Source organism: Nicotiana tomentosiformis, chromosome 2 (assembly GCF_000390325.3).
Source record: "Nicotiana tomentosiformis chromosome 2, ASM39032v3, whole genome shotgun sequence".
Lineage (NCBI taxonomy): Eukaryota > Viridiplantae > Streptophyta > Magnoliopsida > Solanales > Solanaceae > Nicotiana > Nicotiana tomentosiformis.
This window is the reverse complement of record NC_090813.1, coordinates 21,437,385-21,508,750: the sequence shown is the minus strand read 5'-3', so window position 1 is coordinate 21,508,750 and position 71,366 is coordinate 21,437,385. Positions and strand designations below refer to the sequence as shown.

Genomic DNA, 71,366 nt, shown 5'->3' with positions numbered 1-71,366 from the left:
AATATCTTGATGATCATTCTCAAGAGCTCATATCCCAAAAATGTGAGAAAAAGGAACCAATTCAGAAGGGAATATCTCAAGAAAAATCAATCAATTTGGAGCAAAATGCCACACAAATGACTATTTCTAGCAAAGATGATCACAGTCATTCTAAGGGTGAACAACATCTTGGAAAATCAAGTGAGCTTCAAATCTCAAATTCAGATGTCAATAGGTATGTAAACTCAACATTGAAAATCTTACACAAAAGAAAGTACAATTTAAATATGTTCAGTTGTTGGAAGGGGAGCTTTGGAGCAACGGTAAAATTATCTCAGTGTCACCTATAGGTCACAGGTTCGAACCGTGGAAGAAGCCACTAATGCTTGCATTAGGGTAGGCATTCTATATCACACCCCTTTGAGGTGCGACGTTTCTCCATATCTTGGATGAACGTGGGATGCTTTGTGCATCGGGCTGCCCCCTTTAAATATGTTATGTTCTTGGAAGGAGAGCTTTGGAGCAACGGTAAAATTGTCTCAGTGTCACCTATAGACCAAAGGTTCGAGCCGTGAAAGCAGCACTAATGCTTGCATTAGGGTAGGCTATCTACATCACACCCCTTAAGGTGTGACTTTTCCGGGTCCTTCGTAAACATGAAATGGCTTGTGCATCGGACTGCCACCTTTAAATATGTTCAGTTCTTTATTACTCTAGTATGTAATATCACCAAAGCTGGTCTAACTTTTAATCTATTATTGTTCTAGCTCAAAATCTTCACTCAAAGAGCAAGAGAAAAATGGAGAAGATGAAACACATCAGCAAGAGGAGAATGTCAGTAACTCTTTGGCATTAGTTCCTATAGATTTGCCAAAGCCAAAGGAAACCATTGATCCAGTTGTTCTTGACACTACTGTGAGAGAAGTTCTTGATGCATTAAGGCATGCCAAAGAGAAATTGCAGACTCAATTGGAGAGAAGAAGTATGATTAGAGTTGGCTAATTTATATGACAATTTGTTCATGGATTAATCAGTAGATGCCTATGAGACATTAGAAATCTGATTCTGCCTGATTTTTTTTTCTTATAATCATGGTATCCGGGTCAACTTGCGCGTACCTCGACTAATTTCACGGGTTATCAGCCACCTCCCACCATCAACAGGTATTATGTAACTCTATCCACCAAGGCCTGAACAGATGGGAAAAAATACCCCTGATTTTACCACATTACAGTAACATTTTAGTTGTTAAGCATATATTAATCAAGATTTGAGGTGGTTGAGATTTATTGTAGAGATGGATGTACAAAACTATATATATTGAAGCATCAAGCTTGATGATATTATATTATGTTCGAGCCAACTGAGGTTGACTGCTGCCATGTAATATTCTTGCAATAAAGGACATAATTTGGTGATGAACTTTCTATCCCAATTGAAAGGTCAAGGCTCTGTCCTACGGGTGAAAATATTAAAGTAATAATTTGCCATATTTGATTGGTAAGTAAAAAATATTTTTTGTAAAAGAAAATGTATTGTGTGTACTAAAGATAAATAATAATAATATTAACAAATTGGATAGTATTTTTATGAAATATTTTTTAGTATTAAAGATTGATAATGCACCTAAATGTTGGTTGGAGCAAGTGATACCAAATTAAAAGTTAAAGATAATTATAAGTAATATAACTTCTTCATGAAAAAAGTTTTCTTGAAAAAACTTCTATCGTACCAAACACACCAAACATTTTGATTTTCAAGTATGAAGAAAAAGGAAACAAAAACAAGTGCGACGCAATAAAATTGGTCACCTAAAGCTAAACTTTAATAAAAGACCTTTAATTTTTTTTCAATAAACTTTCATATAGATTTTCATTTGAAGTTTATTCTTCTAAATTTTTGAGATGCAAGTTATTTTATAGTCGAACTTTTCTAATTACTTTTTCAATTGAAAATCATTCTTGAAACATTATTAATCTTAGCTAAGAATCTAATAATTTTAAACTTAAAAAGTTTCTTTTAGCTAAGGCAATTATTACACGAACTAACAAAATTTTATAAGCCGATAAGAATCTGAATTAGTATACTAATTAGAACTTTATCTTCAAATTCTAATTTCAAAAGTAAGTCTAAATCATCAACATCAGAGTAACTTTATGTATTAAGGTAAAAAAGTTAAGAAAATGAAACTTTAGCCCTGTGATAGAAGGCTCTAGAGAGCCCATGACCACAACTACAATAACTCAAATGTCAAAATTATAACAACCAAGAAACATAGAGGAACTGAAATAGAGAGAAATGTGGAGGTTCGCTATGTATTACATAGACACAAAAAAGATTGTCTTCAAACAATCTGAGATCTCATCTGACATCAAATTACCAAAAAAGACCATTTGGAAAGAAATTCCAAAACTCAGTTTTGTTTTTGTTGCCCATAACCTCTTTTGATCATCCTTCTGATTCAGCAACAAACTCTGTCACCATCACATCTTTTATGGGTTTTTACAGCTAAGGCTGTAGTTGAAAGTTGACACATTCATAAAAGGACCACAGAGTTTGTACATAGGTTCATAGTATTCAAGAATCAAGACCAGAACACCTCCATATTCTCTGAACTCACATAAAAACTATTACTTTCTTGTCTTGGGACACAACTATTGCTTCAATTCTGCCCATACAAATTTGGTTTTTTCTTACCTTTCTTTGGAGTTTTGCTACGTATTCAATGGTCTCTAAGCCTTTTAGTACTTGCGAGTATGGAACGTTAAGAATTGAGTTGGAGTCAGTTATATGAATCCTCGCGACAAATACAGAAATTGAGGATTGTTAGACCATTTGGATAAGCCCCATATTCATGTATAGTAATTGCATGAGAAAAAGATGGTTACATTGTGCTGGAGACCTTCTGTAAAGGGGGATGGTAGTAGGCGAGGAGGAGATACGAATGGGAGGTTTGATGGATTAATGTGGTATAAGGATCTTGGAGTTCATACAAATGGAGAATTTTCCATGGCAGTGATACAAGCCAATAATTTGATGGAGGATCGGAGTCAGCTCGAATCAGGGCCATTGAGTTCTCTTAAATCAGGACCTCATGGAACATTTATAGGAGTTTATGATGGACATGGAGGACCAGAGACATCGCGGTTTATAAACAAAACTCTGTTCTCCAATCTCAAGAGTATGTAATGTTATTATTATTTGAATGCATGATGCTTTATTCTGTGAATTGGTTTATGAATGAATTGTGTGAATTGGTTGATTTGATTCACAAAAAAGTGCTAATTAGTTTATGTCTCCAATATGTAACTTCTTTAGCTCGAAAACAGAAAAGTACTATATACACTTCTTATAGAAAAGATCAGGCTCAGAATTATTAGAAGAATTCTTAATATCGGAAGAACAAGTTCTTTCTTTGACCTTCCCACGAGCTTCTTCTAGTTTGTGGGGAGTATAAAGAAATTCGATTTGGTATTTGGATATTTTTGTTTTGTATCAATGATCTGGCGATTTTCTAAGATTTTCATCTAGGGGACTCTAATAGACTAGAAGTCCTTTCGTGCCTCTTGTGACTGTGAATTGAATGAATAAACATATGAAATTATAAGAAATAGTTCAACTAATAATTAGAACCAAGAAATGGAAGAATGAATGTTCTGTATGCCCTAGAGTCTAGACCTTTGCTAATCGTAACATATTATCCTCTAGAGGTATTTGAGTTTCAGACCTAAAATTCAATTTCTTGTGGAAGTCTAGGCTCATCTATATAATATACAATAAACACTATTAGTTCTTCAATTTAACTGCATCTCATTCTTATTATCAGAATTTACATCAGAGCATCAAGAAATTTTTGCTGATGCAATAAGGAAAGCTTTCTTGACAACCGAAGAGGAGTTTCTGTCACTTGTAAAGCAACAGTGGAATGAGAAGCCACAGATTGCATCAGTAGGATCATGCTGTTTGGCGGGCATAATATGCAATGGACTACTATATATCGCGAATGTAGGAGATTCGCGTGCAGTACTAGGTAGAGTAGATAAAGCTACAAAGAGTATAACAGCTATTCAATTGTCAACAGAGCATAATGCTAGTATTGAGTCTGTAAGAGATGAACTTCGCTCGTTGCATCCTCAGGATTCGCGAATTGTTGTTCTCAAACACAAAGTTTGGCGTGTGAAAGGTCTCATACAGGTAATTGTTGTATGTTATGCTTTCTTATGTTATGTGACCTGTTAAGAAAATATGTAGTTTGAGCTTCAACGACATTTAATTGATGGTGATGTTCCTAATATATATTCTTTACAGGTTTCAAGGTCAATTGGTGATGCCTATCTTAAGAAGTCGGAGTTCAACCAAGCACCATTATTGGCAAGATTTAGGTTGCCTGAACCCTTCTCGAAACCAATCCTCAGCGCGGAGCCATCAATATCCGTTCACAGACTCAGTTCCAAAGATCAATTCGTCATATTTGCTTCAGATGGTCTATGGGATCATCTTAGCAACGAGGAGGCTGTTGATATTGTCCACACTCATCCTAGAAATGTAAGCTTTTCAATCTCTAATTACAGTCAAACTTCTTTATAGCAGACTCGTTCGTTCCGATATTTTTTGGCTGATATAGTGATAACATAATATAAAAATCGATTCCGAGAAAAGCTTGACTTTTATAATGAATGTTGTTATACAGGGATGCTGTTATAGAGAGATCTGACTTTATGACCTTTATGTTCATTTGCACTTCTGATTTATCTGGTGATTAGCCAAGAAGTCACAATTCAAACCACAGTGCACGAGTTCAATCTCAATATTCCTATATATATTGAATGCACAACTTTTTGATCAAATTTTACCACATACTGAACATATACTTCTCTTTACGCTAAGCAGGGAATTGCTAGAAGACTTATTGAAGCTGCTCTACATGTAGCTGCCAAGAAAAGAGAAATGCGATATTCAGACCTAATGAAGATTGATCGAGGCGTAAGAAGGCATTTCCATGATGATATTACAGTTGTAATTGTGTTTGTTGATCCATATTCCATGAATAGAAGTTCTTCTCGTGGTTCAATTATTTCCCTTAGAGGAGGTACTCCCTCCTCCCCAGAGTCCTAAAAGGGCAGGACAGCTCGGTGCACAAGGCATTCTGCGTTCATGCAGAGTTCGGACAAGGGCCGCAAGCGTTGATAACTGTTTCCACTGTTCAAACCTGTAACTTATAGGTCACACAGAGACAAATTTACCCTCCCAAAGTCCTAGTTCTAACATTTTCCAAAGTTCACACTCCAGAAAATTCACCTGGAGAAATGCAAATGTCTATTTGTCTTCTTTCATTTCTTTGTAGTTTTAGGGTTGTAGCGTGTTGCCCCCTTCATTGTTTTCAATTGAAGGTTACTTTCTGAGTAGCCAAAAACCTAGGGACCCATTTGAAGAGGAATCTTGTTGCACTGTGCAAAGTAGCAGAAGAGTATGTGATATTTTGGAGTCTAATATTAGGTGTAGTGCAATCGCTTACAGCAAAGAATGAAAGCTTTGAGGGAGTTAACTTATTTCTCTTTCTCATTATGTTTTCACTTATTATTTGAACCTATCTACCTTAGTTTGTTTCATCATATTATAAGTTCTATACGGTTGCTGCTCTTGGGTTGAATAGAAATTTCTAGTACTTCTCTTCCTTCTTATGCAATCATTACCACGACTTGGTCATAACTTTTTTGTTACTTTGTGAAATCATTTCTCGTCACCAATGGCAGCTAAGTATTTTCATTAAGGGGTTCAGAGGTAAATCCATGAATAAATTAAGGGAAGTAAATATATAGTTATTTACCCATAAAACGGTACTGTTGAATTTATACGTAGGTTCTAGACAAGTGAACTAATTTCATCCTGAAATAATATAATAATTGAAGAAATACGCAATACTTAGCCTTATAATGTAGATGAAACAGCAAAGATGATGATTCCGTGAACACGGTTCCCGAACACAGTAATGATGAGATCTAAAAGCAAGAAAGTGAAATTGTATATAGCTTTGTATAAAATATAGTATATGTTCTTGCTAGGAAATTCGTGTCCTTTACAATGGTAACTGAGCTCACTATTTATAGCTATGCCTAGGAAAAAGGTCTTAGGATCATGCCCTCCTTTAATGCCAATTATGAGGGTCATTGATGAAGATGTAACGTTGAATATAAATGCCAAATTCCCTGTAACACTTTTATGAATGTTATCCGTTCCGGTGACAAGCGCAGTGGCTGTGTTCGGTCCTTATCTTGGATTCCACGTGTCCTCTTTTTAGTCAGCCACGTGTCATATCATATTTTACCCTATACAGATAGTCCCCCTACTTTCCGGTGACATAACTTTGTGTTACTGGAAAGTTGGTAGAAACACTTTTTTGGCGAAAATTACTATAACTCCCTCTGAAGGTCTCTGATAGTTGATTAGACGCACGTCTCTCCGCATTTAATGCCCCGAATACGTATCATCCCATAATTTAACACAGCTTTTGCCGATTATCGAGGTAATCATGGGCATGAATTTAGCCACCAGAATTATTTATACGCAACTTTCTTTTCCTTTACATTTTTCAATTGCTTGAGTTTCTGATTTGCATCCTTGTTTTCCATCCTTTTCCTAATTTTCTTCAAACACAAACTCTTTACCTTCTTCTTTTCCAATGGCTTCTTCTTCCAAACGTGCTGGTTCTTCAAAGAATAAGAACAAAATCGAGGACTCCATTCCTCCAACAGTGGATTCCATCATCCCAAGGAGGCTTAGTACTACTAAGGATTTTGAAGAGAAATTCCTTACTCCTAATCCTCGTACATGGGTTGTTAGTAGGTACCCTTCTTCCATTCGTCCTTCCAGTATCCCTGCTGTGAAGGAGGACTATCGCTGCAATGAGTTGGAAATCATTGCTCCCGATCTATCGGAGCAAGTGACCCTTCCCGAGGAAGGTTTTACATACTTTTTCACGTATCCCTTTATTTTGGGTGTATTTTCTTTGAGCGGAGAGCTTGATTCCATGATTGCGGAGTTTTGCCTTCGCTACCAGGTAAGTTTGGCACAGATAAGTCCTTCAGTGTGGAGGACGATCGCCTGCCTCGGACGCTTATGCCAAGAAACTGGAGAGGAGCTAACCTTAGCTCATGTGATGAATCTCTATTCCCCTAAAATCTTCCGCGGGGGAATGATAAACCTTTGCAAGCGTGGCCACCATGCTTTATTGTCTAGCATGGATGATGACAACGATCGTGGATGGATGGAACGGTTCGTTGTAGTTTCCACCAATGACATTATTCCGACAACGGCTTCGTCCTTTCCGATTGCTTGGAACCTCATTTGTAAGTTCTTTGTATAATATTCCTCTTACTAGATATTCTTTTATGGCCGTATCATCTCTTCACCCTTCGCATATTTCATCAAGTCGATGGCTCCCACCGGTGCTGGAAGGTTTGAATCGGTGGGTTCAGAAGATTTTGGACAACACAACGCCCGAAACTCGTTCGTGGAAAGAACTGGCCCTAAAGTACGGGTGGAAGGCCAAATATCATGGTAACTTCTAATTTACCTTACTTCCATTTTTGTATATGAAGAACATGGTGGAACCCTTTTGACTTTGTTCATGGAATTAAGTCTACTTGCGGGCTCTGTTACTGTCCCTAAGGAGGACGTTCTGGCTTATCCTGCTGATGCAGTGAGGCTATTTTAGGAAGCACTTACTCGAACAGGTATCTCCGGGCCTGTTTCGGGTGCAAATATTTCTTTACAGAGTCCCCGGTGGGAGGATAAACAAACAAAGAGAAGACGCTCCTTCGTGGCCGAAAAAAAAAATAAAAGGGCAAAGACGGATGCCCCCGAATCGTCTCCGGTGGCGATGATGACTGGTCCTCCTTCTGGGCCGGTCGTAGACACCGTGATGATTAATGATGATGATGATGAAGTTGTTGATGAAGGAGCTTCTTTACATAGAAGGCAACGATCCTCATCATCTCAATAGGATGCTCAACTTGTTGAGATAGTTGCACCAACTGATATAGTAGAATATGCCAACTAACACTTTTGGGCCCCAATTGCTGTAACCGGTGTTGCGAGGCTGAGTACCGGGTCCTTGCTATCTTTGGTTGGCGAGCATAAAACAACCAGCACTACACTGGATGCAACTGCTTCTCACTCTTCAACTCCATCAGCTTCATCTCCGCCTTCACCAACACCAACAAATGCTACATCATTTCCATCTTCGTCTACTCTTCCACCAACGGTTGCTACACCATCTCCATCGGCCGCACCTGACCATGAAGAAGGTGTTCCTCTTCCACAGTCCCCAGTTCATGGGTTTTTGGGACAAAATTATGCTTCTACTTCTGAAGATGCCCAAAGAAGAAGGAACATCACTCTTTCAGTCTCTAACGGTGCAACCTGCTATCACGGCCGGTGGATCTTGCTAATTACCTGAAGCCTTTGGCTTCAGAAGAGACTGGGAAAAGATTCAGACACTCCCGGGAGAGTGTTGTTGAATAATGCTATGCATAATGCCGCAGCGGTACGTTCCTTCCTTCCTCTGTTATTTCTTTTACTTTGAACGAATGTATTCTAAATTTTACCTCTTCTTATTTTATAGGTCAACTTTCTTGCTTCTGAGGGCCTTTAGAGGTTGATTCGTGAGAAGGAAGAACTTACTTCTGAACGGGATCAGCTTTTGGCGGAACGGGATCAGACTGTTCTTCGCCTCTCGGAACTGGAAACTAGAGTTATTGAGGTCATTGCTTTGGAGGCTCGTTTGCAGCAAAGCGACCAAGAAGTGGTAACCCTTAGCCAAACAATTGGGCCGTTGAAGGTTAGATTTGATGAGGCCAAGGCCAAATGGGCAGAAGTCCAGAACACTGTTCTTGCTGCAACCGACCGCGAGGTTGCCTCCGCTGAAAGAGTGATTAACTTGGAAGCTGCCTTGAACTCCAAGAGTGAAAAGTTTGCTGCCGTGGAGGCGAAATATGCCCAGCTAGAAGAGAAGTACAGGAAACTATCGAGCATAATAGGCTCTTTAGTTCAATTATCCGTGAGCTCGATATCAACCTCCAATCTGCTAGATCTGCCCGGGAAAACCTTTCCGCCGAGGTCACTCAACTCAAAGAAGAAATTAAGCGTCGAGCGTCTTCCCTCATTGTTGAAAAAACCTATTCCATATATAGCATGAGGAGAAAAAACTTGGAAGAGTCCAAAGTTGGTATCATCGATGTTGATGCCGAAAGTGCTAAGGCCCGAGAGCTTGAGTTGGGTGCAAAAAATGGACACCCGACGCAGTCTGATGCTCCAGGTTCTTCCAATTTCGGTTCCGAGTTTTCGGAAACTAAAGAAGGATCGGAAGGCGATGAGGCTGAAGGTCAAACTGGGGAAAATGCTGAGCCATCTGCGGAACCAACTACTCTTTCTGGCAATGTGGATACTTCTCTTCCTTCTGGTCCCGGAGGCACTGCAGTTTAGCTTTTCCTTTCTTTTCTCATTTTGTACTTGTAACTTTTTGGCCCGTTCTTGTGAATAAAGACATACTTTTTGTTCAAATATCGTTTGAGTCTTACTTTCGTTTGAATATCCAGCAAGCTTTTAACTTTTGCCTTTGCTCAAGTATTCCGCGCATGTTGTTCTATTCGCGTTTCACTATGTAGTCTCGGATGCCTTTTCTTCGAAGCATTTCGGTTCCGAGTATTATCCCTTTTACGTGAGGGTTTTTATTAATCTTTGCGCAAGTTTCCCTTTTACGTGAGGGTTTCTATGAATATTTGCGCAAGTTTCCCTTTTACGTGAGAGTTTCTATGAATATTTGCGCAAATTTGCTTTTTGCGTCCTTTTCATATGCGACTTCGGGTGTATTTTTCTTCAATGGAATTTTGTATTTAGGGCATTGATTCTTCCGGAACCAACCCTTTAACGTGAGGTTTTTATAATAGAGGGCCCTCTTATGTTTACGGTGCTCTTGAAGAGGACGTCTCATGTTCATTACGGTACTAACATTTGAAGTACTTGTTTAACTTTCAAATGACAAAATCAGCTCATTGCTCAGACAAGAAACAAGATAAAAGCAAAAGGATTTAATTTTATTCCTTCTATTTTCAGAAATTACATAAGCATTTTGCTCTGCAAAAAAGAAATTGCCATTGCTTGTAGCTATCTTGTACAACTTGTTTCTATGGGGCTGGCTGCGCAGTCCCCGATCCCGATGATGCATTTGTTTTCTAGATTTTCGTTCCCGGTTGACGTGGCAGTCACTGTTGTTGTATCCTCATATCATCCCCCCCTCCAGTGTTTGAATGCGAAGAATATGAATTGGAACACTGGAAGTCTTTTATCTTCGAAGGTCCCACAATGAATTGCTAGGTAATCCTTCACTCGGCAACATATCTTGTTTCCCCTTAGGAATCTATGCTATCGAGCGAAATAATACCTAACAGTCCCCCGGTGGTTTGTGCTCGCGAATGGTCGGGTAACCTCTGTTCGGTAGCAAAATTAAATTCCCGGTGGGAATTTGTTATCAAACCAAAGATTACCTAATCATCCCTGAGTGGAAGCTTCTTCGTTTGCCTTACTATCAAAGGTCTTATTGCTGCTATCTTCGTAGTAAGCTTTCTGTCGCTGCCTCATTAAAAACCTTGCCAGAAAAACCCAATTGAGACAAAAACTGAACGAAGGGAAAAAGAGTACAGCACATACTTTCAATTTGAGTGTTGTTCATCAGCAATAACATCTTTTGAGGTATGCCACGTTCCAGTTGTTAGGCAGCTTGTCCTTATTCTGGTTCTCCAACTCGTATGAACCTTTCCTAGTGGAAGCTGAAATCTGGTAGGGACCTCTCCACATTAGACCTAGCTTTCCCGCGTTGAGCTCTCGGGTATTTTGTGTTATTTTCCTTAGAACTAAGTCTCCTGCTTTGAAAAAACGGAAATTGGCTCTTCGATTGTAATATGCTCCATCCTCTGCTTTTTAGATGTCATTCTTACATGCGCCAAGTCCCTGCATCCCTCGAACAATTCCAAGTTGACTAGCATTGCTTCGTTATTCGATTCTTTATTTGTCTGAGAATATCTCAAAGTGGGTTCGCCCACTTCAACCGGGATTAAGGCTTCAGCACTGTATACGAGGGAAAAAGGAGTTTCTCCTGTACTTGATTTGGCCATTGTTCGGTAGGCCCATAGAACTTCGGGTAACTCTTAGGGCCATTTGCCTTTTGCTGCTTCTAACCTTTTCTTGAAGTTTTGAATGATCACTTTTTTTGTTGACTTCTCTTGACTATTTGCGCTCGGATGATAAGGCAAAGATGTGATTCTATTTATTTTCAAGTCTTCGAGGAACTTTGTAACTTTTGCACCGATAAACTGTGGCCCGTTGTCGCATGCTATCTCTTTTGGTATTCCGAACTTGTAAATTATTTTTTCCCACAGGAAATAGACCATTTCGTGTTCTCCAATCTTCTGATAAGAACCTGTTTCCACCCATTTAGAAAAATAATCAGTCAAAATTAAAAGAAACCTTACCTTTCCGGGAGTCGGTGGCAGCGATCCGACGATGTCCATCCCCTATTTCATGAACGACCATGGGGACAGAACCGAATGTAAGGGTTCTGTCGGTCGATGTATAAATGATGCTTAGTGTTAGCACTTGTCACATTTTAGTATGAAATCTTTGGCGTCTTGTTCCATGCGAGGCCAGTCATATCCTGCTTGTATCAATTTCAGCACCAAAGACTCTGTGCCTGAGTGATTGCCGCATATCCCTTTCTGAATTTTTCTCATGACATAGTCAGCTTTTGATGCTCCTAAACACCGGGCCAGCGGGACTTGGAAATATATTCTATACAATTGGCCTTTCCTGAAGCTATAACATACATCTTTGGTGTGTAACGCTCTAGACGCTTTGGGATCGTCGGACAACTTTCCATGCTCGAGGTAGTTGATTATTTCGTTTCTCCAATCCTAGACCAGACTAGCCGAATTCACTTCATAGTAACCATCTGTATCAAGGACTGAACTCATCAGATGTACCACTATTCCAGACTCTGATCCCTTTATTTCTCTCGATGAACCTAAGTTTGCTAATGCATCCGCTTCTGCGTTATCCTCTCTTAGGATATGAGTGATTGACCACTCACAGAATCGTGCCAAAAGAACCTGGACCTTTATCACGTAATGCTGCATACGTTCTTCTTTGGTATCAAAGATCCCGTAAACCTGATTTACCACCAGCTGTGAGTCACATTTGATTTCGATAACCTCAGAATCAAGTTCCGGGCCAATTCGAGCCCTGCAATCAAAGCTTCATACTCTGCTTCATTTTTAGTTAAAGGAATTGTTCTGATAGCTTACTTTAAGGTTTCCACATGATTAAAATTATTCTGAACCGGACCCTTTTACGTTCGAGGCTTCATCTGTAAATAAGGTCCAAACCCTGATGTCAATTCCGACACCATGACAGCCTCCTTGGTTGCCAAAGGTAGTAGCCCCGAACTAAAATTGGCCACGAAGTCAGCCAATATTTTTGACTTAATTGCAATCCTTGATTTATATTCTTTGTCGAATTCACTCATTTTGACGGGCCATTTGGCCAATCTGCCTAAGAGTTCGGGTTTATGAAGGATGTTCCGCAAAGGGAAAGTAGTCACCATAGCTATTGGGTGGCATTGAAAATAGGGCCTCAGCTTTTGAGTGACGACTACGAGAGCTAAGGCCAGTTTTTCCAAATGTGGGTAGTGAGTTTCTGCTCTCATTAAAATTTTGCTAACATAATAAATAGGAAACTGCGTACCTTTATAATAGTAGCAAACTTGTTGTTGTATGTGAAAGAAAGAAAAGTAGACAAAACAAAAGAAAAAAAATCAAAAAGGGGTGAACTTATGATGTAAACGCTTACATCGACATTCTTATGATGTATGTGCTTACATCGGCATTCGTATGATGTAAGCGCTTGCATCGGCATTCCTATGATGTAAGTGCGTACCTCGGTATTCTTATGATGTTTGCGCTTACATCGACATTCCTATGATGTAAGCGTTTACCTCGACAGGGCATTCAAATGCCTATAAAAGGGGTATGCATTTTTATTTGTAAATCATCCCTCAACCTCTTCGTTCTCTCTTCAATTAATAAAGAGCTATTCTTTGTGTAACCGTGGAGTAGGCGAAATTGCCGAACCACGTAAATCTTGTCTTGTCTTATCTTGTGCAATTTATTACTTTTCTCTTTCAAATATGTTTCCCTTCTATTAGCCCGACACGTTTTCCAACAACTGGCATCAGATCACAGACAGTGTAATTCTGGTAGAAAAGTATTGTACTGGTGCAGGTACTATTCACAAGAATAGTGCGACAATATTGATCATCGTTACTATTCATAGGCACTATTCACATAAATGTTTTTTGTGAAAAAGGGCATCGGAAGAAGGGAAGGTTAAGATTGACAAGTTCAATGGCAAAGATTTTAGATTCTGAAAATGCAAATAGAGGATTATTTGTACCAGAAAAAATTACACTTACCTCTGACCGAGGTAAAACCAGAGACTATGGCCAAAGCAGAATGGGATCTATTAGATCGCCAAGCTCTTGGTGTGATTCGTTTGACGCTAACACGAAATGTGGCGTTTAACATCATTAACGAGAAGACCACTGCAGGCCTGATGAAGGCGTTATCAAATATGAGTTTAATGTAATATTAACTCAGTTGAGTTCTGTTAATAGAACATTCGATGGCGAAGTCAGGGCATTGATTCTACTATCATCTCTACCGGAGAGTTGGTCTGAAAAGTAACTGCAGTTAGCAGTTCATCGGGAAGTACCAAACTCAAATTGGATGATATTAGAGACTTGGTTCTAAGCAAATATATTCGCCGGAGAGAATCAAGTGATTCCCCGGGATCTTCTTTGAATACCGAAAGTAGGGGAGAGGCAGCCAAAAAGGACAAAGTCATGGTCGTGGCAGATCAAAGTCAAGGAGAAGAGGGCAATCCAAAAATCGCAAAGACATTACGTGTTGAAATTGCAATAAAAAGGGTCACTACTGTAGTCAGTGTAGAGAGCCAAAGAAGAAGAAGAATAATCAATACAAGGATGATAATTCAGAAAATGCAATTGCTGAACAAGTCGGTGATGCATTAATTTGTTGTGCAGACAGTCCAGTCGAATCTTGGATCCTGGACTCAGGTGCATCCTTTCACTCTACATCATGCAAAGAATTATTGCATAATTATATTGCTAGAAAATTTGGGAATGTTTATCTAACAGACGGCGAACCTCTGGACATTGTCGGAAAAGGTGAAGCACATATAAAGACTTCACAAGGCACGCTATGGAAATTGCAATAGTGAAGGATATACAATAATATACGGTAACGGATCGTGGAAGATAACCAAAGGAAATTTGGTTGTGGCACGAGGCTTCAAGAAGGGAACACTGTATGCAACTACAATATAGAGAGATACTATAACAACAGTTGATCATGGTCATGATACAACATTGTGGCACCGGAGGCTCGGGCATATGAGTGAGAAGGGAATGAAGTTGTTGGCATCCAAAGAAAAGTTGCCAAACCTAAATTATGTTGAATTAGGTTTGTGCGAAAATAGCATTTACGGAAAACAAAAGAGAGTTAGTTTCTCAAAGGTTGGAAGGACGCCAAAGAAAGGGAAGCTGGAACTAGTGCATACAGATGTGTAGAGACCAGCACCTGTAACTTCTCTGTGAGACTCACGCTATTACGTCACCTTAATTGATGATTCCACAAGAAAGGTATGGGTTTATTTTCTGAAAAATAAATCTAATGTGTTTGTTACCTTTGAAAGATGGAAAGCTAAAGTTGAAAATCAGAAAAGTCTAAAGTTAAAATGTCTGAAGTCTGACAATGGAGTAGAGTATGATAGTCAAGAGTTTAAACCATTCTGCTTTGAGAATGGGATCAGAATGATCAAGACAGTTCCTGGAATATCGGAACAAAATGGCATTGCTGAGAGGATGAACAGAACCCTGAATGAACGAGCCAGAAGTATGAGAATACATTCTGGATTGCCAAAGTATTTTTGGGTTGAGGCTGTTAACACGGCAGCTTACCTCATAAACAGGGGACCCTCTGTACCACTGGATTTTGAAATTCCCGGGGAGGTATGGATAGGAAATGAGGTATACATCTTAAAATTTTTGGGTGTGTTGCTTATGTGCATGTAAACTCTAATGATAGAGATAAGCTTGATCCAAAGGCCAAGAAATATTTCTTTATTGGCTATGGTGATGATAATTTTGGTTATTGATTTTGGGATGATCAGAATAGAAAGATCCTAAGACACAAGAATGTCACATTTAATGAAAATATGATGTACAAAGACAAGCTTGAAGTAGAACCATCCAGCACCAGTAGACAGACATCTGAAATAGTTGAGTTAGAAGAAATCTCACAAAATGAAATGGCTAGAGAGACTACAAATGGATCTGAAATTGAAGATGCCGAACGAGAAGCTGAATCTGGATCAGAATCAGAACCAGAACCAGAGATAGAATTAGATGGAGAACCAGATCTGGAGTCAAGACTTGAATCAAATTCGGGATCAGTTAATCCTGAACCTACATTAAGGAGATCTAAAAGAGTCATGAATGCTCCAGATAGGTTAACTCTCTCTCTTCACTATTTACTTCTGAGTGATGCTGGAGAACTAGAGCATTTTGTTGAAGCAATGTAGGTGATAAGCTTCTGATAAGTAGAAGCTAGCCATGAAAGAAGAGATGAATTCTCTTCAAAATAATAAAACATGGATACTTACAGAGTTACCAAAAGGAAAGAAGGCATTGCAAAACAAGTGGGTGTACAGGGTCAAGAAAGTGCATGATGGTAAGAAGATATACAAAGCACGATTAGTAGTAAAATGCTTTCAGCAGAAGGAAGGAATTGACTACACCAAGATCTTCTCTCTTGTAGTCAAATTAACTACTATCAGGTTGGTGCTAAGTATCGTAGCTGCAGAAAATTTGCATTTGGAGTAGCTAGATGTTAAAACTACTTTCTTGCATGGTGACCTTGAAGAAGACATCTACATGAAGCAACCTAAAGGTTTTCACGTTTCTTGTAAAGAAAACCTTGTGTGTAAGTTGCAGAAGAGTTTGTATGGTTTGAAACAAGCACCCCGATAATGGTATAGGACATTTAATGGATTCATGCATAATAATGGTTTCACACGATGTGAGATGGACCATTGCTGTTATATCAAAAATCTTGATAAATCCTATATCATTTTACTGTTGTACGTTGATGATATGCTAATTGCAGGATCTAGCATAAATGAGATCAATAGGGTTAAGCAACAACTGGCGGAGAAGTTTAAAATGAAAGACTTAGGACCAGCTAAGCAAATTCTTGGGATGAGGATTAGCAGAAACAGGTCTGAAAGAACCTTAAAATTGTCTCAAGAAAAGTACATAAAGAAGGTATTAAGTAGGTTCAGTATTCATGATGCAAAGACCAGAAGCACTCCACTCGGAAGCCATCTTAATCTGTCGAAGGACCAATCACCTAAGACAGATGAAGAAAGGAAGTACATGTCCAAAGTTCCATATGCTTCAGCAGTAGGAAGTTTGATGTATGTTATGGTTCGCACTAGACCTAACATAGCCCATGCAGTTAGAGTTGTCAGTAGATACATGTCAAATCCAGGAAAGGAGCATTGGGAAGGTGTAAAATAGATATTGCGATATCTCAAAGGTGCCTCGGGTATAGCACTCTATTTTAAAAGGAGCAATATTATCTTACAAGGTTTTGCTGATGCAAATTTAGACGGCGATCTGGATAGTCGAAAAAGTACCACAGGCTACGTGTTCACCTTGGGTGGTACTGCTGTTAGCTGGATGTCCAGACTTCAGAAAAGTGTTGCTCTATCTATCACTGAAGCAGAGTAGATGGCAATCTCAAAAGCTGGAAAAGAGATGATTTGGCTCAAGAATTTTCTTAAAGAGCTAGGTAAAGAGCAGGATAATTGTGAGCTTTTCAGCGATAGCCAGAGTGCAATTCATCTTGCCAAGAATCCGGCGTTTCATGCAAGATCGAAGCATATCCATTTGAGGTATCATCATATCCGAAAGTTGATAAGTGAAGAAACTCTTTCCCTGCAGAAGATACCAAGATCAAAAAATCCGTCAGACATGTTGACCAAAGTTGTCGGTGTTGACAAACTGAGGATGTGCACTGCCTCAGTTAGCCATCAAGACTGATAGCGTGAAGGCGCCACCAGAGAATAGCAAATATTTTTTTTAATTTCTTTCTTGATGTAACATAGGTTTGAGGGGGAGATTGATAGTAGCAAACTTGTTGTTATATGTGAAAGAAAGAAAAGTAGACAAAACAAAAGAAAGAAAAATCAAAAAGAGATGAACTTATGATGTAAGCGCATACATCGGCATTCTTATGATGTATGCGCTTACATCGGCATTCGTATGATGTAAACGCTTACATCGACATTCCTATGATGTAAGCGCTTACCTCGGCAGGGCATTCAAATGCTTATAAAAGGGGTATGCATTTTCATTTGTAAATCATCCCTCAACTTCTTCTTTCTCTCTTTAATTAATAAAGAGTTATTCTCTGTATGGCCGTGGAGTAGGCAAAATTATCGAACCACGTAAATATTGTCTTGTCTTGTCTTGTGCAATTTATTTCTTTTCTCTTTCAAATATTTTTCCCTTCTATTAGCCTGACATGTTTCCCAATAACTTCGTCCTCTCGGACTAAAATCGCACTTACCGCAACTTCTAAAACCGTGAGGTAGACTAGTAATGTTTCGCCTTCTTTTGGTTTCGAGATCAATAGAGGGCTTGATAAGTACTTCTTCAGGTCCCTCAAAGCCTGCTGGCACTCCGACGTCTATTCGAAATTGCTCTTCTTTTTTAGCAATGTAAAGAACCGATGACACTTTTCCAACGACCGGGAAATGAACCTGCTCAAAGCTGCTAACCTTCATGTGAGTCTTTGGACTTCCTTCATGTTTGATAATTGATTTGGGATATCGTCTATGGCCTTGATTTTGTCGGGGTTTATCTCAATTCCCCTTTGTGAGACCAGAAACCCCAAGAACTTACCGGAGCTGACCCTGAACGCGCATTTTTCAAGGTTAAGTTTCATGTTATGCTTCCTTAGGATATCGAATATTTCTTGCAAATGCTTAAGGTGGTCACCTGCATTCAAAGACTTAACGAGAATATCGTCTATATAAACTTCCATGGTTTTTCCTATTTGCTTTTCAAACATATTATTTACGAGCCGTTGATAAGTGGCTCTAGCGTTTTTCAACCCGAAAGGCATTACATTGTAACAATATGTACCGAAATTTGTTATAAATGAGTTTTTTCCTGATCTCTCGGGTTCATCTTTATTTGGTTGTACCCGAAATAAGCATCGAGGAAACTCATTAACTCGTGCCCGGCCGTAGAATCAATCGTTTGATCGATATTTGGCAGCGAAAAAGAATCTTTCGGGCACGCCTTATTAAGATTTTTGTAGTCTACACACATACAAAATTTATTGTTCTTCTTAGAACTACTACTACATTGGCTAGCCAGTCTAGATGTCTTACCTCTCTGACCGAACCAATTTTAAGCAAACAGGTTATCTCTTCTTTGATGAATTTATTCCTGGCCTCGACAATAGGGCGCTTCTTCTGTCGTACCGGTGGTACGTTGGGATCCAAACTCAGCTTGTGCACGGCTATTTTCGTCGGGATACCTGTCATATCCTCGTGCGACCATGCAAAACAATTAGCGTTAATTTTAAAAAATTCAATAAAATCAAACCTGAGCTAGGGATCCAGTCATGTTCCCAGGTGAAATTTTCTTTCTAAAACTTCTTCGAACAATGACACTTGCTCTAGCTCCTCTACCGTGGATTTTGTTGCGTCCGTTTCTTCCGGAACTTGGAAATATTTAGGTACCTGATATTGTTCTGATGATTCTGCCCCTGGAATAACCTCTTCTAACTCGGGATTAGGCACTGGTTCCTGTAATTGCTATGTCGTGCGCTCCTTCCCTTTGCTGCTGAAAACTGAGATTGCATTCATCTCCCTTTCTGCCAGTTGGTCACCTCTTATCTGCTTGATTTCTTCGGGCATTGAAAACTTCAGTAATTGGTGATACGTCGAAGGTACGACTTTTATCTCGTGTAGCCATGGCCTTCCCAAGATGATATTGTATCCCATATCACCATCCACTACTTCGAAGAGAGTTGCTTTCATTACTCTTTTAGCGTTCGTGAGCAGCGAGATCTCTCCCGGGGTCGTCACGCTCGCAAGGTTGAATCCATCGAGGAGTTTTGTTGCCGGGATAATGCTTCCAGTGAGTTTAGCTTGTTCCAATTCCCTCAATTGTATAATATTAGCCGAACTTCCTGGATCCACTAGAACACGCTTAATTTTAAAATCTAATACATTTAAAGAGATTACCAGTGCGTCATTGTGTGGTAACAGTAATCCGTCTACGTCCTCCTACGTGCAAGTGATATCGTCCTCTTGGAGTCTTTTGCTGTGAGTTATCAATATTTATTCTTTGCCGCCGAAAAGGTGACCCCATTAATTTTGTTCCTCCCCTCCCCCCCCCCAAAGATCATGTTGATCGTCTGGCGTGGGGCTTCTTATCCTGCTTTCGAAGATTCCGCGTTGTTGCGACCGTAATTGTTCTTAGCTCGATCACTCAAGAATTCTCATAGATGACCATTCTTTAATAGCATTGCCACCTCCTCCCGAAGATGTCGGCAGTCCCTTGTCCGGTGACCGTTCGTCCTGTGATATTCGCACCATAAATTCGGATCTCATAAGTCTCGGGAATCGTGCTTCTTTAATGTCTCTCATGGCTGGCACCAGTTCTACTACACTAATGTTGAAGTTATATTCTGATAACCTGGGGTAAGAAAGATCTCGAGACCCCGACGTTTGTTTATCTTGAAGTGATATATTGTTTCGACCACGATTAGTCCCTCTGTCAATTGTGATCTTGTTTGCTGCTTGGAAATTTCTGCCACGGCCTTCGGTATGCTCGTCAGGCAAAAGCCGACCCCTCATAGTCCGCCTATCTGCGTCATAGTCATCCGTTGATTTTTCTCTATTCTTCTCCCATCCTTTGGCCGATAATGTAAAACCGACCTGGTCATCTTTGATCCTTATCTTCGACTCATACTGGTTGTGAACATTTGCCCAGGTTGTTGCTTGAAACTCTAGCAGTCTCTCCTTCAGCTTCCGAGAAGCGTCTGAATTTCTTGGATTCAATCCTTTGGTGAATGCTTCAGTTGCTCATTCATCCGGAATGGCCGGGAGCAACATTCTTTCTTTCTGGAATCAGGTGACAAACTCTCGTAACAATTCCGATTCTCCTTGTGCGATTTTGAATATGTCGGCCTTCCAGGCTTGCACCTTTTTGGCCCCGACGTGAGCTTTAATGAAAGAATCTGCGAGCATCTCAAAGGAATCTATGGAATGCTCGGGCAGTAATGAATACCACGTTAGGGCTCCCCTCGTTAGGGTTTCGCCGAATTTATTTAGCAACACAGATTCAATTTCGTGAGGAGCTAGATTATTTCCTTTCACCGCAGTTGTGTAGGTGGTAATATGTTCCTGTGGGTCTGAAGTTCCATCATACTTTGGAACTTCAAGCATTTTGAAACGCTTCGGGATCAGTACTGGTGCTGCACTTGTCTTGTAAGGTAATTGAACATACTTCTTCGAATTCGGGACTTTTAATACTAGTGGTGCACTCGGGATTTGATCCATGCGGGCGTTCACTTCCCTCATGAACCATAAAAGCTCATATTTAAATGAATCGTTCTCGTTATTAAGACATAAACTGCTCCCCCCAGCCCCATCGGAGCCAACTTCACCCCTATGAGTGTTGTTATTGATTCTCTGTGTTGTTTGATCTGCGGGAACAATGGGAGGAATCAGATAGCGTCTGTTTACATTATTCAAAGCACCTGATAGCGCCTGATTCATTTCTGTCATAACCTGATCCTACCGTGTGAGATGGCCTAGGATGATTGCATGTTGCTCTTGTAGGATCCTCACAGCATCCGCTACTTGCTCCTCATCAGCATCATCGGGAGTTCTTTCCCGAACCTGTAGAGGGTACCAATTGTCATGCACCAGCGTGGCAGCATTCCCCTCATTGCAGGTGTCACTGATTGAGTCCTCGAAATGAGGTTGATCCCCTCGAATTTCGGGGTTGTGTGCATCAATAACAGTGTTATCTGCCATTTTTTCTAAGACAAAAATAGTCAAAACACGTTAGTAAAAGAGGCAAGGATCAATTTAATTGCACGACTGTCTAGGCCCTACGGTAGGCGCCAAACTGTTTACCCATAAAACGGTACAGTTGAATTTATACGTGATTTCTAGACAAGTGAACTAATTTGATCCTGAAATAATATAATAATTAAAGAAATACGCAATACTTAGCCTTAGAATGTAGATGAAATAGCAAAGATGATGATTCCGTGAACACGGTTCCCGAACACAATAATGATGAGATCTAAAAGTAAGAAAGTGAAATTGTATAAAGCTTTGTATAGAATATAGTATATGTTCTTGCTAGGAAATTCGTGTCTTTTGCAATGGTAATTGAGCTCACTATTTATAGCTATGTCTAGGAAAAAAGGTCCTAGGATCATGCCCTCCTTTAATATCAATTATGAGGGTCATTGATGAAGATATAACGTTGAGTAATGAGTATAAATGTCAAATTCTCTGGAACGGATCGTCACTCTTAATGTTGTAGAATATTCCTTAGTAAATGCTACCTGGCGCAGAGCATTTAATACACTTTTATGAACGTTATCCATTCCGGTGACAAGCCCAGTAGCTGCGTTCGGTCCTCAACCATCTCATCTTGGATTCCACGTTTCCTCCTTTTAGTTAGTCACTTGTCATATCATATTTTACCCTATACAATAGTATATATACATAAAAAATTATTTTTACCTAGCTACACAGTGTAATATTTCGACAAAGGAGTGTCAATTGACATCTTTGAATACATATGACTTTGCCACTACTTATCATAATTTTTGCTTTTCGGTTGATTAATATTCTATCTTTTTTTTCCCTTTTTTTTAAAATAGTGTTTAGGTGTTATGGGGTATTGTAAATAAAGAAAATTTAGGAAACAACAAGTAGAAAAATGTCAAATTGGCAGTTGGAAACTAAAAAAGAGGATCAATATGACCGTTGATTAATGTATATTATTTAAATAAATATATAATTCTGTACATATTCGTTGTATGTACTATGTATTTAATGTATAGTTTATGTATATATATTAATGAAATCCAAATATATTTTATGTATATTTGACATATAAAACATATATGTTGTATATGTGAGGAATATATTATTTACTATATATATTATATGTACAAATGGTAATAAAATTTAATATTTATATGCTTATATATACCATTATTATTCCTTATGTATAAATATATGATATGCTTCATAGCAAATGGCTGCCCAAAAAATGAATAATTGTATGTAGGGGTGTACAAAGAAAACCGATAAACCGCATCAAACTGATAATCCGAGTCAAACCGAAAAAAAAATTCGTTGTGGTTTGGTTTGGTTTTAACTAAAAAAAGTCAAACCGAAACCAAACCAACCCGATAGTACATTTATACATTGTTTAAAAATATTTTATACATAAATATTTATTGTAATGTAATTTATAAGTATTTCTTAAACTTTTTCACAGTTTTATCTTTTAACGTATTATTTCAAGTTTGGATTTAACATTCTTGAATGGTAAATAAATTTTATAGCCCATAAATATAGTAACTCAAACAAGGTTCAATTAATACTAATGCTAACAAAAGAATTTCAATTCAACACTAGGAATGACGATAGTGTTGGATATCTATTTTTAGTTTTACATTGGTTTATAATAAAAATGCATAACTTAGTTTATCTTTTTCTTTAGTGCTTAGTTATGTAATTAATAGTACTTATTAGCTATATTTATTTTAGCAAGACCTATATAGTATTTTTAGATTATGTTAATTTTAATTATGGCTTATTAATAGCAATATTTGCTTTATGTAATTTTATTATCTTTGTAATTGAATATTTTAGTATAATGCTATGACTTATCTCATATTATTATGTTATTTTCTTTGAAAATACATTATATAGTTGTATCTTACTAGAACTTAAGAAATATTTGGAGGACAAGTTACATATTTTGTACTATGAAGACTTTACTAGGAAAAAATCCGAAAATCCGAGAAAAACCGAGATTGAAAAACCCGACTTTGTTGGTTTGGTTTGGTATATAGATTTAAAAACCCGACACCATTGGTTTGGCTTGGTAATTAAAAAATTCGAATCAACCCGACCTATGCACACCCCTAATTTTATGTGTATAATTGATGGTTTATACTTGGTATAATATAGTTGGTACTATTTTCTAATAATTTGGTAATCCTTGTATATTATTAAAATAATTGGTATAATATGTATATAGAATCAAATATGTCACATAAACTATTTATATATATATATATATATATATATATATATATATATATATATATATATATATATATATATATATGGGCTTTTCTATTAAAACACATGATTTATAATGTATATATACCACACACACATTATATTTTTCACGAAATATATGTAGTTTATTTTTTGAACATACACAATTTATATGGTAAACAAGTAAATATATAAATGTTGTAATATATCCTACATAAGATAGAGAAAACAGAAGATTTTATACATAGTAAGTATAGTTTTGCTAGGATTACATTGTACAAAAGAGTCCATGTATGGAAATAAAAAAAAATCTGTAATGGAATGGCTTGGTTTAAACGAAAAAATAGGAAAATATTTTTATTTAAGTATGGAAGAATGGTTTACCACGAAAAAAGAGGAATAGGAAATATAGTAAATATGCTAGGACCGTTTCTCTTCACAAGAGGTTGATTCACACTGGATATAAATATTATACCATAATTGAATCGAAAAGAAATTGATATATGTATAAATACTTTACTGCTACTACTTAGAAATGGCTGCTAGTAATGAAAATCTCCCTATTTCGTGGGTCGGGTTGGTGAGTTTTGTGGGCCAAGCCAGCCCAGTTGCGGTTGTAGACAGTGGCCGGCCCAGGATTTTGTGGAAGCGGGTTCAATCTTAGAAGTATATAAATTTAGTCGTAAAATAGTAGTTGTCAAGTGGGTTCAAATAAAATATTTATGCAAAATTTAAACAATTTTAATCCTAATTTATACATATACACAGTATTATTTTTTTGTAAAGCGGGTTGAGTTGAACCCGCTAGCCACCATTGGGTCCGCCAGCAGATGATCTTAGAATTATGAACACTTTTGTGTCCATGTCAACCGATAGCTAAAATTGATGGAGTGAGAATTGATGCTTTCATTCTTAACCAATAATCAACAACAACATAACTATGAATGAGACTGCTTTGGCGTCCAAATACAATCAACGGAAGCCGCACAAGACTTACGTTAGGAAAGTTGGGAACAAAAATTGTCAAAGTTGAGGGTCCCCAATTATTCTGCCAAGGATCATTTATAGCATTTCAATAATTATTTCGTCACTGCTCTGCTCACGCCATACCTTGATCATGCTATAAAGGCTCCAATTTCCCTTCCCATTGATCATCTAATTTCACCCCCACATTTCTACCAGCAACTATATATGGCTACTTCGTAAGTTTATCAGCCTCTTTTAATATTCTTTTAGGCTTCTGTTATGTCGTCCCAATTGTATACATAGTACGTATACTAATACAAGTAGTTGTATGTGTACACATAAAAAGTTAGTAATTTTGCACTTCTTCTTTTGGTTGATGGGGTTTAATTGGTTTCTACAGAAGTGTACAAGAGGTTCTTCCTCCATCTCTTGATTCTACCTCTGAACCCCCGACTCTGTTTGACGGAACTATCAGGTTACCCTTTTTCTGACTATCTCTGTTCCTTTTTTTTTTTCTTTATTTGTTTTATTTGATAGATTGTGAATGGTAAAGTTGACATGGGAGCAGGCACTAATGCTTGCGTTGGTAGGCTGTCTATATCACACCCATAGGGGTGCGGCCCGGGAACTGTCTATATCACACCCATAGGGGTGCGGCCCGGGAACTGTTTGTGAGTGCAGGATACTTTGTGCACCGGGCTGACTCTTTTTGTTTTGATAGATTTTGAACTGTGGTTCTTCTTTTCTTTTGTTTTGAAGGTTGTATATCAATTATCAGTGCCCTTTTGCTCAGCGTGTATGGATCACCAGAAATGTCAAGGTTCGTTTAATGCTAAATTTCATATCCATATTAATATTTTTAAATTGTTAATTAGCTTGGTAATTGCTCTTATTTTCTTTTTTGGTTCTAACAATCCCTGTATTACTTAGAATCTTGAATTTATCTAAATGAATGTATGATTAACGAGTGAATGGAAGTAAATAAACTTTGACAATTGCAGGGATTGCAAGATAAGATCAAATTAGTTCCAATTGATCTTCAGAATAGGCCTGCTTGGTACAAAGAAAAAATTTACCCGCAAAATAAGGTAAATTCTCATGCTGCAACGTCGTTTGGTAGTGTGTATAAGAATAATATTGAATATGGTGTAAATGTTGTGATTAGTTAGGCTAGGATTAGTTTTGCTGAGATTATTTCTTATCGACTATTTGGTTTGGTGTATTAAAATCAGTTCTGTCTTTATACATGCTTATCCATGTATTAAAAACTTTGGTATTGCTAATGTCATAGTTTCCTATGTATAAGAATAGTACTGAATAATGTGTATAACTAATATAAGTATGAGTTATACAAGGTTGAAAAACGCTACCAAACAAGGGATTAATAATACTAAAGCTAATACATGTATTATTTTCCCTAATACATCCTACCAAACGACCCCTTGAAGCACAAAGTTCATTATTTCTACAGAGCTTAACTTCTTGCTAGCTGCAATGTTATATCAAAGTGTAAAGCCTTATGGAAAAATGGAAGTGGAATTGCCTAACGTGCGATATATGCCAGTTACAAATGCTAGAAATCTCCTGAATAAGATTAAGCATGCTTGTAACTCGCTAAAAAATAACTTTATTCCTTCAAATTCATGGTTTCTAATACATGAATGAGGGGCCTTTGCTTCTGATTATGTATTTTTGTTTTCTATTTTCCATAGGTGCCGTCTCTGGAGCACGACAACAAAGTGATTGGAGAGAGTCTTGATTTGATTAATTATGTTGACAGCAACTTTGAGGGGCCATCTCTTCTACCTGATGTAAGCTGCAAAATTCATTCTTGGCCTAAACTTGACTTGTTCTTATTTTACAACCCCCCACCCCCAATCCTCGTGGCTTGGCACCAAATAGAGAAGAAAAGGAAGCAGAACTTTTAAATTTGATACAACTTGTAAATTGGTTTAGGATCCCGAAAAACAGAAGTATGCTGAAGAGTTGATAACGTACAGTGATACATTCCTGAAAGAAGTATATACTTCGTTTAAAGGAGATGTTGAGAAGCAGGCTGGTAACATTCTTGAGCATTTGTATTTTGAAGCTTATTACTATTATGTACTATTTTGTAATTTTCTCATGAGAAGTTAACAATAGTTCACACTTACACCAGGACCACAATTTGACTACCTAGAAAAAGCTCTGGACAAATTTGATGATGGGCCTTTCTTCCTTGGACAGTTCAGTCAGGTCAGTAATCCCCCTTTGTTTAGGTGTTTTCCTCTCAATAGTATGCAGTATAAGATGGTAGTTTTACTAAAATATGCTATATAAGCTATTCCCCTAAGCCGAGTTTCTATCTGAAACGGCCTCTCCACTTTCACAAGGTAGGAGTAAGGCTGCATACACACTATCCTCCCCAGACCCCGCTTATGAGATTACATTGGCTTTGTTGTTGTATGCTATATAAGCTATTACTACCTTTTAAGAATAACCTAGATGTATGTGTCCGGATTTTTAAATTTCATCACGCTAAACTTGAAACTGTGGTGCATTAGGTCGACATAGCGTATGCTCCCTTTGTTGAAAGGTTCCAAATCTTCTTGCAAGAGGTGTTTAAGTATGATATCACATCTGGGAGGCCAAAACTAGCAAAATGGATAGAGGTATGATTACTCTATTTATGCTAACTTTACTTGCCTTAGAATTGTGTCAGTAAAGGTACCTGGCTGTCCCATAAGCTGCTATATTTCAAGTGTTCAAGATATACACTAGTTAAAGCACGTACAAACTAAAGAAAGGAGAAAAACCAAGAAATGGGTGCTTATGAGGGGTGGGATTAAGGGATTTTCTTTTATGGGTAGAATTTCAGTCTTTTTAATGCTGCACTAAATAGATAAGGTTTTGAAGCTCTATCCTGTGGTGGTTCTACTGTTGACTTGCCATTTTCATATATATAATTCTGCTCTATGGTCGCCGAACTAGTTTTGGATTGAGGCATAGTTAACTCATTATTGATTGATTGGTTATGATATGCATTATGATTTCCCTGCAGGAAATGAACAAGGTTGATGGTTACAAGCAGACAAAAGTTGATCCCCAGAAAGTGGTCGACTTATATAAGAGCCGTTTTTTGGTAGTTACTCTCATATGTAAAGAAGTTGATATTTCCGTTGCTTGTGTGTGAATATCCTAAGCTAATCCTTTCCATCTGTTTATTGCAGGCATAAAATTGAAATAAAGGGGGTGCTCCATTCATGTCATGCACTTAAAAAGGGATTATGCATTAGTAATACATATATAAATAAAGTGATCAATGTTTGTTGTGTATAGATTGTGCTTAGCTTGAGACTTGTTGCTTGTGCTGGAGACTAGTATCAGCATAGATAGATATAGCATCTCAGGAGTTACAATTATGTTTTTGCGTGTGTATTAAACTACTTAATATTGATCATTAATTATCCTGTGTGAACCCCAAGAGTTGATTCTTGGGATTGAGCCCCTAGATTCAAAGCAAAACTGAATAAGTAACACATTGCTATTTCAAAGTCTTTTGAGCCGATGTTTCCATATTCTCCTTCTCAAAAGTGAAGCGTAGTTATCATCAGCTTTTATAATTACTCGTAATGAAATACAGAATAAGTATTTTTTTTATGTAAATTGTAAATATATATGTATACTTTATCTCAATATATAAAGAAATCAGTACTGAAATCTACGGAATAACTCCATGATAAGTGGAGGAATTAGCCTTCACTTTCTCTGCAAAAGTTTGCCAACTTATCCTATAAATTAGGTAGAAAAATATAATTTACTCAAATAAGAAGTCATATTATGAGAACTGTTTCTCAACTTAACTAGAAAGATAGAGGCCAGTAGTTTACATTCCTGGTGCTTGGAAAGAGATCAAAAGTACCCTCTTCTTGCATAGGTTTTTTCCAGGTTCAATGGCTTCAACATAGTTATATTTCGTAGTATTCCATAGAAAGATAGTTTAGCAAAGGAAATATAACGACTAGTACTGCAGTAAGTTTAACTTCATTAATTTCCCAGTTGCTAAACCATCTTCTTGAGAGTATAATATTAGCATAACTCATTTATTTTGCCGGAATGAGGTTCTTCTGATCACGTCACATATGATTTCTCTTTAATAGTTGAAGATTTTGAGCTTGTTTTGGATGCCTCAGAATTTGGTCTTCTATTTGGAACGCTATGGTTGTGTTTCCCCTCATATGTAGTAATAAAGGCTTTGGGATCATCTGTGGTCCTTTCAACAAACTTTCGCATGTTGCATTTAGGACTTGTGCATCTGTAATAACTCCTGTACAAAGCACCAATCAAGACATGGGGCAGCCCGGTGCACTAAGATTCCGCTATGCGCGGGGTCCGGGGAAGGATCGGACCACAAGGGTCTGTCGTCCGTAGCCTTACCCTGCATTTCTGCAAGAGACTGTTTCTACGGCTCGAACCCGTGACCTCCTGATCACATGGCAGCAACTTTATCAGTTACGCCAAGGCTTCTCTTCCACAAATCAAGACATGATAGTCGGAAAATATGTCATATTAAGTAGGAAGGGCAGAATTAAGAAAAAATATTTGCACATTGAAATTAAATTATCTAACAAAGTCTCACATAGTCGTCTCAGTATTATGAACCCGATGTTTACCATTCGAAAAGCTACCAAATCCATAAATAACCTTCACCATATGCATGGCTCTGTGAGTTATTATGTTTTCTTCCGACATGTATCGTATTCCCTTGGATTTTGTGTACTATTTTTGTCCTATGTTGCGCGGAAGTTGACGCACTCGTATCGGATCCTCCAAAAATACACTACTTTTTAAGGATCCGACACGCACCCGGAGACATTTTCGGAGAGTCCGAGCAACATAATTTTTGTCCACAAGGATGAGAAAAGGATTTTACCTGGGATATGAACTTCCCTTCACAACCTTCTGGCCATATTTTCGCCAGCGAAAGCCATCCTCAGTAATTTCAGAGTCAGTAGTATTTTGGTTTGGCATATAAGGAAATTCACTTTCCCCTGATGTACCTGCTCCATTGGATTGGCCTTCAATTTTCCTGGGAAGTAAAAACACCACAGTATTCACTAATCAGATTAATTACTTTTGCACTGTAAAGCAAACTGATAAAATGAAAACCACAGTCCCGAATATGTAATGATAAGTTTTCCCAGTACCAAGTCAAAGAAACATTAAATTTTATATAAGGGAAAATTCTCACCTTAAGTTTTGTTGCAAAGAAAGTTCTTTCAAAAATTTCTGAAAGATGAACTAATACACAAATGACTTAGCAACCAGGGGCGGACCTAGAGCATTGAATACGGGTTCCCGGGAACCCAGTAACTCTTGCGTAGACCGTGTATTTATATTAAGAAATTTACTAAATATTTGTAAATATCTAACTGTGAACCCAATTATTATTGCATATTAATTTGAAATTACGGTAGGAACCCATAAGGCTCAAATCCTGGATCCGCCTCTGTTAGCAACAGTAATGAGTGAAAAGTTTTTGCTACCAAGGCGTCCGTAGATGCACTAATTTCAGACAGCTGATTTAATTGAATTTTCTTGCTACTTACCTTCTTTTAGTTTTTGGTTCATCACAAGTAGCCTCCAACTTTTTACTTCCTTCAGCAGAATCTTCAGAATTTCGGGCAGCAGTGTGCATTCCCGCAGCTGCAATGGAATCATAAAAGCATGGTGCTTTGCTGGAATAAGCTGAATGCATAGACAATCCAACATCATTCTGATTTTCCATCCTACATACGTAAGCTTCACTCGTCTGAGGAAGTAGGTTACTCCATGAAGGGTTATTTGTTCCTTTTGAAGTGTCATTGCATACGGCTGCTCGGCCTTGTCCATCTGACAAGTTGCGCTTCGGAGGCTGAGGCTTTGGGTGGTTGTGCTCACCCCTATAAACAATTTCTGCAATCTGTCCATCAAATGATCTTTCAACCTTCTTTTTCACAGGACACTTTAGATGCGTGCATTTATAGTAACTTCTCGGGTATTCACTTCCTTTAACTTGCTTTTGTCCATATTTTCTCCAATTATATCCATCATAACTAGGACGATCAACATTACTCGTGTTGATCAAAGATTGTTCAACCTCTTCTGTGTTCTCAGATACAATTGTTGAATGCACTATTTTTTTGTCTGATTTTGCCAAGAGACTTTGTTGAGATTCTGTCGTATGATCATGTTGTTGTTTAACTTCATTTGCTGATTGAACATGAGCCTCAGCCTCAGCTATTTCTTGTTGCTGATCAGATGCAAAACTTCCCTATGCATAACATGTGCTAGATTTTGTTATTGTCGCAGAGCTAGAGTATAATGGTACATTTTCACAGCTAGTTTAGCCATGTAAAAAGGAAATTAACCTTATTTTCAAGGAGAGGAATGGTTTTCCTCGGTGCATGTTTAGCCATGGGCTTAAACAGGACCTTTGGTTTCTCTAACAGTTGCAAGATGTTATCAGATCGACTACCAACTGGTGCACCAGACATGTCAACCTGAAGTAACAAGTCTTTCTATAAGATTACAAAATTGCACAGAAAACAATTGAAATATTACTCAAAATGCACCTTTATAGTAAACAAAGAAGAGGTTAGGGGCCATATAAGTGACGGAAACTTAGAAAGAAGAGATTATCAACCTGTGAAGAAAGATCGTCAACTAAAGCATTGTTTGTTGCAGGCTTTAACCTGACAGTCTTTGGTCTTATGGCTGTAATAGCCATTTCAGAATGAACATCCGTCGATGAGATATCTATTGCACCAGCCAAGAGCTCGGAGAAAGATTTGTAAATAGGACATCTAGGCCTTGAAGCGACTGGTCTAGCTATAGCTATTTTTGCTCCTTCATTGACTTCCATCTTTGTCTGTTGTTTTCCACGTAAAAATTGAATAACTGTAAGGTTTGAAAGTTCGCGACACAGCTAGGACAAAGTACATAAACAAAATCATATGGAAATAGTAAAACCAATTGAAAGGATGTTTCAAGTTCTAGAGCCTTGAGTTCTAAAGTTGTCCAGTAATGTGAAGAAAGATATCTACTCGGTCCTTTCGTTTGGACTTGATTGTATAAACATCTCGGAAGCTCTCCAATCTTAGTGAATCTGTCAATAACTTAACTACGTGATTCAACAGCTTGACTACAATTATATAAGTTGTATTCAGGTACTCTAGTTGTGCATTCATCTTACTATCGTAAATTCGGAAGTGTGATAAGGTTTTCTCAGAACTTATTAACAGCTAGATTAACCTAACTCCACACTATCAAAACTAAAGCTCCCGTTTGGCCATAAAATTTGGAAGTTTTTTTTCAAATTTATTTTCAAATATCTGTTTGTTTATAGATTTTGAACCATTTTTTGGCAGATTTTGAAAACAAAATCTTCAAATCCCAAAAATAATTCTAAAGTAGCTTTTGAAGTTTTCTACTCACAAAACTTCAAATTCTTTATAATTAAAATGCATTTCCAAACACAATTTCAACTTTCAAAAACTAATTTTCATCTCATTTTTCAAAATTCAACCAAATCTATGTCCAAACCTAGCTAAAAGTAGCCACTGAAACTTCATAAGAATGCAGAAATTGGTTCCTTGTCTTATCAGTCAATAGATGTTAAGGCCACTTCAAACTATCAAAGGTAAAAGAAGTACTAACAATTTTAATCAACAAAACGTAGTACTAGGAATCTAAGAATAAAAAATATACGAGACTACGTTCTAATACTACTGGTTTGAAAAAGAAGACCCTAATAAATCTAGTCAACAAGTGAATCAATAGCTTATTCATTTTTTTCATGAAAGAGACTCAATAATCAAGCTCAGTCCTTTTAACTAGCAAAACTTGTATTAACCAAAGGTATTGCGTCCGAGCCCTAGGAATGAAAACAAATCTTGGTAGAGAGTGTTTCCTCTTACGCTATGAAAATCCAGTTACCCGGGTCCCACTGCGAATACCTGATACCCGTTGGGAAACAAACAAAAAAACTAGTAAAAGGATAAGACCCCAAAGAACTGAAGAAGAATCCTTTAATTACCAAGTAATAATTGATGGAGAAAAACCTATGAATTCATCTGGGCTCCCATTGAATCCCATTTACTTTCATAACAAAGCATTTAACATAACCTGCATTTCAAAATTCAAACAATTTCAAGTATGTTCAAGACGCCAATGCTTTTACAAATTTAAGGAAATAAAAGTTAAAATCCAAAGGAGGAACTGTTTATCAAATTGAAATACGAACTAACCCTAAAATGAAAATCTTCAGTTCTACTTTTCCAGCAAACATGGACATTTAAGCGTAGTAAAGTGTGAAAACCTGTCCCTTTTTTTAGACCTATATACAGAATACAAATTAGAAGTTTAGTGGGACTGATTATTGAGAAATAGGTGAAAGAAATCCAAAGATTCTAATTAATGTAGAGAAAAAGAATATTTTCTTACGTTTTTCACTGATTTTCTGCAACTGAAATTGTAATTGAGTTTGGAGGGAGTGAAGAAAGTTAGAAAAATGATAGCATGCTACAGTTTTTAACATCTAAGAATAGTGTCCGGTCTAGTGTATGGTCCAACTGTCCCTGAGGCCAACTAACTGTCTAATGTTAGCTGTTAAACTTTTGACTTTCTGATGAGTGTTTCTGTCTATGTGTGAATTTAGCTGCTTTATTACAACCTATGTTTCTCTTTCCTTTTCTACCTCTACTAGTCTACATTTTGGAAAGTGTGATTTAAAATAATTCATATGAACAAGAAACGAGAAAATAAAATATTTTCAGTACTCCACTCTACCCGGAACCCCCACCCCTACCCCCTCACCACACCACAACCACCCTTCCCCACTACCACCACAACCACCCCCTAAGCCCGGCCACCCCACCCCTATCCTCGGCACCCCAAGACCCATACCGAGCACCCTCCCTACTCTTGCCTATTTTGTTTTTCATAATTTTTGTTTAAATTATATATTTTTCAGATATTATTTTTTGTCGCCTAACCAAGCACCAAAAAAATAAAAATAAAAAATTATTTATTTGGCAAGAAAATATATATCTAGGAAAATATCTTTCAACGAACACATTTTCCCTCCTAACAAACAACCGAAGATTAATGATAATTTCCCAAAGCAAGACAGGATTATTTGTGCAATTTTTTTCCGTCCTCAAAATTGGAGCAAATTTTGAAGGAACCTAGGAAAGTTAGGTGGAACATACCAGACCGGTAGTTGAACATACCTTTTGTCTCCTCCTTGATGAAAAATAATTGCTCCTATATTCCTAGTTTTAATAAATGTTATTGTTAGAATATAGTACTACTTGTAAGATGAAAATCATCATATAACCAAGATATATCACGTTAAGATTATCAAGAAAATAAACTACATATGAAAGTATACTTGACTTCATGAATAACGATTAGATTCTTCAATTTTCATACACAAAATTGAAGAATACACAAAAGTCACTATAAATAAAACTTGTAGAATAATGTGCAATACCTCATATGTGATCATTTGTGTACTCATAATCATTGGCAACACCGGAAAATAATCTGGCATCCAGGTAACCAAAATTCTACTTTACGAAGAATTAGCATAAATAATCGTACACAAAACTAGTTAAACTAAAAATAAATATATATATATATATATATTAGTCGGTTGTTGCTGTATAGATTCAAAATTTTATTTCTTAAGAAAATAAAAAAATTAATTAAGATGATGAGTATTTAAATAATTATTTTTAATAAATATAACAAGTAAAATTAAACAAAAAAAGTAATATTCTTTTAATTATATAACCGAAATCTATATGTCAACACATAGAAGATCTAAATACAAAACACATAATATTTTATTCTATTCAAATAGTAATGATAATTAAAATCTTTTTGTACTATATCCTCAAATTATATTTGTTTAGTAGCTAATATCAATACAATTTTAGATTAAATTAGGACCACCATTTTCATTAGTCATTACCATTTTGGACACTTCAAGCACCTTCTCAAAGCCAAAGCAAACCCAGACCATCACCTCCAATTTCCACCCACAGGCGAGTTTCAATCCCCTGTTCCGACGAAAACCATAATCAGTCAATAATTTGAATTTCTGAAAAACCCTATCAAGGGTGATTAGCGATTGAAGGAAAATCAAAGAGTAAATTTCATTGTAGTCATTTAATTTTGTGTTGATTACACAAAGTCATTTTTCTTCTTTTTGTTACGTAAAAATCATTCAATTTTGTGTTCATTACCCAAAAGTCACTTTTCTTTTTTTTATTAAACAAAAATTATTTTACTTTGCTCTATCTATCACAAAAGTCACATTGGCTAAATTTTATAATAATTTTTACTTGAAAAGTCTATTATGCCCTTGACATTATAAATTTTCTCATTTATGTAATACTTTTTATATTATATACTACTCTCTCCGATCCACAATAAATAACTATTTTATTTTTGGCGCACTCATTAAGAAAATACGAACTCCTAAAAAAAAAGAGATATATTCACTAAATTAACCTTAATTAATTATTACCTTGACACATTAGAATATATAAATAAGGAAAAAATTTGAGAAAATAAAATTAATTTCTTCTTGATTATGTAAATGGACACTTATTTTTGATCAAAATAAAAAGGTAAAATGATCACTTATTGTGGACCGGAGGGAGTATATAATATAATTTTACATAGGTATTTTACTTATAATTAAAATAACTTTATATTTTTTACTTATTAATTTTATAATATATCCATACATTTAATTTTTTTATGGCAAATCATATTCAAACATGAACATATCTTAAATATAAAAATGTTAAAAATATTTGTTTTCAATATTTATTTGAAATAATAAAAACATATTTGCTTAACAAATGATAGTTTTTTTATAGTTAATAAATTTTAAAAAAAAACTTTCAAAGATATTTGTATTTAATATTAACTTTTTTAAAGCTTTATCTATTAATATTATTTATTTAAAAGTATTAATTTGATGTGTCATTATGCTAAATATGAGTATTTTATTTATTGGATTAATGGGTATGGCTTGGCTGATAAATCAGTGAGTTTTGATTTATAATTTCTATTAAAAATATCTCATTAAGTATGGTTAAGAGTGTGGGTTTGAGATTTGTTCACGGTAATGTTACTTACGAATTTAATAATTCTACTTATTATAAAATAATATTAAATTATTTTAATTATAAGTAAAATATATGGGTAAAAATATATTATATATCATATAATTATAAAAATGAGAGAATTTATAATGTGCACAATGAGCTTTAGATAAAAAGCTTGTAAAATCTGGTTAAAATGATTTTTGGGTAACGAAAGCAGCAATCAAAAGCCGATTTAGCAAAGAAGCAGAAGATAATCAAAGAAAAGACCTTCGGTCTTAAGAAGAAAAACAAATCCAAATACGTTCAATCCCTCAAACAATCTGTCCAGCCAAACCTGATGCTGATCCTAAAAAAGCTGATTCCAAGGTCCCCCCTTTATCCTTTTTGCATATTATTATATTGTGTAACTTTTTAGATTGTTACTGACAATTAATAAGTTGACAGAAAAAGAAGGAAGAAGAGAAAGCTAATGAATTGTTTAAGGTTGGGCTATTAGTCAGCCCAAAGTCCCTGTTGGTAATTTCTTCTTTTCCCTTTGTAACCTATTTAACTCTTCTTTTTCTACCCAATTAATGCTATTACTATCAATCTTAATGAGTTATTCTCTCTTTGTTTTATTGTTATTATTAATTTTTTTTTTCTTTTGGGGTCGGAAGATGTAAATGCAAAAGGTTATGCATTTAGAGTTTAAGTTGGTGTAAAGATTTTTTATTTTGAATTTTAACCTGTTATATCAGGTTACTTAATATTTTTTCTAATTTACCAATTAAAGCTATATTAAATATGATTACTTGACTTTATATTAAGTTCTACTATTCTACTTGTGGGATTACACAGGGTATAGTGTCGTTGTTGTCGTCTTTATACCGTCAGAACATAAAACTTAAACTCATGCATGTATAGTACTGTGAAACTTCATTCATACAGCTTTTTCTCTATTATTTTCGGAACTTGTCTAGTGTTATTTATCGCATAGATGCCCGGAATAAATTGACTTTGGCAAATTCTAATTCAATTCTACAAGCAGCTTAGCTGATGCTTCCTATCAATTTAGTTTAAAAAGATTCTTTTTTTTTGTTGATTATTGTTATCTTTGTAAGGATCATAAGCTATTTTGGTTTTGCGTCAATTGCTGCTATATTATCCGTAAGTATTTTGTATTCGAAAATATATTCAAAAATAAAAACAATGTAAAACCAGAAATGTAGAAGAACAGAATTAATCTGAGCTCACTGACTTCATAATGTTTCCTTAAGGAACTTAATCCTAGTACCCGAGGTTTAGGATTATTTCCTGCCAGGATAGAACGGGTTACCCTCACTGGTGTAGCGGTATTTCAAACCCCAGTAACCAACGAACTCAAAGATCAGTAGCAAATCACACTTACTGCTTTCTTTCTGTTAAAAACAATGCAGAAGGAAGAAGGAGAAATCAGAATTTTCGTATGGAAAATCTGAGGGAGAGTTCATGTATTTATAACCAAAACGTTGGGTAATACCGAAGAGTTGCAACTCCTCATGTAAGGCTGCAACTCAAAATGGCAGTTTTATAAAATGGTCATTTACGCAAACTATCAAATTCAAATTATAACGGGAAAATTAAATTACCATTACAGGAAACGGTCTAATTTGGATTAAATAATATTGCGTTAATATTAATAAATAAATTTGGTCCAGCCGAAGCCGAGCAAGCACGAGACTTGCCTTTTTTTCAACTCTTTAAGAGTTAGAAGTACAATTGTATATATACCCATCAAAACTCTTTTCCTCTTCCAATATGGGACAATGTCCCTTCGTCAAAGAGAGAAATTCAAAATTTTCATTTTTTCTTCATTTCCCATTCACTCTATTTTTTCAGCTCTAACAAGCTTAAAACCAACATTATCTCTGTTTGTTAAGTTGTAATCTTTAGTTGTGCAAATATAGCTGAAATTTTTTTTGTATTGAAGTAAAGAAAGATGGGTGTTTTATCTTCAGGTGTTGATCCGAAATCTATCTTGTGCGAGTTCTTTAAGGCAGGACAATGTGCTAAGGGTTTTAAATGCAAGTTCTCCCACGATTTGAATGTTCAAAGAAAAGGAGAGAAGATTGACATTTATAGTGATGAAGGTAACCAAGCTGGATCTTACTCTTCGATATTTACAGTGATTCTTTTTTTTTTATATATATGGTAAACTCACCCTTAAAAAAAACCCTTCTAGAGACCAACAATGGATTTTCCCATTTTCTCCCTCGTTGGTGACTCGAATGTCCCAACGTCATGATTATCTTGATTATGATAGTAGCAAATCTGTTGTTGTATGTGAAAGAAAGAAAAGTAGACAAAACAAAAGAAAACAACAACAACAACAACCCAGTATAATCCCACTAGTGAGGTTTGGGGAGGGTAGTGTGTACGCAGACCTTACCCCTACCCTGGGCTAGAGAGGCTGTTTCCGATAGACCCTCGGCTCCCTCCCTCCAAGAACTCCCCACCTTGCTCTTGGGGTGACTCGAACTCACAACCTCTTGGTTGGAAGTGGAGGGTGCTTACCACTAGAGCAACCCACTCTTATCAAAAAGTGGTAAACTTATGATATAAACGCTTACATCGGCATTATTACGATATATGCGCTCAGTGGCGGACGCACGTGGTGGCAAGCGGGTTCAACTGAACCCGCTTCATCAAAAAATAATATTGTATATATGTATAAATTAGGATTAAAGGTGCGTAAATTTTGTATAAATATTTTATTTGAACCCACTTAACAACTATTATTTTACGACTAAAGTTATGTACTTTTAAGATTGAACCCGCTTGCACAAAATCCTGGGTTCACCATTGTATGCGCTTACATCGGCATTCGTATGATGTAAGCGCTTACATCGACACTCCTATGATGTAAGCGCTTACGTCGGCAGGGCATTCAAATGCATATAAATGGGGTATGCATTTTCATTTGCAAATCATCCCTCAACTTCTTCTTTCTCTCTTCAATTAATAAAGAGTTATTCTTTGTGTAGCCGTGGAGTAGGCAAAATATTGCCGAACCACGTAAATTTTCTCGTGTCTTGTACAATTTATTACTTTTCTCTTTCAAATATTTTTTCCTTCTATTACCTCGACACGCTTCCCAACAACTGGTATCAGAGCTCAGACAGTGTAATTCTGGTAGAAAAGTACGGTATTGGTGCAGGTACTATTCACAAGAATAGTGCGACACTATTGATCATCGTTACTATTCATAATCACTATTCACATACAAAAATATTTTGTGAAAAATGGCATCAGAAGAAGGGAAGGTTAAGATTGACAAGTTCAATGGCAAAGATTTTGGATTCTGGAAAATGCAAATAGAGGATTATTTGTACCAGAAAAAATTACACTTACTTCTGACCGAGGTAAAACCTGAGAGTATGGCCAAAACAGATTGGGATCTATTAGATCGCCAAGCTCTTGGTGTGATTCGTTTGACACTGACACGAAATGTGGCGTTTAACATCATTAATGAGAAGACCACTGCAGGTCTGATGAAGGAGTTATCAAATATGTACGAGAAGCCATCTGCTTCAAATAAAGTCTATTTCATGCATCGATTGTTCAACTTAAAGATTGCATAAGGTGGATCTGTTATGGAAGATATCAATGAGTTTAATGTAATATTAACTCAGTTGAGTTATGTTAATATAACATTCGATGATGAAGTCAGGGCGTTGATTCTACTATTATCTCTACCGGAGAGTTGGTCTGCAATAGTAACTGCAGTTAGCAGTTCATTGGGAAGTGTCAAACTCAAATTGGATGATATTAGAGACTTGGTTATAAACGAAGATATTCGCCGAAGAGAATCAAGTGATTCCGATTCCCCAGGATCTGCTTTGAATACCGAAAGCAGGGGGAGAAGCAGCCAAAGAGGATAGAGTCATGGTCGTGGCAGATCAAAGTCAAGGAGAAGAGGGAAATCCAAAAATAGCAAAGACATTACGTGTTGGAATTGCGATAAAAAGGGTCACTACAGTAGTCAGTGTAGAGAGCCAAAGAATAAGAAGAACGATCAATACAAGGATGATAATCCAGCAAATGCAATTGCTAAACAAGTCGGTGATGCACTAATTTGTTGTGCAGACAGTCCAGTCGAATCTTGGATTCTGGACTCAGGTGCATCCTTTCACTCTAAATCATGCAAAGAATTATTGCATAATTATATTGCTGGAAAATTTGGGAAGGTTTATCTAGCAGACAGCGAACCTTTGGACACTGTCGGGAAAGGTGAAGTTCATATAAAGACTTCACAAGGCACGCTATGGAAATTGCAAAATGTCCGACATGTTCCTGGCCTCAAGAAAAATCTGATATCTATGGGTCAGATTGACAGTGAAGGATATACAACAACATTCGATAATGGATCGTGGAAGATAACCAAAGAAAATTTGGTTGTGGCACGAGGCTTCAAAAAAGGAACACTGTATGCAACTGCAATACATAGAAATACTATAGCAACAATTGATCATGGTCGTGATATAACATTGTGGCATCGGAGGCTCGGGCATATGAGTGAGAAGGGAATGAAGTTGTTGGCATCCAAAGAAAAGTTGTCAAACCTGAAGCATGTTGAATTAGGTTTGTGCGAAGATTGCATTTACAGGAAACAAAAGAGAGATAGTTTCTCAAAGGCGGGAAGGACGCCAAAGAAAGAGAAGCTGGAACTAGTGCATACAGATGTGTGGGGACCAGTTCCTGTAACTTCTCTGGGAGGCTCACGCTATTATGTTATCTTCATTGATGATTCCACAAGAAATGTATGGGTTTATTTTCTAAAAATTAAATCTGATGTGTTTGTTACCTTTAAAAGATGGAAAGCTAAGTTGAAAATCAGACAAGTCTAAAGTTAAAATGTTTGAAGTCTAACAATAGAGAGAAGTATGATAGTTAAGAGTTTAAAGCATTCTGCTCTGAGAATAGGATCAGAATGATCAAGACAGTTCCTTGAACACCGGAACAAAATGGCGTTGCTGAGGGGATGAACAGAACCATGAATGAACGACCCAGATGTATGAGAATACATTCTGGATTGCCGAAGTATTTTTGGGTCGAGGCTGTTAACACGACAGCTTACCTCATAAACAGGAGACCCTCTGTACCGCTGAATTTTGAAATTCCCGAGGAGGTATGGACAGGAAAGGAGGTAACTCTCTCACATCTGAAATTTTTTGGTTGTGTTGCCTATGTGCATGTAAACTCTAATGATAGAGATAAGCTTGATCCTAAAGCCAAGAAATGTTTCCTTATCGGCTATGGTGATGATAATTTTGGTTATCGATTTTGGGATGATTAGAATAGAAAGATCCTAAGACACAGGAATGTCACATTTAATGAAAATGTGATGTACAAAGACAAGCTTGAAGTAGAACCAACCAGCACCAGCAGACACACATCTGAAACAGTTGAGTTAGAAGAAATCTCAGAAAATGAAATGGCTAGAGAGACTACAACTGGATATGAAATTGAAGATGCCGAACCAGAAGCCGAATCTGGATCAGAATTAGAACCAAAACCAGAGATAGAATCAGATGGAGAATCAGATCTGGAGTCAGGACTTGAATCAAATTCGGGATCAGTTAATCCTGGACCTACATTAAGGAGATCTAAAAGAGTCATGAATGCTCCAGATAGGTTAAAACTGTCTCTCTCTCTCTCTCTTCACTATTTACTTCTGACTGATGCTGGAGAACTAGAGCATTTTGTTGAAGCAATGCATGTGATAAATTTCTGATAAGTGGAAGCTAACCATGAAAGAAGAGATGAATTCTCTTCAAAAGAATAAAACATGGATACTTACAGAGTTACCAAGAGGAAAGAAGGCATTGCAAAACAAGTGGGTGTACAGTGTCAAGAAAGAGCATGATGGTAAGAATATATACAAAGCACGATTAGTAGTAAAATGCTTTCACCAGAAGGAAGGGATTGACTACACCGAGATCTTCTCTCCTATTGTCAGATCTGGAGTCTGGACTTGAATCAAATTCGGGATCAATTAATCCTTAACCTAATGAGATCTAAAAGAGTCACGAATGCTTCAAATAGGTTAACTCTCTCTCTCTCTCCACTATTTACTTCTGACTGATGTTGGAGAATCAGAGCATTTTGTTGAAGCAATGCAGGTGATAAGCTCTGATAAGTGGAAGCTAGCCATGAAAGAAGAGGTGAATTCTCTTCAAAAGAATAAAATATAGATACTTACAGAGTTACCAAAAGGAAAGAAGGCATTGCAAAACAAGTGAATGTACAGAGTCAAGGAAGAGCATGATGGTAAGAAGAGATACAAAGCACGATTAGTAGTAAAAGGCTTTCAACAGAAGGAAGGGATTGACTACACCGAGATCTTCTCTCCTGTAGTCAAATTAACTACTATTAGGTTGGTGCTAAATATCGTAGCTGCAGAAAATTTGCATTTGGAGCAGCTAGATGTTAAAACTGCTTTCTTGCATGGTGACCTTGAACAAGACATCTACATGAAGCAATCTGAAGGTTTTCAAGTTTCTGGTAAAGAAAAACTTGTGTGTAAGTTGAAGAAGAGTTTGTATGGTTTGAAACAAGCACCCCGACAATGGTACAAGAAATTTGATGGATTCATACATAATAATGGTTTCACACGATGTGAGATAGACCATTGCTATTATATCAAAAATCTTGATAAGTCCTATATCATTTTACTGTTGTACGTTGATGATATGCTAATTGCAGGATCTAGCATAAATGAGATCAACAGTGTTAAGCAACAACTGGCGGAGGAGTTTGAAATGAAAGACTTAGAACCAGCTAAGTAAATGCTTGGGATGAGGATTAGCAGAAACAGGTATGAAGGAACCTTAAAATTGTCTCAAGAAAAGTACATACAGAAGGTACTAAGCAGGTTCAGTATTCATGATGCAAAGACTAGAAGCACTATACTCAAAAGCCATCTTAATCTGTCGAAGGACCAATCACCTAAGACAAATGAAGAAATGAAGTACATGTCCAAAGTTCCATATGCTTCAGCAGCAGGAAGTTTGATGTATACTATGGTTTGCACTAGACCTGACATAGCTCATGCAGTTGGAGTTGTCGGTAGATACATGTCAGATCCAGAAAATGAGCATTGGGAAGGTGTAAAATGAATATTGCGATATCTCAAAGGCACATCAGGTATGGCACTTTGGTTTAAAATGAACAATATTATCTTACAAGGTTTTTCTGATGCAAATTTAGGCGGCAATCTGGATTGTCAAAAAAGTACCACAGGCTACGTGTTCACCTTGGGTGGTACTGTTGTTAGCTGGATGTCTAGACTTCAGAAAAGTGTTGTTCTATCTACCACAGAAGCAGAGTACATGGCAATCTCAGAAGCTGGAAAATAGATGATTTGGCTCAATAATTTTCTTAAAGAGCTAGGTAAAGAGCAGGACAATTGTGAATTTTTCAGCGATAGCCAGAGTGCAATTCATCTTGCCAAGAATCCAGCGTTTCATGCAAGATCGAAACATATCCAGTTGAGGTATCATCATATCCGAGAGTTGATAAGTGAAGAAACTCTTTCCCTCCAGAAGATACCAGGATCGAAGAACCCGTCAGACATGTTGGCCAAAGTTGTCGGTATTGACAAACTGAGGTTGTGCACTACCTCAGTTAGCCTTCAAGACTGATAGCGTGAAAGCGCCACCAGAGAATAGAAAATCTTTTTTAAATTTCTTTCTTGATGTAACATAGGTTTGAGAGGGAAATTGATAGTAGCAAACCTGTTGTTGTATGTGAAAGGAAAAAAAGTAGACAAAACAAAAGAAAGAAAAGTAAAAAAGAGATGAACTTATGATGTAAGCGCTTACATCGGCATTCTTATGATGTATGCACTTACATCGGTATTCGTATGATGTAAGCGCTTACATCGGCATTCCTATGATATTAGCGCTTACGTCGGCAGGGTATTCAAATGCCTATAAAAGGGATATGCATTTTCATTTGCAAATCACCCCTCAACTTCTTCTTTCTCTCTTCAATTAATAAAGAGTTATTCTTTGTGTGGCCGTGGAGTAGGCAAAAAATTGACGAACCACGTAAATCTTCTCTTGTCTTGTGAAATTTATTGTTTTTCTCTTTCAAATATTATTCCCTTCTATTAGCCTGACACGCTTCCCAACAGATTACTGTTTTAATTATTTTGTCAAATTTTTTTGTCAAAAAAAGAAAAAGAGAAGGGGACAATGGAGGACTGGGATCAGGAGACTTTGGAGAAGGTTGTGGCATCAAAAATGTTGTGACAAACCTGCTGACATAGTAAGTACTTCCCCATTGCTTTTCATGTCAATATGCATTGGGCTCTAACTTTGCCAGAGTCATATTCAGCACATGATTTAACCTTCTTGGTTCAGTTCTCTGTAATTTATTCAGTTATTCCTTTTTATTTGGATTTAATGCGATATTTTAGCTTGTAGCTATTGCGTGTGTTAATGGTTTAACTATTTGCAGGTATGTAAATACTTTTTGGAAGCTGTGGAAAAGAAGCAATATGGTTGGTTTTGGGTCTGTCCAAATGGTGGTAAAGATTGCCACTATAGGCATGCTAGCTCTTCCTCCTGGATATATTCTAAAATCACAGATGAAGGCTCTCCTAGAAGAAGAGGAAACTGAAAAAATGCCTGTTGAGGAAGAGATTGAAGATCAGGTTATTGTTGTATCTAAGTAGTCATTTTCTACTACTGATATCTAATAGCACTTTTATGATTAACATTTTCATGAATGAACTTACTTCAGTGACTCATGTTTTCTACTTTGCTTGCAGCGTGCGAAATTAACTTCTTCAACTCCTTTGACCCCTGAGTTGTTCATGAAATGGAAAAAGAAGAAGATGGAAGAACGAGAAGCCAATTTGGCTAAACTGAGGGCAGATAGAGCCAAAAATGATCGCATGAGGTATTATATGTTGCACTCGTCATTCTAGTTGACTTTGAGCTTATCATATGTGCATGATTAGCACTCCAATACGGATACATTTAGGGATCGTTTGGTTGGAAGACAAGTTATGCTAGGATTAGTTATCCTGGTATTATTTCTTATTGACGGTTTGATATGTTGTAATAATCCTGGGATTGTCAATTTTACTGCTTTATTCTGAGATTACTATTCCATCTTCTGGCAGGTATAAGTTATCCGGTACTATTTTGAATCCTGGAATAACTTGTCCCAAGATTAGTAACCAAACAAGGGATATGGCGATACTAAATTTTTATCCCAGGATTATTTTTACTTATCCATCATACCAAACGACCCCTTAATTGTTAAATAAACATGTATTCGCTTTTCTGACAGTGGTCGTGAGCGCTGTTCATGTCGGATTCTAGCTGGTTTGTTGATGATGTTGGGGCCTGTGACAAGTATGAAAGGGAAGAAGAGTCTGATGAGCCAAAGGTGAATAATATATTTTCCTATATTTTGTCTTTCTTTTTTAATATGATGCAGGGATCGTTTGGAGGAATCATGGCCTTTACTGATCCACCCGTGACTGTCATAGATACTATCTAGCATAGGATACGATGAAATGAGTGGAACTTTGCAGTTATTATCTGTATGTGTAGGGTAAATGCGCAATTATTTGTGTTCAGCTAAAGTTATTAGGCCAAACTCTTTCTCTGGATAATTGATGGACAATTTGTTTTCCTCCTGCTTTCGAGATTACTGCTTGTTTTGCATTCTACAACATGTTCATTATTTTCTTAGTACTTTGTTGATCTTTTTCAGATGGATCAAGATTCTGCTAGAGGCAAGCCAAGCACGTTAACAATGCAGTGGTAGCTAGCCTTTCAAAGACATCATTGCAAATCAATGAACCTGCTGCTGGTCATGCTTGATCCTGGGAGCAAATCAAAGTGTCCCAAAGTCTATATATGCACATAACTCTTAGGTGCATGCTCGTTCATTCTCTACATAATGCTGAATACCAGACTTATTACCACATTCAAAAGGCCGAGGGAAATGCAAACATGTGTGTGTCACGACGCTATTCATAGTAAATCACTATGTTACGTTGTTGTTAGGCTTGCTGGTAATGCAACGCGTTGGACTGTTGATTCTAGTTTTTTGTTTTTTTTGTTTGGGGGGGGGGGGGGGGGGGGGGGGGTTACAAATAGAGCTTTGCTACCTTAGAACAGGTTATTATCGCTGCTTACTAATTAAGGCTTCGAGAAAAGCTTATTACACTTTTTGTTAGTTGGAATGGAGCTACATTTTTTGTACCTCGCGCTACCACCCGGTAGAGTTTGTTTTTAATTGCATATTCGTTAGTGTGTGCCGTTTTCCTAAATGAGAGTTTTATGCATTAAGCTAGATTAAAAAAGAGGCACGCTTTCAGTTAAATATTAACGTGTAAAACCTTGATATTAACCACCACAACAACAACACTAACATCATTCATTACCATAAAGTAGTACCTATTGATATTTTAACCTCTTTCAACTCGTGTTTGAGACATGTGAGTATATATTCTATTTAGCTTGGGTGTTGGGAAAAGTTTACTTTTTTAATGAGGAATTTTTAGAAATGATTATTGTTTAGTGGCTATTAACTTATTATAGCTACCATATACATAATTACTTTCCGTAGCTACCTTTCAGTTGTTATGGTAATGTATTCGATATATTCGAGCTACTGTATTCATGAATACATTAGCAAAAATCGGCTAAAAAATAGGGCAGTCCAGCTGTCAGCCGCTGTATTCACATGTATTCATACCATATATTCATAAATACAACGTAATAATAGGTCTCTCAAGTTGTTTAATAGCGGAAAGCTGCTAATTTAACGGGATACACTCCTAATATAACTCACCTAAATCAATTATAACACACAACATTATCAATCCAATTAATGAGAAGATTTATCAGACGCTAAACACCAAAAAACAGAGCATTCTTCAGAGTTTCAGTCCCTTTTTTTCTGATATAGTTTGAGTTTTTTTTTTTCCTGATATTGTTCGAGGTTCTACTCGGAATTGATACAAGTATCTAAAGAAATATTTTGAAATTTGATTTTTTGTATATGAACACATCATGTATTTATGCCGGATACAACCTATAATAGTAACCTACTGCCTGCATATTTCATAATAAACCTAGTGTTTGTATTCTGTTGTATCTAACAGTTGTGTTCAATGTATTCAAGTTTATTTTTGTATTCACAATATTTTATTTATTCCTAATACATGGTATTACTGCTTTATTGAGTATATTTCATTGGTTGTATTCATTGATTTTCTATTTGTATTGAGAGTATTTTACTGTATATTGTTGCTTTAAATACAGATGGATATAATTAGGTTTAAAGTACAGATGAATACAGTTAGATTGAATGCATAACTAATTGATGAATAACATCAAAATGATAGAACTAACAATGTATTTAAAAATATTGTTGTAAGAATCAATGTATGCCTTATCGAATACATATAAATACATCTAAATACAAGAAGAGAAAACTATTGTAGAAACTAAAAACCAATGTATGCGGACTCGAATACATATAAATACATCTACAATTAGGGTCATTGTGTATTTTTGTTCTCCTTTCGGCTTCAATGGTTGCTGATGAACCTGCAAATACAGGTTCCTCTTGAGTGATTTGCAAATCGAAAGATGGCCCTTCGAAATTGAGTGCTTTAGTGGGTATTCTGCAGAAAACCTAACAATGGTGAATATTTTAAAAAAACTATTGAAGAGAAAAAGAAGAAACTTTAACTGGCCAAAAACTCAAAAACTTTAGTGGTGAGTGATGAAAATCTGTGTTGATGATTTATGACTTGCACAATTTTATAGTTCTTGACATAAGCAAAAAAATCATGAATCAGAAGGGAAAATATTTGGTGTCATGCCTCCACGTCCTGTGGAATTGGGAAAGAACAATTTTGAAAAGGATGTTAAGAAAACTTGCGGAAATCATGGAAAAGCTCATTGTTTTCATGGCTGAAGAGTAGTGATAACCATGGAAATCATGGAAAAACTCATCGTCTGTCGGAGGAAACCAGTTTTCTGACTCATATAGGAAAGAATGAGAGAGAGATCGTGGAGGGAGAGAGATCGTGGAGAGAGAAATAAGATACTATGCGTGATTTTGGGAGAGAATAAACTGAAAGAATGAGAGAGAGAGAAATATTAGACAACGTATTTAATGGCTTAACAGTAGAAAGTGACCATAAAATACATATTTTGCTATAAAAACTAAAAGGTAGCTATAAAAAATAAAATTTTAAAATTTTATTTATTTATAATAAATAGGGTGTAAAGCTTTGATACATGAGGTAAAATTTTCTTTTTAAAAAAAAATTTGGAACTTGTAGTCGAGTTGATGGCAAGGCCTGTTTTTTATTTGAGATTCAAGTGGATGCCCGAATTGCTTTTCCGAAATGAATTACATGACTCTCCCTAACTGCATTTAGATAAAAAGAATATTAGCTTTTAGAGGGTGAATTCTTTCTCTAAGTTTATTTAGAATCGCGATTGCTATCATAGTTAATAAGATTGGGATTTCTTGAAAAAACCATCGAATTGAGAGGACGATCCTCCTGGTAAGCTAACTGTATCCCACACTCACTCATGTGTTCGATTAGCCACCATTATTTGACTTAAAAAGACAACATCTTGGCAAGAAAAAACACAATGACATTTGGTGAGTGAAGTATTATTTGGAAATAGAAGAACTTGAACTCTAAGACTTATTAAAATTTTCATATTGGAGATGAGTCATCTACTCCAATCTTTGAAATAATCACCTCGATGATCAGTGCTGGTGGGCTAGACAAATTATCCGATGAATTAGTCAAAGGGGACAATTTGGCTAGTTCAAAATTAACAAGAAATCACATAATGTTGATTTAAGCTAGCTTTCACTCAAGTCATCTTGAGGCATATTGAAACACCACCGTATAGGAATATGAATTTCACTAAGGAATATTAAAATATTAGGAAATAAGCATCCGAATAAATTAAAAAAAAATTAATATATAATATATTTATAGAGTAAAAATAAATGTTGGCCTAACTGCACATTATATTTTTCCACAAAGGGGTGTCAATTCAGCCCCTCTGCCTAAATTGTGCTTGTGGTTGGCAGGCAAGAAGGGATTGGCAACAAAACAATGTTGGCCATGTTGAGAATTGAATGGATGATCTCTTGACAAGTGTCACAAAATAGCATTTCATTGTTTACCACACAAGTAGTGGCAGGTATTGATTCAAATCCAAACAAATGACATGTCAGAGGGGATTAAGAAAAAACACAATCTTTATCTGTAAGTAGGAAATGACACCCCATTTTGAAAGCACAAAGGCTACCTTAAAACTAGTGGACACCAAACGACACATACGTAGCGTCACAGAAAATTAATTGTGGGTCCCATCTTACTTTCATTGCTCCCGATTCCTCGCCAGTTTTTGAATTAATCGCTAATTACATGTCTGACTCGGGGTAACATCGGCGGTGTCGTCAACAATATGAAATTCACAAAAACATATAATATATTTTCATATTTAAATATTAAACTTCTATTTTTATTTTAATGAGATTATTATAAAAGAAAATTTATCTTTAACTGATTTTAGACTACAATTTTAAAAAAAAAATCTTTTTTATAAAAATAAAAAATCCTCATATAAATTGGGATGAAGAAAGAAATGTTTTATAATTATGGTGCCAAATAAATTAATAGTATTGGAAAGGTGATAAGGCAGGACATACACATATGCAATTTACCGATATAACTCTTGATAGGAGAGTATGGAGGTCGAGAATTAGGGTAGAAGTAGGGTGTCGAATGGGAAGATTGGGTCGATTTACGGCGAGTCAATAAATGGGTGAGTATTGATGCGCCCAAAATTACTTGGACGGAGATGAATTGGGTCAACATGGGTTAAAATTTGTATCATATACCAACCCGTCTAACTTTTAGCAAACTTTAATTAATATATCTTATTTTCTTATGAATTATATAATTACTATATAAGACTTTTTTTTCTTTTGTTATAGTCGTCTATAACATATCAAACAAAATAAATTATTTTAAAGATATTTTGGCAAGTTATTCATTGATCAATTTGGACTAAAAATCAGTCCAACTTTAAATAGATTGAGATGAGTTGGGTCAAGATGCACCGAGTTTAATAAATGGGCGAGTCATTTGGACTTGGGGACGAATTTAACTACCCTAGGTAGAAAATTAGTAGGTAGTCGAGCATTTCTGTAGTATCATTATTACTCACGAATTTTCTTACATTTGGATCTCGATTACTACAAGTTTTTTATTTTGCTGATGATGATGTTATTACGCTTCTTGTTATTGCTTCTTTTTTCATGGCTTTCTCTATTTCTTTTTAATTATGTTGGGACTATGCTTTTCCTGAGTCGGGGATAAATTTATCGAAAATATTCTCTCAATCTCTACAAGATAGAAGTAAGATCTGTTTACACATTACATTCGTTAGAACTCACTAGTAAGATTATACTAAACTTGTTATTGTTAGTGTCAAACAAATAGGTAACGCTGAGTACTAAATGAAGGTTAGACAAGAGTGAGTTGCTTTAGTGGTGAGCATCATCCACTTCCAATCAAGAGGTTGTGAGTTCGAGTCACCCCAAGAGCAAGGTAGAGAGACAACTAGTCCTGGATCTAGCGATTAATTGACCGGCTTCAATTGATTTGCCCAGGAGACAGTAGTCCCCACTCCCCACCCACTCAGTACTCTCTATATTTCCTCCACAAAAATTCTTTTGAAGCGTTTGAAACCATGAACTCAAACTCTCCTTTCATGGCTAACAACAATTCAACGCCTACCGACTCTTCTGGCAAAAAGGTTCGGAAACCTTACACCATAACTAAGTCTAGAGAAAGCTGGACTGAAGAAGAACACGACAAGTTCCTTGAAGCTCTTCAACTGTTATGTCTCTTCTCCCTTTTTCAGCTGTTTTAATTGTGAACAAATGTGTTTTTTTATACATGTAATTGAGTTAGTTGTTGGTTTCTGAATTTTATATACACTTGTAACAATTTTGTAAAATAAACTACTTATTCTAAGATATAGTGCTCATTGTAATGAAATATTAATGGATGCAGCGGTACTCTGCATCTATTAGTAATTTATAATTTTGGATCAGTGTCTATGTTCCTTCCTTGAGCCGAGTTTCTATCAGAAATAACCTTTCTACCTTCTCACCGTAGGGTTAAGGACCTCACGGTAGGGGTAAGTACTACCTACACACTACTTTCCCTGGACTCCAATCGTGGGATTACGCTGAATTTGTTATTGTTGTTAGTATTATTGTTGGATCAGTCTCTATGTTGGCAGTAGCAGAGGTTTGTGCTCAATTGAAGATTTTCCTGGGTAGATGTTTGGATGTTATTCCGGTGTTGCAAAAAGCTTAACTTGTTAGAAAGAGCACATTTTTATTTATTTAATTTTGTCCTCAACATGAGCCAAGTAATTTTTTCATCTTTTTTCTTTTCTTTTCTGCTATACGGGTAGAAACTAGAAAGCCGTATAATTGATTTATTCTAGTATTGGTTTTGAATTTTATTTTGGAAGTTCCATTTTTGTAGTACTAATTTGGATTTTTTATGGTCAGTTAGCTCCTTTGTGTTGCCTTTGTGACATGTGTGTTCTGAATCTTAAAGCTGCATTAGAAAAAAAATGTTTTTTTCTGAAGCTTTGGTGTTTCTTCTAAATTTGGGTTATTCAGGTTTGACCGTGATTGGAAGAAAATTGAGGATTTTGTAGGCTCAAAGACAGTAATTCAGGTGCTCACTTCTGTTTCATCTTTTTGATGAAGTTCATAGAGAAAACTAGTTAGTTTTATTCTGTTTGTATATATTTGTTCTGCTGAGAAATCGTGGTGGAATATGCTGGCAATTTGTTGTGATTGACTTATTCCTAATCTTGTACACCCGGGCAATTACAGATTCTCTTTGGATCTGCTATCATGAAATGCTAGTCAGTCGTTTGAATATACTTAATGTGTATTGTATGTTGCTTTGTGCATTTGCAAAGCTTTCGCTTTTGGAGTAATTGTTGGTGTATGACATGCGTTCACAGGTTCCTGGTGTAAAATGTAGTCCTTACTTAATTTAATCCTGTTAGATCCTCTATTCCATGGGAATTTATTTGCGCATGTGCTAATGTGCGAAATTTAAGTCTTTTTTAGGCCCTTTCTTTTGTTCGATTTAGAGAACTTTTTATAATCTTTTTTTTTTGGATAAGGTAAAGTTTTATTAGTAAAGGTACCTACAACTACCAGGAAAAGATAATTTTTCATGAATTGCTTTCATTTATACAAGACATTTTCCTAATGTTCTTGGTTGCAGATTCGCAGTCATGCTCAAAAGTACTTCTTGAAGGTCCAGAAGAATGGTGCAACAGCACACGTGCCACCACCTCGGCCCAAGCGTAAAGCAGCTCATCCTTATCCCCAGAAGGCACCAAAAAATGGTTGGTTTGCATTTACAAAGTTGTCCTATGGCTCATTTTGTATATCTGTATCTCATATAGTCTCTTGTTTTTTTTTCCTTCTGGAACTACTTTGAGTAGTTTTAGTACCATTGCAAGCCTCTATGGGTTACCCTTCTTCAATGAATTCCCTTCCACCTGGATATCCATCATGGGATGACACTTCTGTACTCTTAAATTCTCCATCTGGTGGAGCTATGCCATCACATGATGAATACCATCTTCAAAGAATTCAGGGTGTGTACCTGACTATAAACTTGGTATTTGCGTCTGCATATTTTATAAATCTTCTTCTTGGTTGAGGGATTTTTCTGCACTTATTTCAATGTACACATTACTGATTCAGCTGATATTGGATCAAAGGGAGCTACATTGATTAGTAACAGCAGCATCAGTGGCATTAGAAGTTTCAGCAGAACAGCGCCGAGTTCTGAACAACCAGAGCAGAGCAAACTAGGTTCTGTTCCTCATGGTAAGGTTCTCTAGCATATAATTTTGAACTTAGCCCTACAACTCATTGATTGAGGAGAACACTGTATGGTTTCCATACATATCGGCTCTTCCGTCATGTTAGGTTTCTCAATTCAACATCTGCATTATATAGCTTTTTCTTTCTTAGCTTTTATTTGGTACCACATATCATTTCAGTAGTATGCACAGCTAATCTTGTCATATTTTATTTTCTTGCTCATGCCCGAAACTTTACTTGATCTTTGATTTGTCGCCCGCTCAACCCAGAAAAAAACTATTTTCTATCCGCATACCAAATCCTAGTTCCAAAGGTAACTTGCAACTTTGATCCCACCGCTTAGTGCAATTACAAAATTTTGGTCCTTGGCTCATCCAACTTTTGAAATAAACTTTTCATCATGCAAATTTCATACTTAAGAGTGAAATAATAGAAGGAATAATTTTCAAGAAAAGGAAAAGTTCCTTGAAGGCTGCTTGCACAAAGCTTGCCAAAGGGGGACAAACTTTCTTGGTTAAAATGATATTTCTATTTTCTTTTGTCAGTTCGCTCTTGATATTGAGAAAAACATCATTGAACTTTCTAAATTAAAGGATAACTTTAGACACTAAGAAACAAAGTTATGTAATTTATCTTATAAGAGATTAGGTAGTTTACGGGTAGCTAGAAATATAAGTTAACGTGTCTTCTCTTGTTCATATAAAGTTCTGAATGCCAACGTCAGGACAAAGTTCATTATATCAGTATAATTTCCACATTGATGTTTATTTTCTCTATGTTAAGTTTTGAACGCCAATGAAATGTCAAATTCATTATAACAGTAGAATTTCCACTTTGTTTTGAATCTGTATAAATATTGGTTCTACCTCTTGCATCCAATTTTTGCATTTGAGAAGCTTTCTCTCTTTATTTTTTGTTGAGGTAAATGATGAAGGAAATTGTATTTGAGAAGCTTTCATCATTTTCAGATCATGAAATCATTGTATCCACTTTTATATTGCTTTGATTATGTGAGAATCCAATGATTTTGAATGTCCCTGTAGTCTATTGGAAAAGGAAAAGGATGGGGTGGTGTTATGGAGCTTTTGTGCTAATGATTTTTTTTCTTCCTGATATATTTTATCCCTTTCTTTCCATTTCTCTCTTTTGCATCTTCATCATGGAGGGAATTTTTGTTTTTCTAGGTCGATAGCGGCCGTACTTCTTTTGGTTTTAAATGTTTACTCTGGATCAAATGGAACTGTATAAAGTGTATATTGGTACTTCCATTACAGGCATACCCGACTTTGCAGAAGTCTATAGCTTTATTGGGAGTGTCTTTGACCCAGACACTAAAGGTCATGTACAGAAGCTGAAGGAGATGGACCCTATTAATTTTGAAACTGTGAGTTTTGGATGCATGGTAAATTAAGCATTTTACATTTGCTTCTGCTTCCTAAGAACTCTTCAGCTTTCTTGCAGCTAACTGTAACTTACTGAGTCAGGTTTATTTCAGTGTTTATGCTAGGCTAAGTTTGTAATGTTATTTTTTTCTGTGTTACTTGATTCCATTTTCTGTATTCCCTAGTTATTATTTGGTAGAACTCGTTAATTTAACTCACCTTCAAGCAATAGAGGGAACAAATGCCAAAGGGTAAGATCGTCAGAGAATTTAGTTAGGATCAACTTCATTTTTTTCAATATAAACCCTTTTCTAAAGGAGCTGAGAGAAGTAAAAAAAATGTTGATCTCTCTGAAGAATACATGTAAATTCTCGTTAGGAAAGTTTTTACGTCAATTATGTTCAACCAGATATTCGTTTCAAAATCTAGAGGCATATGTCAAGACACTGCATTTATCTGCACTCGCAGGGATTTGAAAGTTTCAGCTGGGGAGTTTTAGATGGGGGTCATGTAAATTTCATCTGGGTCTCCTTTCCCCTCTCACCTTCCCTATTTCAATATCTTCTATCTTGCCTTGAAGAAATCTATATTGGTGGATTTGCAAATCATGTTCATCTGTTTCCTCTGGACTTGCAGGTTTTGTTGTTGATGCGAAATCTTACAATGAACTTGTCTAGCCCTGACTTTGAGCCAATTGTGAGTGTGCTCCTTCACTATGTGCTGAATAGCTACTTTTTATGCTGGATTTATTGTTTCCTCTAAAGGCAAGCTTTTACATGAAGATGAGACGCTTTATTGCTTTTTCATAAAGCGAAAATGAACAGGTCTACCCTGTTCAATATTGAATTCAGTGTTTAATACTTTAATTTGTGATTGGAAAGGCAAGACAAGAATAGAGTATATCTCAGCCAGTTGTCTCCTTTGGTCTTGCTTAGGTGTTAACCATATTACTTGTCCAATAAGGCGGCTATCATGCCTCAGTTCACTTCCTGGTTTACAAGTCCCAAACCTGAATATATCATTCACTGTTACATTATATTGATTTGTTCACAGCCTTCTTAATGCTAGTAAAAGCGCTTGAAATTCATTGGGTCCTGGGTTGTTGAGTCCCTATATGCTTTTCACAGCCTTATTAACTTAGGCAAAAGCATTGGTCTTATAAGGAAATTGCTGTCATTATCTTTCAGCTTGTATCCAATACTAAATTTATGCGTCAGCACCAGTTACCTTGGCTGTGAGAGAACTTTCAAATTTTCCCTTCACATGATTCTACAGCAATCTGGCTTTGCACCATTGTCCACTAGTTTTCAACATTGAATTATTAGGCTGCCTCCTATTAAATTAGAGAGGCTAAAGATTTTTATCTTCCCATAAACAAAGTTTGATTTGGATTCTGACTTTTGCGCAAGTATCTTATTGCTGTTCTACAGCTATTTAGCGACTGAAAGAAGTAGTGGAGGTAGTACAAATGGATGGAAAGCTTTTGATAAATGAATCGCAGCGTATTGCGTAGTACTTGTAAATTCTTTCTCTATAATCTAGTTTTGTAGCCGAAACAATCCTATAGCGATATTGGGGTTGAGGGCCAGCTCACTTGGTGAACATGCTTACCTCCAAGATGTAGGTGGAGGCTTCAAAGCGTAGAAGCACTATACCCTCCCCCCTTTTCCCCATTGCCCTCCTCCTCCCCCTCTGTATCAATGAAAGAATGTGCTTCATTTAAAAAGAAATGTTGTACCATGGTGCATTTGGAATACTTTGAGAAATATATTTCATCTATTCCAGAAAATTTCCTATTGGAGATATTCCTCAATCGTTTTCTTTTTCAACTCTCAAGGAAGTGATGATGCTTTTGATTCCAGGGTACAGTAAGCTTAGTAAGAATTCTGCTTTTCTTTTTAGTCGTACTCCCAGAGAAACTATACTTGAACTCTTAGCATTTTTGGTTTATGTACTAATCCTCGTTCAAATAGAAACTGAGCGCAAGTTCCATGCACCTCTCTATGTTTTGAAAATCAGTATGCTCTGTCCACATACTTCAAAAGAGAAAAGGCTCAAAAGGATATTGTTTTCAACCTGATGTTCAACAAGAGAGATTGATGATGAAAGATTACTGTAGAAAGATGGATAACGATGACTTCAGGGAGAACCAGTGGCCTTGACATCTGAGGTCCATGAGATTGTAAATGATTCACAAATTTGTTAAATTTTGCAATCTAGTTAGGCCAAAGGATATACCTCTTTTCATCTCCTCAATCGGCATCATTTGGCTGAATACCAGGAGCCGTAGAAAACTGATTTGGTCCCTAACTTTTTTCTAGAGGTTCCTTCACAGAATCTATTTCAAGTTTGTGATTACTTTAACGTGAATGGCGGAGCATAGTCATGGACCTTTTTTCTGAATGAATTGTGCAGTTTACACCATTTACATTCTCTACCTTATAAATCTTTCATAATGCACTCTTTCTCTTGCCATTTTTGTGCAGAAAAATGTGTTGTCAACATATGATCTCGGTACAAAAGTCGTGGGCCTTCCTACAGGTGGTGCTGTGAAGAACCACAGTGATTTATCATGTCAGACTATATGATAAAAACTACAGTAGTTATTGTTCGTATCTTTTCCTATCTCACTTTTCAAAAATTTCTTTTTCTTCCTATGTCATACTAAGAGAGTTAATCCTCTTTTATCAGTATATTTGTCGGTGAGACTTTCTCCAACAACGGTGAGTCTTTGCGCTCTTGCTTTGTAAGTGCTGAAAAAATTGTTCATCACTGGAAAGAGTCTCAGAGTCGTGGCATGGATAAGAGCATCTTCCTCTGCTTTCTCACTTATGCTCAGTGGTCACGGAGAATGTTCCTTTTAGAAGTTGAGCTTCTCCTAGCGAGAAGCGTGCCCAAGCCTTGATAACACATGTTTTTTCCATGAAATGTATATTCCCTCAATTTTGTGCAGCTTAATATTTGGAGGTGGTGTAAAACTTGTAGCTTTTAGAGCAATAATAAGGAGGAAAAAGTTCTTGTACTTCATTGCATGTTGAAGTATGCATTTAGGACATACACTCAGGCCTTGTTTTAGTTGTGGCCTTGTTGCAGATTAAAGTTAAATAGCGGTTCTGTCTTCCTATTTGTTGTGTTTTGTATTGGTAGTCTGTTTCAACTGCTAGTAATGCTTTGATATACTTGATTTGTGTCCATCAGATTCTCTGTGGACGTTGTGCAACAAGGATAATTGATGCGTTATATGTGCATAGTCTTGTTTGGTTTCTCGATCTGAATATCTATCACCTGGTGTCTAATTTTCCCCCTTAGAAATGAAGAACAAAAGAACTGGTAACTTAGAAAAGTATTTTCAGTTAGGAGAAAATTTTGTCTAACCCTTTAATCCTATTGCGTGAGAGATGGGTCAAATGACTTATGGATAGAATTGAACCTGAGCTATGAAGTCTCAACACTACCTTGACTAGGTAACTACCAAGTCAAAGCTTCATCAATAATCACTGCCAACACATGAAGCTCAAGGGAATTGGTTATGAATTAGTCAATTCCACAGGAGCACCATGAAATTGGCATAGAAAGCAATAAAGGATAGGGAATTAGGTTTAGAATATGGGATATAACACAAACTTAGCTATGTACTAATTAACCGCTGAAATAAACATTGTATACGGTTAAAATCGAGCACACCCAATTTTTCTATTTGACCGGGACCAGGGAGCTGCATCGAAGGTCGGTCCCGTAGTGGATCAGACCAAGGTACGAGGACAAGGTACCGAGTTCGGGATTCGAGGTACTTGTCGAGATCGAGGACAACAGTGATCGAGACCAAATGAGACAAGCATCGAGCAAGATCGAAGATAACATAATAACGGAAAGGCGAAATATCCGTGACTGGTCGAAGATCATGGCGGAAATCTCGTAACAGATCAAATTAGGAATGGTTAATTAGCTAATCACGGGATTTCCTTCTGTAATTAGAGTTATACCATAAGTAGAATTCCTCTACTATAGAAAGGGAAGTATTAACCATTTGTAAGATATATTGTTCTCGCATAAAAAGGCCAATATAACGCTCTCTCTTTAGCTTATACTCTCTTGTTCATCAACTTGCTTTATTTTTAACTGTTTTTGTATCAATCAGTTCGAGGGCACCCTAGCTCGAGGGTTGAACTCCGTTTCAACATTGGTTCGCTTTACTTTATATAGTTCATTTCTGTTATTAATCTTCACATTTATCAATTGGTATTAGGTGAAATCGCGTGTCCTTAAAACCACATTATAAGTTTAATTGTTATCCAATTTTAAGGGTAAACAGTTTGGCGCCCACCGTGGGACTAAGGATAATAGTGATTGCTTAATACTGATTCCGATAACACACACTACTTTACATTTGTTCTTGTAAGAATCTTTGTTTTCAGGGTAAACATGTCAAACTCACAAGCAGCGCTTACGCATGGTGACAACGGCCTCGGATTTCACGGGGAAAATGACAATATAGCCGCCCCAAGGATCGAGGTGCCTCAGGCTGACCTCGAGGGAACACCAACTGCAAATCCCGTCGATGTCAGTTCACATGTCGCCCTAAATGTAAATTTGGGCGTTGATCCCGAAGGTAGCGTACGCAAGGAATTTCGATCAGGTGGTCGAGGTACGTAGGGCGGAGAAGATGGTGGAGTTAGCCTCCAATTGATATTCGAATTGTTACAGGCTCAACAAATCGCTATAGCACAACTACAAAATTAGCACCGAACACCGAGTAGGATCGAACCAGAAGTCGTCCATAGGACCGAGCCTGTGCCGGAAAGGTCAAACGCCAACGAATCGAGGACTAACTCCGCCATTATGAAAATGCTCGAGGAGCTCACTAAACGGATTGAATCGGGAGAAAAGAAAATCGAGGCAAATAACAAGAAAGTAGAGACATACAATTCCCGGGTTGACCAAATACCGGGGGGCACCGCCGATTCTAAAGGGTATGGATTCAAAGAAATTCGTACAAAAGCCTTTCCCTCCAAGTGCGTCACCGAAACCCATTCCGAAGAAATTCCGAATGCCAGAAATTCCTAAGTACAATGGGACCACCGACCCTAACGAGCATGTCACTTCTTATACATGCGCAATAAAAGGGAATGACTTGGAAGACGATGAGATCGAATCTGTTCTACTGAAGAAATTTGGAGAAACTTTAACGAAAGGAGCAATGATATGGTACCACAATTTGCCGCCTAATTTCATCGATTCCTTCGCCATGCTTGCAGACTCCTTCGGAAAGGCATATGCCGGAGCAATAAAGGTTGTGACTAGGAAGTCATACCTCTTCAAGGTGAAACAAAAAGACAACAAAATGTTGAGGGAATTCGTATCTCGGTTCCAGATGGAACGCATGGAACTACCACCGGTCACAGACAATTGGGTTGTTCAAGACTTTACTCAGGGTTTGAACGAACGAAGTTCGGTGGCATCACAACAACTAAAGCAGAATTTAATTGAATATCCAGCGGTAACCTAGGCTGATGTACATAATTGGTACCAGTCAAAGATCAGGGTCGAGGATGATCAATTAGGGACCCCTTCCGGTTCCGTTTATCCAAACAGGCCCGTCAGCAGAACTCAAAGGGATATCGACAGAGAACCCCGGTCGAACAGAGATCGGTATCAACCATACAACGTAGATCATAGAAATAGCGGACCAAGACGCAATCCCATCCGAAATGATCGAAGGAATGATCAAGGACAGAGCTCTCGAGGGTTTATGAGCAAAAGTGGCTTCGATAAACATGCCGATCCCACAGAAGCACCACGATTATCAGAATACAACTTCAGCATCGACGCATCAGGTATTGTGTCAGCCATTGGGAGAATCAAAAATACTAGATGGCACAGGCCTCTACAAATCGATCCATCCCAAAGAAACCCCAATCAAATATGCAAATACCATGGTATACATGGTCATAGAACCGAAGACTGTAGACAACTAAGGGATGAGGTGGCCCGTCTATTCAACGAGGGTCACCTTCGAGAATTCTTGAGCAACCGAGCTAAAAAGCATTTCAGAGACAGGGATACAAATAGGAAAAATGAGCAGGAAGAACCACAACACGTGATTCACATGATCGTTGGTGGGGTCGATATTCCACAACCGTGTTCAAACGCACTAAAGTATCAATCACCAGGGAAAAACGAACTCGAGACTATGTGCCAAAAGGCACTTTATCATTCAATGATGAGGAAGCAGAATGGGTCTCTCAACCCCACAATGATGCTTTGGTAATCTCTATCCTTATGAATAAAATTCAGGTTAAACGTGTTTTAATTGATCCAGGAAGCTCGACCAATATTATTCGATCGAGAGTCGTGGAGCAGCTCGGCCTACAAGATCAGAGCGTACCCGCAGCTCGGATTCTCAATGGCTTCAACATGGCGAGTGAAACAACTAAAGGTGAAATCATCCTACCAATAAATGTAGATGGAATTATTCAAGAAACAAAGTTCCATGTGATCGAGGGCGATATGAGATACAACGCACTGCTCAGAAGACCCTGGATTCACAACATGAGGGTGGTCCCGTCAACCCTTCACCAAATGCTGAAGTTCCCAACACTGTATGGAGTAAAAACGGTGTATGGGGAACAACATGCTGCCAAAGAAATGTTCACGGTCGACGAAGTAACACCGATATCGGCGCTTTCATCAACAAAGGGATCGGAGTCCAAAGGAAAACAGGAAGCTAAATAACAACCACAACCACCAGCCTCGACTCAGTTAGGGAAGCAGGGAACGGATGAGGACGATGACTACTGGATCCCTCGATCCTTCATAATCCCCGAGGATTCCGTCGCCACCAAATCGACAGTCGAGGAACTGGAACAAGTCATACTGATAGAGCATCTACCCGATTGAAAGGTATACCTGGGTACTGGGTTAACCCCCGAGCTCAGGGAAAAACTCATTAAATTTCTTATCAATAATATGGATTGTTTTGCTTGGTCCCATCTAGATATGACAGGGATCCCGCCGGAGATCACTACACATCGATTGAGCTTGGACCCGAAGTTTCGCCCGGTAAAACAAAAGAGAAGGCCCCAGTCCGAGGTAAAACATGCATTCATCAAGGACGAGGTAACCAAACTTCTCAAAATAGGATCCAATCGGGAGGTAAAATATCCCGAATGGTTAGCAAACGTAATCGTAGTCCTTAAAAGGGAAATAAACTTAGAATGTGCGTAGACAATAAAGATTTAAACAAAGCATGTCCTAAAGACTCTTTTCCTCTGTCGAATAACGATCGCATGATCGATGCCCTGGCCGGCCACGAGATCCTTAGTTTTCTCGATGCTTATTCCAGGTATAATCAAATACAAATGAACCCGAAGGATCAGGAAAAGACTTCGTTCATCACTAAGTACGGTACCTATTGTTATAATGTAATGCCGTTTGGACTAAAAAATGCTGGTTCCACTTATCAAAGCTTAGTAAATCGAATGTTCGAAGAACAAATAAGTAAATTAACGGAGGTTTATATTGACGATATGTTAGTTAAGTCCCAGCGAGCAGAGGGCTATTTGGCACATTTGCAGGAGACCTTCATCTCGGAAAAGTTCCTCGGCTTTATGGTATCAAATCGGGGGATCAAAATCAACTCCGATAAGATCAAGGCAATCGAAGACATCACAGTCGTGGACAATGTTAAGGTCGTACAAAGATTAACAGGGCGCATAGCCGCCCTAGGCCAATTCATCTCGAGGTCTTCAGATAGAAGTCACAGGTTCTTCTCACTGCTAAAAAAGAAGAACAGTTTTGCATGGAACCCGGAATGCCAACGAGCATTGGAAGAATTAAAGTGGTACCTCTCAAACCCGCCACTGCTTCATACCCCGAAAGCGGACGAGCGATTCTACTTGTACTTAGCAGTCTCACAAATCGTGGTAAGTGGGGTCCTAGTTCGAGAAGAGCAAGGTATGTAATTTCCTGTTTACTATGTTAGTCGAACTTTAGGTGAGGCCGAGACCCGGTACTCACACTTAGAAAAATTAGCGCTTGCCCTAATAAGTGCCTCTAAGAAATTAAAACCATATTTTCAGTGTCACCCGATCTATGTGGTGACTACTTATCCCCTTCGCAATATTTTGCATAAGCCCGAACTTTCGGGCCGATTGGCCAAATGGGTCGTCGAGATTAATGGGTACGATATCGAGTATCGACCCCGAATGACCATCAAGTCTCAAATCTTAGCGGACTTCGTGGAAGACTTTACGCCAGCCCTCGTACCCGAGGTCGAAAAGGAACTATTATTAAAGTCGGGTACATCATCGGGGGTGTGGACAATTTTCATAGATGGCGCTTCGAACGTGAAGGGGTCCGGGCTAGGCATCGTTTTGAAGCCGCCCACGGGTAATACAATTAGACAAACTATCAAAACTTCCAAGTTAACTAACAAGTCCGAGTATGAGGCCATGATTGTAGGTCTCGAGCTAGCTAAAGGTTTGGGAGAAGAGGTCATCGAGGCCAAATGTGACTCCCTGCTTGTGGTAAACCAACTCAACAGAACCTTTGAGGTTCGAGAAGATCGAATGCAGAGGTACATGGATAAATTACAGGTGACTCTACATCGGTTTAAAGAATGGACCCTACAGTATGTGCCTCAAGAACAAAACAGCGAGGCCGATGCCCTTGCAAATTTGGGGTCATCAGTCGAAGACGACGAGATTAGCTCGGGGACTGTCGTATAACTTTCAAGGTCAGTAATCGAAGAAGGCCATGCCGAAATCAACTCCACAAGTATGATTTGGGATTAGAGGAACAAATATATCGAGTACCTAAAGAACGGGAAGCTTCCATCGGATCCTAAGGAATCGAGGACTATATGTACGAAGGCCGCACGATTCACATTGGCCGAAGATGGAACACTATATAGAAGGATGTTCGATGGACCATTGGTAATATGTTTGGGACCAGGAGATACCGACTATGTCCTACAAGAAATCCATGAGGGCACCTGCGAAAATCATTCTGGTGCCGAATCATTGGTTCACAAAGTCATCAGAGCAGGATACTATTGGGCCGATATGGAAAAGGATACAAAAGAGTTTGTTCGAAAGTGCGACAAATTTCAAAGGTATGCGCCGATGATTCACCGACCCGAAGAGCAACTCCACTCAGCCTTATCCCCATGGCCATTCATGAAATGGGGAATGGATATCATCATCCCTCTACCATCGGCCCCAGGTAAAGCTAAATTTATTTTGTTTATGACTGACTATTTCTCTAAGTGGCTTGAAGCACAGGCTTTCGAGAAAATTAGAGAGAAAGAAGTCATAGATTTCATTTGGGGCCATATTATATGCCGACTCGGGATGCCTGCCGAGATCGTATGCGATAATGGAAAGTAATTCGTCGGCAGCAAAGTGACAAAGTTTCTCGAAGATCATAAATTAAAAAGGATCCTGTCAATGCCATATCCTCCTAGTAGGAACGGACAGGCCGAATCGACAAACAAGACCATCATTCAAAATCTAAAGAAAAGATTGAACGACGCTAAGGGAAAATGGAGAGAAATATTTGTCACGACCCAAACCGATGGGCCGCGACGGGCACCCGGTACCTTACTCAACTGAGTACCAACGTAACGTATCTTTCTTATTACATCATCATATACACGTGACATACGGGCCTGATAGGCCAACATCATCATTTATAAACTCAAAATATAGGCCGACAAGGCAGTACAATTTTTCACGTACACGATATATGTCTACAAGCCTCTAAGAGTAAATAATTATCATAAAGGTCAGGACAGAGCCCCGCCATACCAAACCATATACATATAAATCATACTGACCAAACAAGCAACTCCGGAGCAAATGGAGTAAACCAATATCTTCTGCTGAGCTGATCGCCTACTTGGAGGACTCTCGACCTGTCTATCGAGACCTGCGAGCATGAAACGCAGCGTCCCCGGGCAAAAGGGACATCAGTACAAATAATGTACCGAGTATGTAAGGAATGAAAATCAGTAAATAATAGACATGAGAGAAATATGGAGTAAAAGACTCGACATGTACGTGTGCATAGCTCTGTGAGTCATTTCATTTTTATAATGTCATGCATATGCGTATAAATGTCATACCATGCATAGGTATATGCGTTTATAGCATCATCAAGCCTCTGAGGGAATCCCATCATATCATTTCGGCCAATGTGGGCAACTCATCAACGTATACCAACTGATCAGATGGTGGTGCGTATATAACGTCATAACTTTTTTCCATATCCCATATACATATAATATACATATATACGTGTATATAACTCTATCTAGTCGTGGGTCAATGTATATGTATAAATGTATGGAAAGCATAAGAAATACGTTAATAATATTTTCTCGGAATGTCATAAAAATAATATGCCTGTCGGATAAATTTTATCAAATACATATTTTTCTGAGACCCATAAACAGAAGATATAATAATAATTCACATGGGGAATCAAGAATATAGACATCCCTAATATTTCTATGAATAGAGTCGTTTATGGAAACTGTGCGTTTGCTCGTTTCTTTGTATCGTATGAATCATGCCAAAAGAAATAAGGGATAGTCTTAACATACCTGAAGTAGGAAAAAATCTGTATGACATTCTTGGAAAAGGTTGCACCATACTGCCTTTAAAATTGCAAAATCTTTGTTTCCCTACCGCTACTGAATTAATAGTACTTCAAGCTTTACTGACATAGATTATTATTAGCTTGCTTTCCCTTTGAGTTCTTGAAATTTTTTCTCCAATTAGCTTAGTGTATGTTTGTCCAGTTAGTGGAAATGGCGTAGAAGCAGCGATGGAAATGGCATGACTAGATTAAGGGCTACTATTGTATGTAATAAAGGATCTTTTGGAAATTATAGAAAGCCTACTGCTGTATGTAATAAAGGATGTTTTGGAAATTATAGAAAGCATGATGGTTAACAGAGAGTAAAATTCTAGGTGAAATCCAAAAAGCTTTTAATTACATGTCTTATCTTGGAATTGATTGCCACCTAATCTAATATGACTTAAGAGTCATTTGTTTGTTTTAGTGGCTTGCTGCCACGTGGGGGTGGGGAGGGTTTTTTTATTTTTATTTTATTCATTAATTAATTAACTAATTAGTAATATCCCGCTACCCGATAATTAATCAATTACCCGCATAATTAAGAATTATTTTAAATTACTTAAAATTTTACTTATTTTTAATAAACTTTATACATCATACTATCATGGTCATATGGTTCCTTGTATGGTACTAGTCCATAAATATCGGATATTATCGCTCGGCCCGCATTTTACCACAATATGCCAAACTTGGATGAAAATTCATTTTCTTTGACTTGCTTCCCCTCTCACCTTAACGAATTTACTCATCACTTGTTTGAAATAGCATGATTCTTATAATCTCAAAATAATTTCATTCTTGAACTTACGTCTATTAACTGAAGACGAAACATTAACATATGAAAATGCGGGATGTAACATCATCCTTCCCCCCCCCTCCCCCTGGAACACTCGTCCTCGAATGTTGATTGATGCACTTATCATTTTCATAACCTATGGCTCTTACGAATACTTTAGTACTCTCCTTGCCATCTAGGCAACTGTCCGGTGAATAAATCCAAAGGCCAGGGGATTCCCCCCTTTAGGCCTCTTTCTCACACCACGACTTGTGGTCAGAATCCTTCCAATCTGGTAACTGTTGCTACCTTCTATCATGCAGCATGTACGACTTTGACCTTGTAAGTGTGCCTATGCGACTCTTCTCTCCTTCTTCTTCCATATTTTAGCTAATCTCTAGGCCTCACTTTGTAAATATATACAGAGCTTGATAAAACGTCCCTCTAGGCATCTATAAGTATAAATCTAAGTCCTTAAATACTTCCTCATTACTTGTTCATCTTAAGAACGACGGCCTAATCTCACCTCATACTTTGTGACTTTTGTCCATCCACTGTTGATTCACCTTAATGTTGATCTATCATTTACTACTGATAACTTGATCTCTTATGTAACACCGCCGCTAGGGCTCGCGTCTCATCGGGGGTATCTGGAGTGATTAGACTGATCCACCTAGGGATGATACCATGCTTCCATAACCGTAGTTCATAGCATCCCAATGTGATACACCTTACGTGGTTATTTTAATCCTGTATAATTCATGAATCCCTTCTTTTTGTTTCTTCAAATCACTACTCAATTATAGGCCCAATGTCATCCTTTATCTATCACAATTACACTCTTATTCTACTATTAGGGCAATGTTCATCTCTTTCAAATGCTATTAGTCTTAGACTCCTTTGAGTTCATTCAGGCTATACTTAACTTGCTATAACATAGAGAAACCATCACCTCTCTTGTTTCCATGGGCTTAATTCCGAGTACTTATCCATTTTCGTCACCTTCTTACTTGCCCTTTCTTATCCTTAAACCTTGTCATTCTATCATACTTCAGCTTGCGACCGATTTCCTTATGTTTTTCTGTAACATCAAGCGAGACATCACATCATCCCTAACTCTTCTTTATTCTCTTGACTAGGCCTCTCGATACCTAGAAACCATAGGCTGGAAGGTATTGGAAGGTATACCATCATTCCTGCATACTGAATCCTCGCGCTTCTAGCATTCTATCCGAAGGATGGACTATTCACAACCTTCTATATTTGAGTATCTCGTACGTTGTTCACCTTTATCTTCCTTACCTTAAAGTATCGCATCACATCTTCTATCTCGTTCATGACCTCCCTTCCACACAGGTATAATTCGCATCCATGACTTGAAGCTCTATTACAATACTTACACCTCTAGCATACACAATCCGGTAAGGGCATCTCACTGACTTCTTATGAGGCTCGTACTTTTCTAACTGGATTTATCGTAGAGACGTTACAGAATATGGTTGTTGTGCTATCTCTTTTGTATCTCTGATATTAAAAGCGATTTTGCCATGTTCTCAATCATGATGTCTATAATTTCTGGGTCCAATAACCGGACTCCTGATTTACTTCGTTGATGTAACTCTTTAGTTTTCTCTTCCTTCTGATCAGCCTTTATGTAGGCTTAAGCCATCTTCCGATCTGCGGCTCCTGGTATGGGTCATTACCTTAGCCTTTCATGGGCGTTAGGGAATATTCATGATACAATCTTCTAACAACTCAATCCTTTGTCTATGCCCTGGACTCAATTCTTTCTTTTAACTTATACCGGAGTTTTCGATGGTTGTATGATTGTCAACACATATGCTGCTTGGATAATACCTCGAAATCTTAAGTGCGTTCATAATGTAACTAACTCTAGATCATTGATCGCATAATTCCTTTTTCGTTCATTCTCACCTTTCTTTGAGCATAAGCTAATACTTTTCCTGGTCTTTCTGTCTCCTTGTTGCGTGCATACTTAGATTATCTGAGTTCTCACGCATGCCAAAATTTTTGTGCAACTCATATGGTCTCAAATATTACTTTTGGTTTTACTCCCCGCTCATTAGCCATGGTAGGTGCCACTTTCTTTTGGAGTGCATACAAGTTTGTAGTGAGATTGTTGTTACAAGACTATTTCCTCTTTAGGTCACTTGTGCTTAGGTTGAAGCCTTCTTTCTTATTTCCTCAACTAGTATTTCGTTGTAGTACTTAGGGAAGACCCTCTGACTGTTGTAAAGCTGCTTTTGTCATATCTGCGAGACTGAATTCCCCATGTTGGGGTTCACTCTGCTTATCTTGCACGATCTATTGATTTGTCTATATCCTCTTGTCTAGCCATAACTAGGCTCTTCCTGAATCAACTACTAACTAATCGTTGGCCCACTCTCATATCAATATTCCGCGTAATCTTTCTTGGGTTATTTCCTTTGTCTTAACTTACGTCTCGTACTGGATCCTTATTTATCAATAACATCTCGAGCAGGAACCCTCACTTTCTATTCTTGACGTCGTGTTTACATGATGTTCTTGAATCGTAGCCTATCTGTAGGCTTTGAATAAGAGCAATCTCATCCCTTTTTCATTTTTGTCGCATTCTTCCTTTACCATACCATAATTACTAGAACCACTTAATTCTGACTTGATGCCACATTACTCCATATTCCCCTCTCAAGGGGAGCACTAAGATTTAGTGCTACGATGATCTATGTATAGATGTTTTATCCTCTCATCTTTGGCATCTTTTCACATCATCGATGATCCTTACTCGCCTCGCGGTAATCCTTCAGTACCAAGGATAACGAAATTCCTCACTCGCGAGGGTGACACTTAGTGTAACTGGCATATATAGTCTTTTAAGCTTAACTTTACTTACCTTGCTTGCTTTAGGGAAGCGTCTTCCTGAATGACCATTTTCTGAATTTCTCATGAATCGTCTTTTGTTGTCCATTCTATTATTGCCAGAACGAAATATGAAATTCTCATGATGCTGACTAATATCCAATCACTCAGTCCCTAATTCATGTTTAGTTTATCTTGTTCACCAGCCCATACTGATTCCTATTATTCTGGGGTCTAACTTTTCCTTCCGGTAGTTGCGTTGGAGTCACCAACTTATTTCTCAAAATGAGGATATGACTTTATGGCCTACACTCTTTTTTTGTCTCAAGGCCTGTCACCTCTCGTCTTATCCTTCACTTGACAATAGACTCTGTAATAATGTCATCTTTTTGATCTACCGTTGTCATCCATGTACCACATTTTACTCATACTGCTTTATTAACTCTCTTCTTATTTTCCTGCTAACATTCCTGTCTATCACTTTATTCTAAAACTCGAACAAAACATTCTTTTGCTTTTAGCTCCCCTTTGTTCCATCCACTGGCTCTTCGGGTTGCCTAGCATTATCTCTCTACTAGGGACGGGAGTCATACTAAGATAATATTTATCCTTTCCAAGCTTTCAGTGCCTATCTTTGTAGCACTCATATCTAGCTATACTATTTTAGAGTGCGCCATTTGGGTGTCTCACAAGGAGACCTGTTAGCACATTTGCAATATCCTTCGGAAATGTCAACTAATGTAAACAATCAATTCACCATTTTGGGTTACTATAACCCCAGCCGGATTCTGATATCCCATCATTTTCTTAATCTACACTTGTTAGCCCCCAATAAGGTATAACTGAGATGGGTGTGGCCAATTATACATACCTCTATTACTGTTGAGGGTAACTCATAATGCTTATATTTTTCTGCCGGAACTGTAATACTGATAATCTTCATTAACTGGGTGCCTCGTACCCTTCTTCACCTTGCTTCTTTTACTTGCTGAAACTTGTGTTTATCTTCTTAATCTCTCATTGTCTTTCACCATAAAGGTGGATAAATATTCTTGCCTTAAGGTTCCTTATCAAGAGGCTTACACGTCTTAGTATACACATGATCTGCTGAATACCTCATATTTATCCGTCATAAGCATGATGCAAAAATTGAGTTCCTCTCACTCAACTCTTCCACAGCTATATCTCTTGCCAACCATTTTTCTGGATGTAGGCATCATTGTATTACGAAAAAGATAGAGTTTGGGAAATTGAGTTCTTACAATTGAGCTCTACCACATAATCTAGAGTAAGAAGAAAGAGTGACAGTCCTAAATGTCATGTAGCCTCCTGCTTATAAGTGTGGTGCACGACATACCCATAAACAAGACTCTACTAGACACGGCTTGTAGACTCCCTAGGACAGAACTGCTCTGATACCACTGTTGTCACGACCCAAACCGATGGGCCGCGACGGGCATCTAGTACCTTACTCAACCGAGTATCAACGTAATGTATCTTTCTTATTACATCATCATATACACGTGACATACAGGTTTGATAGGCCAACATCATTATTTATAAACTCAAAACATAGGCCGACAAGGCCGTACAATTTTTCACGTACACGACATATGTCTACAGGCCTCTAAGAGTACATAATTATCATAAAAGTCGGGACAGAGCCCCGCCATACCAAACCATACACATCTAAAGCATACTAACCAAACAAGCAACTCCAGAGCAAATGGAGTGCACCGATATCTTCTGCTGAGCTGATCGCCTACTTGGAGGACTCTCGACCTGTCTATCGAGACCTGCAGGCATGAAACGTAGCGCCCCCGGGCAAAAGGGACGTCAGTACAAATAATGTACCGAGTATGTAAGGAATGAAAATCAGTAAATAATAGACATGAGAGAAACATGGAGTAAAATATTCGACATGTACGTGTGCATAGCTCTGTGAGTCATTTCATTTTTATAATGTCATGCATATGCGTATAAATGTCATACCATGCATAGGTATATGTGTTCATAGTATCATCAAGCTTCTGCGGGCATCCCATCATATCATTTCGGCCACTGTGGGCAACTCATCAACGTATACCAGCTGATCAGGTGGTGGTGCATATATAACGCCATACCTTTTCTCATATCCCATATACATATAATATACATATATACGTGTATATAACGCCATCTAACCATGGGTCAATGTATATGTATAAATGCATGAAATGTATAAGAAATACGTTAATAATATTTTTTCGGAATGTCATAAAAATAATATGTCTGTCGGATAAATTTTATCAAATACATATTTTTCTGAGACCCATGAACAGAAGATATAATAATAATTCACATGTGGAATCAAGAATATAGACACCCCTAATATTTCTATGAATAGAGTCATTTATGAAAACTTTGCGTTTGCTCGTTTCTTTGTATCGTATTGATCATGCCAAAAGAAATAAGGGATAGCCTTAACATACTTGGAGTAGGGAAACATCTGTATGATATTCTTAAAAAAGGTTGCACCGTACTACCATTAAAATTACAAAATCTTTGATTCCCTACCGCTACTGAATTAATGGTACTTCAAGCTTTACTAACATAGATTCTTATTAGCTTGATTTCCCTTTGAGTTCTTGAAATTTTTCCTCCAAGTAGCTTAGTGTATGTTTGTCCAGTTAGTGGAAATGGCGTAGAAACAGAGATGGAAATGGCATGACTAGATTAAGGGCTATTGTTATATGTAATAAAGGATCTTTTGAAAATTATAGAAATCCTATTGTTGTATGTAATAAAGGATCTTTTGGAAATTATAGAAAGCATTATGGTTAACAGAGAGTAAAATGCTAGGTGAAATCCAAAAAGCTTTTAATTACATGGCTTATCTTGGAATTTTTTTCCACCTAATCTAATATGACTTAAGAGTCATTTGTTTGTTTTAGTGGCTTGCTGCCATGTGGGTGTGGGTAGGTTTTTTTTGATTTTATCCAATAATTAATTAACTAATTAGGTAATATCCCGCTAATCTGTAATTAATCAATTACCCGCATAATTAAAAATTATTTCAAATTACTTAAAATTCTACTTATTTTTAATAAACTTTAGACATCTTAAGAACGACGACCTAATCTC

At 37.3% G+C, this 71,366-nt stretch overlaps 5 protein-coding genes and 1 pseudogene across 14 annotated transcripts in view; 5 read left to right on the top strand and 1 right to left on the bottom strand.

The window, feature by feature from the left end:
• Positions 1–1,390, top strand: part of LOC104095711 (uncharacterized) — a 2,823-nt gene extending 1,433 nt beyond the window's left edge. The window contains exons 3-4 of the mRNA XM_009601896.4: positions 1–214; positions 747–1,390. The exon at positions 1–214 is cut by the window's left edge and continues 283 nt beyond it. Coding sequence (XP_009600191.1) covers positions 1–214; positions 747–981 — 449 coding nt within the window. The 3' untranslated portion in view covers positions 982–1,390. The remainder of the gene's footprint in view (positions 215–746) is intronic.
• Positions 1,391–2,244: 854 nt separating this feature from the next.
• LOC104095712 (probable protein phosphatase 2C 38) lies at positions 2,245–5,541 on the top strand. Its single transcript, XM_009601897.4, has 4 exons — positions 2,245–3,160; positions 3,806–4,173; positions 4,288–4,524; positions 4,870–5,541. Exons 1-4 carry the CDS (start codon positions 2,860–2,862, stop codon positions 5,092–5,094), a joined length of 1,131 nt encoding a protein of 376 aa, XP_009600192.1. The 5' UTR covers positions 2,245–2,859; the 3' UTR covers positions 5,095–5,541.
• Positions 5,542–24,579: 19,038 nt separating this feature from the next.
• LOC104095714 (glutathione S-transferase L3-like) lies at positions 24,580–28,010 on the top strand. Of its 2 annotated transcripts, none has more exons than XM_009601900.4 (10): positions 24,580–24,713; positions 24,878–24,952; positions 25,237–25,297; positions 25,479–25,565; positions 26,190–26,288; positions 26,434–26,536; positions 26,636–26,712; positions 27,021–27,128; positions 27,518–27,598; positions 27,687–28,010. In XM_009601900.4, exons 1-10 carry the CDS (start codon positions 24,703–24,705, stop codon positions 27,690–27,692), a joined length of 708 nt encoding a protein of 235 aa, XP_009600195.1. In that variant the 5' UTR covers positions 24,580–24,702; the 3' UTR covers positions 27,693–28,010. The 2 variants fall into 2 exon arrangements, with proteins under 2 accessions (XP_009600195.1, XP_009600196.1); XM_009601901.4 differs by having other exon boundaries at positions 24,583–24,713; positions 24,881–24,952; positions 27,687–27,878.
• Positions 28,011–28,254: 244 nt separating this feature from the next.
• On the bottom strand, positions 28,255–33,066 carry LOC104095713 (WRKY transcription factor 44). Of its 2 annotated transcripts, XM_009601898.4 has the most exons (8): positions 32,941–33,066; positions 32,745–32,833; positions 32,534–32,622; positions 31,142–31,366; positions 30,867–30,998; positions 30,066–30,769; positions 29,390–29,545; positions 28,255–28,783 (listed from the first exon to the last, which is right to left on the bottom strand). In XM_009601898.4, the coding sequence occupies exons 4-8, from the start codon at positions 31,358–31,360 to the stop codon at positions 28,588–28,590; spliced, it is 1,407 nt and encodes a 468-aa protein (XP_009600193.1). In that variant the 5' UTR covers positions 31,361–31,366; positions 32,534–32,622; positions 32,745–32,833; positions 32,941–33,066; the 3' UTR covers positions 28,255–28,587. The 2 variants fall into 2 exon arrangements, with proteins under 2 accessions (XP_009600193.1, XP_009600194.1); XM_009601899.4 differs by lacking the exon at positions 32,745–32,833 and having other exon boundaries at positions 32,941–33,046.
• A 2,425-nt stretch (positions 33,067–35,491) lies between these two features.
• Positions 35,492–45,155, top strand: LOC104095716 (zinc finger CCCH domain-containing protein 11-like; annotated as a pseudogene).
• Positions 45,156–50,334: 5,179 nt separating this feature from the next.
• On the top strand, positions 50,335–57,208 carry LOC104095715 (protein REVEILLE 8-like). Of its 8 annotated transcripts, none has more exons than XM_070195063.1 (9): positions 50,335–50,553; positions 51,354–51,411; positions 51,976–52,099; positions 52,199–52,377; positions 52,481–52,589; positions 53,861–53,988; positions 54,605–54,664; positions 56,455–56,570; positions 56,660–57,208. In XM_070195063.1, exons 1-8 carry the CDS (start codon positions 50,405–50,407, stop codon positions 56,554–56,556), a joined length of 909 nt encoding a protein of 302 aa, XP_070051164.1. In that variant the 5' UTR covers positions 50,335–50,404; the 3' UTR covers positions 56,557–56,570; positions 56,660–57,208. The 8 variants fall into 8 exon arrangements, with proteins under 8 accessions (XP_070051164.1, XP_009600199.1, XP_018626134.1 ...); XM_009601904.4 differs by having other exon boundaries at positions 56,455–56,576; XM_009601905.4 differs by having other exon boundaries at positions 50,339–50,553; positions 53,861–53,970; positions 56,455–56,576.
• Positions 57,209–71,366: the final 14,158 nt, after the last annotated feature.

What these genes read in the sequence shown, in the direction of transcription:
- LOC104095712 (XM_009601897.4), top strand. Translation starts at nt 2,860, where the DNA reads ATGGTTACATTGTGCTGGAGACCTTCTGTAAAGGGGGATGGTAGTAGG. An exon ending in TCTGTTCTCCAATCTCAAGA is followed by an intron (nt 3,161 to 3,805) that starts GTATGTAATGTT and finishes TCTTATTATCAG; the next exon opens with AATTTACATCAGAGCATCAA. An exon ending in TCCACACTCATCCTAGAAAT is followed by an intron (nt 4,525 to 4,869) that starts GTAAGCTTTTCA and finishes TACGCTAAGCAG; the next exon opens with GGAATTGCTAGAAGACTTAT.
- LOC104095714 (XM_009601900.4), top strand. An exon ending in CTGTTTGACGGAACTATCAG is followed by an intron (nt 24,953 to 25,236) that starts GTTACCCTTTTT and finishes TTTGTTTTGAAG; the next exon opens with GTTGTATATCAATTATCAGT. An exon ending in AAATTTACCCGCAAAATAAG is followed by an intron (nt 25,566 to 26,189) that starts GTAAATTCTCAT and finishes TATTTTCCATAG; the next exon opens with GTGCCGTCTCTGGAGCACGA.
- LOC104095713 (XM_009601898.4), bottom strand. Translation starts at nt 31,360, where the DNA reads ATGGAAGTCAATGAAGGAGCAAAAATAGCTATAGCTAGACCAGTCGCT. An exon ending in TTGACGATCTTTCTTCACAG is followed by an intron (nt 30,999 to 31,141) that starts GTTGATAATCTC and finishes TTGTTACTTCAG; the next exon opens with GTTGACATGTCTGGTGCACC. An exon ending in TTCCTCTCCTTGAAAATAAG is followed by an intron (nt 30,770 to 30,866) that starts GTTAATTTCCTT and finishes TGTTATGCATAG; the next exon opens with GGAAGTTTTGCATCTGATCA.
- LOC104095715 (XM_070195063.1), top strand. Translation starts at nt 50,405, where the DNA reads ATGAACTCAAACTCTCCTTTCATGGCTAACAACAATTCAACGCCTACC. An exon ending in TTCCTTGAAGCTCTTCAACT is followed by an intron (nt 50,554 to 51,353) that starts GTTATGTCTCTT and finishes TGGGTTATTCAG; the next exon opens with GTTTGACCGTGATTGGAAGA. An exon ending in GCCCTGACTTTGAGCCAATT is followed by an intron (nt 54,665 to 56,454) that starts GTGAGTGTGCTC and finishes ATTTTTGTGCAG; the next exon opens with AAAAATGTGTTGTCAACATA.